The following is a 60948-nucleotide window of genomic DNA, read 5'->3' as shown; positions in this document are numbered from 1 at the left end:
TTGATGACTGCATACATTATGGTTACGGGTTTTAGGCTATTTCGACAAAATCTCTATTCGACAATAATGTTCATTTAAATATGTTAAACAAACATGGTATTCTGCAAAATAGAGTAAGCGGTGTATACAAGCCTTTCAATATCTCCTACAACAGAGCAGTAGCTTTGTTCTTCTCTAGTTGTTGTTCACATTTAATATTTCCTGTAACAGAACACAAGCCCTGGTTACCTTGGTTAAACATTTGTCATTTTGTCTGTAACAGATATGCAGCGTGGTCACTCTGAGATTACATGTCACATTTCCTGTTCTAAAGCAAGAGCTACCCTCGTTCCGCTAATGACGTTTTGCCTACGTGGTTGCACAGAGTTTACTTCTGACATCTATTGTAAGAGAGCACCAGCTTTAGATCACTAGGTTCCCCTGTTTTCACGTCTAACATTTCTTTAATTCAACATCAGCCCTATTTTCGCCATGTTACTCCAGAACGTCTGTTAGTGATCTCCAGCGCATTCATCGTGGTTTTGTCACTTGATTACCCCAACATGTAATAGTAAACCTGCGTTCTAATACCCCTTCTAGCATTTCAGTAGACAAACATGCGCGTTTCCTTGTATTACCGTCCGAGTGGCCTGGATTATAGCTTATATCTGACATGTCATGTAGTGAAGCACCGGACTGACCAACAGACAAACCTCGATTTCATGTCTGAGGACATACGCAGCCATTATCCTCATGCGTGTATATATATGTCAGGAAATGAACAAGTATGTCTTCACCTAAATTAAACCAGTTAAATTTGAAATAAGCTACAGATTGATACAAGGTCGACATCTTCCCGATTCTCTTACGATACATAGTGTCAGTTCCATCTTATTATCCTGTCCGTAGACCTTCTGTAGGTACCGTTACAAGATGGCGTCGTCCCAGTGGCAGGCTATGGGTCTCCAGACCCTCTTGAATATGAAGTAGGTCAAAACACGTGCTAAATTGTGTAATAGAGGCTTCTCGCATTTCACTATAAACTCTTCAGTGGATGACACACAAATCCACGTACTTACACATATCAAGACAATGTACGTGAGACCATTTTATTGAGAACAGAATCGTAAGCGTCAGGACACTGACAGTGGAGTTTCAGTAATATTTACAGAGATTGGCCGTCTCTATTGATACCGCTAAGATGTCTGAAACACGCTAGTGATTTCCATGAAAACCTGACGACAGTCTTACTGCAGTAGCCACTAGTACAGTATTAACACATGTAATGCCCAGAAACAGTTTTATCCTAACAGGGAGTTCACCTTTCGAAAACTTGGAGCTACAATTCAACTAAAACCACTCCAGATTTAGAAAGAATGGCCACAGGGCAAACACCTTGGGCAGGGAAATTGTAGATTTCGCCGTTCTCACTGCATGTTGGTGGGGTCTGAGTGGCAACAAGGCGTCGACATTTCTCGTGTGATGTTTTTCGCAGTAGATGAAGACCTTGTTAACACGTACAAACCGTTGTATAAACATGTAATAAGTTACGAAAGTTAGGTTGTCGTTCAAAATAAAAAAGTTTTATAACAAACAAAGCTGACAATTCCACCACTTTTCTTTTGTTTGAACGGATGGCAAAGTATATTTACCATTCGTTTTGATCCATTGTATAGCGAATACAACAGGAGAAAATTATTACCATGTTCTAAATGGCATTGAATTCAATACACTTCCATTGTTCTTTGGTATTTTTCAAGGTTCTTCGTTGTACCAGATTTAATTAAAAATTACAAAAAATCCTTAACAGAAAATCACTTTATCCCGCGAATAAAATCTATTTCTTCCGCACAGAAATTACGTTACCATATTATGTTAAAAAAGAACATTTCAAAGTAAGCTTACATAAACCTGTACGACATGGAGCGCCCATTTTCCAGCATGGCAATTTCCTCAGCAATCACAATCAGTAAACCAATCGATTTTAATCTCATTGAATACAGCTTCACCCTCTCACTGAATACAGCCCCCCCCCCCCCCCCCTTCGTGTAAGCGATGTTATGTGAACAACTGCCGTCAGCTTCTAAATTTAGCTTGCCACTGTTTACATATGCTGAGTTCAGGGCCTGCTGTCTGCCTCTACCTTAGAATGTTCCAGAATACGCTCAGTTCGGGGCCTGTTTGTTTACAACAAGTGTTCAGGAATTTTCTTATTCTAGAAAATTCCACCAGTCTATATAAGACCTATGAAAGCAGGTCAAAGAGGGGAGAAAGGAGAATTATTGAGAGTTTTGGATGCTTTCACTGTGTGTTACCTTAGTAGGCATTTTGTGTTGAATTTTGGTGTCTCTTATAGCCTCTGGCTTTGTTATATCCTATCTCCACCGAGCACTTGTCCAGTCTGAACTTGTATATTTAATTTGTGCTCTTGTGTACACAGTGCTTATTAGTACACGGACCCTGTGTGTGGAATTTTGTGTATATTTCGTCATACACTAGGTTATACTGTGGATTTTTCCTGTTTTGAATATTGCCTCTGTGTATATTGATGCATTGTGGAATATATGCGTCCGTTTGGACTTGACACTGTTGTACATGTAAGTACTTTAGTATTTGTACAGATACTGCTATCCTTTCTTGTTAAACTTAAGTACTTTAGTATTTGTAAAAGTCTTGTGATCTGTTCTTGTTAAACCTAATAAATTGTTGTAAAATAAAATCTGCTGGTTTTGGTTACTTTTTTGTGCGGCTAAGCTGCCGTGTATTTCGAACAAGCCATCTCTTTATAATACAGACAGTTTGGGTCGTAAAAGCGAATATATCACACCGTTTTCTCCACGTTTAGTTTTCTTCTATGCAGGTTGCCCTCTTTTTGTAGATAAGACGGAAATAACAACAGGATGGGTTAAGAAGATCTTCGTTTCAGACCGAAACTGATTAGAAGGCGCATGTAGAAATTTATTTTCAGAAAAGGATGAGAAATCAGTTTGGGAAGCGGGAAGAAGCTGTTCCCATGGCGAATTAAAATTATTTTTAACTGTGTTCGGAAAAGAAAATATATGCATTCATAGATGAATTAAAATTATCCCAGGCGGAAAACAAACATAAGACTGAAGCATATATTCTGTGACAGGTGCACAATAAAGTTTCAGTTGGAAAGTGGATTCCAGTAAGTTGTCAAAAGAGAGAAATTCTGGTTATATTTATGTGATCACCTAACCAGGTATCAGAGGTGGTTTTGCGCTTGATGATGTTTATGTAGGCACCTAATCGGGGATCAGATGTGGGTTTGCGCTTGATGATATTCATGAGGGCATCTAACCAAGTATCAGATGTGGGTTTGCGCTTGATGATGTTTATGTGGGCACCTAGCCAGGGATCAGAGGTGTATTTGCGCTTGGTGATATTCATGTGGGCATGTAATCAGGGATGAGATGTGGTTTTGCGCTTGATGGTGTTTATGTGGACACGTAACCAAGGATCAGAGGTGGGCCTGCGCGTGGGGATATTGAAAGGGGCATCTCACACGAATCAGAGGCAACTCACATAAAAGCCTTGAGTTTGCGGGCACAAAAATCCCACTATTGTTCGCCAATTACAGTTTTACAGTATGATAAATAAAGTTAACGGCTGCAATATTAACATAGCAATATTCATACAGATTTCAAGAAATGTTATACAGATTGAAAAATTATTACCTAATCTCATTTATTAAAAATTAACAAGAGGAAAAGCAAATACAAAAAAGATATTCCTTCACTTTATATAGCAACTATATTTTGCAGGATATATCATCTTATTTACATCTACATTTATATATTGTTAATATCCCATAAAGCGTCCACAGTGACGTTGATCCTGGACACGTCATAGAGATGACGTCTGTTGCTACTCTGGTCACATCCGAGGCTGAACATAGGCACCATCTGCAGATAGACAAGAACAACTCAGGAGTGAAACTTATTTTTCTAAATCTCCATGATCCGCTGAAGAAAAAAATCTTCTACATACAGTATTGGCTGTTAATCTATTTACATGCTATACGGGCCACCGGATTAATTTTTATCGCGCATTTAGGTTACTGGAAAAAGTAGAGTTTTTTGTTTTATACTTCTCACTTCTGCAAACTGTACTTTAAGAATAAGTGTTAGTTTTACCATTGTTATTTGTGGGGTTCATCCTTTCATACAGCGCTGGCGCTGCAAAGACACAGAAAGACAATGCAATACACAATACACAGCAAACAACTGTCTGTACACAGACCATAGAACAACGTAGACACTATATAACGAGCTTTAGTTTAGTGTTTTATAGTCCAAGGGTCACGTGACTACAAGGCTTTCTACGCCTATTGGTTCCTATTTTAGTCCAGTACCTATTATGTCATAGTGACGTGTTGAACCGGTACAAGATACTGAATTTCTTAGCTATTGTAGACTCAGTTGATTGTAACTAGCATTTAAACAAAGTCTCTGGTGTGTGTCGACATGGTAGCGATAGTCAACTTAGTGGACGATTGATAATGCCTTTTACGTTATCAATACAGTGTGTCATTGTGACAATCAATAACTGTATGGTATGTCACTGTGTCGTGTAATATCAGGTACTGGTCATTACCTGTACATTGTGTCACTGTGAGGTATTATATAACATAACAATCATTACTTGTACAGTGTGTTATTGTGAAGTGTTATATGACGTACTGGTCATTACCTGTACAGTGTGCCATTGTGAAAAGTGTTATATGACGTACTGGTCATTACCTGTACAGTGTGTTATTGTGAAGTGTTATATGACGTACTGGTCATTACCTGTACATCGTGTCACTGTGAGGTATTATATTACATAACAATCATTACCTGTTCAGTGTGTCATTGTGATGTGTTATATCACGTACTGGTCATTACCTGTTCAGTGTGTCATTGTGATGTGTTATATCACGTACTGGTCATTACCTGTTCAGTGTGTCATTGTGAAGTGTTATATCACGTACTGGTCATTACCTGTACAGTGTGTCATTGTGATGTGTTATATCACGTAGGCCTACTGGTCATTACCTGTACAGTGTGTCATTGTGATGTGTTATATCACGTACTGGTCATTACCTGTACAGTGTGTCATTGTGAAGTGTTATATCACGTACTGGTCATTACCTGTACAGTGTGTCATTGTGAAGTGTTATATCACGTACTGGTCATTACCTGTACAGTGTGTCATTGTGATGTGTTATATCACGTACTGGTCATTGCCTGTACAGTGTGTCATTGTGAAGTGTTATATCACGTACTGGTTATTACCTGTACTGTGTGCCATTGTGAAGTGTTATATCACGTACTGGTCATTACCTGTACAGTGTGTCATTGTGAAGTGTTATATCACGTACTGGTCATTACCTGTACAGTGTGTCATTGTGATGTGTTATATCACGTACTGGTCATTACCTGTACAGTGTGTCATTGTGAAGTGTTATATCACGTACTGATAATTACCTGTACAGTGTGTCATTGTGATGTGTTATATCACGTACTGGTCATTACCTGTACAGTGTGCCATTGTGATGTGTTATATCACATACTGGTCATTACCTGTGTAGTGTGTTATTGTGATGTGTCATATCAGATGTTCATTATTACCTTTTTCAGTTCGTCACTGTGGCGTATATATCACATACTGGTCATTACCTGCACAGTGTGACATTGTGGCCTGCCATATCAGGTATTCATCAATAACTTTTCAGTTCGTCACTGTGACCTATTATATCAGATACTAGTCATTACCTGTACAGTGCGTCATTGTGACGTGTTATATCAGATACTGATCAATACCTGTACAGTGTGTCACTGTGACGCTGTATATCAGATACTAGTCATTACCTGTACAGTGTGTCAATGTGACGCGTCATCAGGTATTCATCAATACCTTTTCAGTTCGTCAGTGTGACCTATTATATCAGATACTAGTCATTACCTGTACAGTGCGTCAATGTGACGCGTCACATCACATAATAATCATTATTTGTATAGTGTGTCATTGTGACGTGTCATCAAATATTCATTATTACCTTTTCAGTTCGTCACTGTGACGTATTATATCAGATACTGGTCATTACCTGTACAGTGTGTCATTGTGGCATACTATATGAGATACTGGTCATTACCTGTGCAGTGTGTCACTGTGATGAGTTATATGAGGTACTGGTCATTAGCTGTACAGTAAGTCATTGTGACGTGTTATATGAGATACTGATTATTACCTGTACACTGTGTCATTGTGACGTGTTGTATCAGATACTGTCATTATCTGTACAGCGTGTCATTGTGACGTGTAATATTGGATGCTAGTCATTACCTGTACTGCATGTAACCGTGACGTGTTATATCAGATACTGGTCATTAGCTGTACAGTAAGTCACTGTGACGAGTTAATGAGATATTGATTATTACCTCTACAGTCTATCATTGTGACGTGTTATATTGGATACTAGTCATTACCTGTACTGCTTGTAACTGTGACTTGTTATATCAGATACTTTTCATTACCTGTGCATGTCCCTGTGACCTGTTATATCAGATACTGGTTATTACCTGTACAGTGTGTCATTGTGACGTGTTATATCAGATACTGATCACTACCTGTATAGTGTTTCATGATGACGTGTCATATCAGATACTGATCATTACCTGTACAGTGTGTCATTGTGATGTGTCATATCAGATACTGGTCATTACCTGTACAGTGTGTCATTGTGACGTGTTTTTTAAGATACTGATCATTACCTGTACAGTGTGTCATTGTGACGTGTTTTATCAGATACTGATCACTACATGTAAAGTGTGTCACTGTGACGTGTTAAATCGCATGTTACCACTACAGACATTTAACATATCCTTAAAGCTGTGTGTAATGAATCCATCATAAAATAACTTGATGTTATACATACTGACAACTGACAATACAATACAATACAATACAACACAATACTGACAATAACGATCACCTACCGGACTGAGCTGCATGATCTATCATCTGGTATGGGGCATTGACTGAAAACATGAAAAGAATGATAAATATACCAGAGATCTGCATTATCACTGCAAAATCTTTAACCACCAAGTGTGGCAATATCAAGTAGTGGAAGAAGTAGATCTTAGAGAAAAATTATTAGGCATAGTTGGCGGCTGAGTTGAACTCCAGAGCGTTGGACTTTAGACTGATGCGATCAGACTGCTTTTCAAGGTATGGAGCAAATTTGTTCAGGTCTCTTGACAATGTTTATTCATTTAAATGGTGTTTTATGCCGTACTCAACAATATTTCACTTATACGATGGCGGTCTTGACAATGCGAAGTCTGTAAGTTCACGTGTTATGATGACGGACGGCTGCGGTGAACTCAGAGAAAAATGTGTTCCGATCGCTTGAGAATATGTGATAGCTGCAGTTAAACGGGATTAGTTGGCAGACTGGAACTTACAGTCCCATGAAACAGCAAACCAAAGAATTGATCTACATGACTGGTGTCGACTTCATTATTGTACAAAAACCAGTGAACTGACCTGGGTTCACCTAAAATCCATCTTTCCATGGATTGTGTTGTAATATTCCGATGAAACCTCAACCAACAAACCAGTGAACTGACCTGGTATCACATACCAGCCATGTTTCCATGGATCATGTGGTAGTGTTCCGATGAAACTTCAAACAAGTGAACTGACCTAAGATCACCTACCAGTTATGTTTTATAGACCGTGTTCTACTATTCCGATGGAACCTCAAACCAGTGAACTGACCTGGTATCACATACCAGCCATGTTACCATGTGGTACTGCTCCGATGAAACCTCAAATAAGTGAACTGACCGGAGATCACCTACCAGTTATGTTTCTATGGATCGTGTTGTACTATTCCGATGAAACCTCAACCAGCAAACCAGTGAACTGACCTGGTATCACATACCAGCCATGTTTCCATGGATCATGTGGTAGTGTTCCGATGAAACTTCAAACAAGTGAACTGACCTGAGATCACCTACCAGTTATGTTTCTATGGATCGTGTTTTACTGTTCCGATGGAACTTCAAACAAGTGAACGATACATGTGTGCTCCATGTAACACCTACCTGTGGAATCTTGTTGAACATTATAGTAGTCTGGTGACACTACAAAGAAACAGAAACCGACAAACAATAGGCAATATAAGGATAATACTACTTTTACGTTTCACAGACTTTAAAAGGGTTGATCTGATAAGTCCACTGCGCAATCTTCATTTTTTTTATAAACAAAATAAGATGGGGAGGGAGTGTAATTAATTTTAAACGGATCTCGCACTGTTCAATTTAAGGTTTTATCTGTATCTAGTGGAGGACGAAAACAATAGCGCCGTGTAACATCAGGAGCTTGTTCCACAAAGCCTGCGACAATTTGCGCAAGCGTAATTGTCATCGTAACACATACTAATGTGATACGTTGCCATAACAGTTGCGACTGTCGCACAGTAACCCACGCCTTGTAGAACGGGCCTCAGGAGTTACTTTTGCTGTCAGTATGTGAGATTTTGCTGAATATACCTTCTGCCATTGCGCAGCTAGGATCTTCATTGATGGTTGCGTCTCTTTCTGGTTCTTGAGTCACTGCAAAAGAGTCAGCTCCGAATCGTCAGAAAAAGTCGCTGGATCAAATGGTGATACATTGCAAATTTGTGTGTAATGTAAATTTCAATGATCCTATAGGCCGATAATAAATTATATTTATATAATAAAAGATATGGACGGGAAGAAACCCAGAGCGGCGACGAAATCACATGCCTTAGTTATGTAAGATCAGATGATAAAGACAGAGTGGCAGACGGTCCCATAAGCGATAGTTTCTAGACATGTTTTCCAACTCACCTGTTGGATCTGAGTGGTGTTGTCTTGGCGGGTGGCTCTGCTGGACATACCTGAAGAGTAACATCACATAAACATGATTATTATCAGCATCACTTCTTACCTCCATCAAGTGGGGCTTCCGTGGCTCAGCTGGTTAGCGCGCTAGCGTAGCGTAATGACCCAGGAGTCTCTCACCAATGCGGTCGCAGATTTCCCTCGGGCTCTGCCCGGTTTCCACTTACCATAATGGAAAATATTCTTGAAAACGGAGCAAAACACCAATTAAATAAATAAATAAATACCTCCATCAAGTAAGTCACAATGAGTAATGTGGTCACCTTGTATGAACAAAATGAAAAAAGGTTTTATATTTCTGATATTTGTCATGGAGCGAAAGTGGAAGAGACTGACATGGAGAAGATCATCTGTGTTTTCATGAAGAACAAGCCAAAACGGCTTGCCAAGGTCACTGCACTCCAGGCTACCAAGGGTGTACAGTACATATGCAGTGGTACACAGTTATCTGTGCTAGTGACCCATGCCATTGGTTCAGTGGCTTAAGTGAATAGCTGTCCGTATTAAAAAAATGTGTCTACACTGAGATAATTTCAGAAATGGTGACAAAATATTTTGATGACAACGGAGTTCTTAGTGTGGGAACACTTCTTCAACTTTGACTTTAACTCCTTTCTGTTTCACAAGCTACCCTGTGTCTAGAAAAGGAAAGCGTTTTGTCAAGCTTTGTCCATTTATCCATTTATTTTTTTTGGTTTAACGCAATTCTCAATTGTTTTACATATATTTTAAAGCATAATGGGTTGGGAAAACCGGAGTGCTCGAGGTAAATTACAGACCTTTGGCAAGTTATTGATAGACTTTCCATCGTCCGACGTTCAGGTATGCATGGTCTGTGGAAGATACCATGGACTGACAGACTGTGAAAACGGCCATATGATAGTCGTCAACTGCTTACTGTCACAATGGCCTCAGAAACGATGGAAAATAACATGGACTGACAGACTGTGAAAACGGCCATATGATCGTCGTCAACTGCTTACTGTCACAATGGCCTCAGAAACGATGGTAGATAACATGGACTGGCAGACCGTCAAAACGGTAACATGAGCGTTGTCAGCTGCTTACTGTCACAATGGCCTCAGAAACGATGGAAAATAACACAGACTGACAAACTGTCAAAACGGCAACATGAACGTCCTCAGCTGCTTACTGTCACAATGGCCTCAGAAACGATGGAAAATAACATGGAGTGACAGACTGTGAAAACGGCCACATGATCGTCGTCATCTGCTTACTGTCACAATGGCCTCAGAAACGGTGGAAGATAACATGGACTGACAGACTGTGAAAACGGTCACATGATCATCGTCATCTGCTTACTGTCACAATGGCCTCAGAAACGGTGGAAGATAACATGGACTGACAGACTGTGAAAACGGTCACATGATCATCGTCATCTGCTTACTGTCACAATGGCCTCAGAAACGATGGAAGATAACATGGACTGACAGACTGTGAAAACGGTCACATGATCATCGTCAACTGCTTACTGTCACAATGGCCTCAGAAACGATGGAAGATAACATGGACTGACAGACTGTGAAAACGGTCACATGATCGTCGTCAACTGCTTACTGTCACAATGACCTCAGAAACAATGGAAGATAACATGGACTGACAGACTGTAAAAACGGTCACATGATCATCGTCAACTGCTTACTGTCACAATGGCTTCAGAAACAGTGGAAAATAACATGGACTGACAGACTGTGAAAACGGTCACATGAACGTCGTCAGCTGCTTACTGTCACAATGGCCTCAGAAACGATGGAAGATAACATGGACTGACAGACTGTGAAAACGGTCACATGATCGTCGTCAACTGCTTACTGTCACAATGGCCTCTGAAACGATGGAAGATAACATGGACTGACAGACTGTGAAAACGGTCACATGATCGTCGTCAACTGCTTACTGTCACAATGACCTCAGAAACGATGGAAGGTAACATGGACTGACAGACTGTAAAAACGGTCACATGATCATCGTCAACTGCTTACTGTCACAATGGCTTCAGAAACAGTGGAAAATAACATGGACTGACAGACTGTGAAAACGGTCACATGAACGTCGTCAGCTGCTTACTGTCACAATGGCCTCAGAAACGATGGAAAATAACAAGGACTGACAAACTGTGAAAACGGCCATATGATCGTCGTCAACTGCTTACTGTCACAATGGCCTCTGAAACGATGGAAAATAACATAGACTGACAGACTGTGAAAACAGCCACATGATCGTCGTCAACTGCTTACTGTCACAATGGCCTCTGAAACGATGGAAAATAACATAGACTGACAGACTGTGAAAACAGCCACATGATCGTCGTCAACTGCTTACTGTCACAATGGCCAGAAAAACGATGGAAGATAACATGGACTGACAGACTGTGAAAACGGCCACAAGATCGTCGACAACTGCTTACTGTCACAAAGGCCCCAAAATCGATGGAAGATAACATGGACTGACAGACTGTGAAAACGGTCACATGAGCGTCGTCAACTTCTTACTGTCACAATGGCCTCAGAAACTGTAAATTCCCTGTTTACGCGCGTGTTTTAACCCACACATTGTGGGTCCGACTTGGTTGAAAGTCCAGCACCTCAACCACTCGACGCCGACCGACTCCCCAAGTGGGCACAGAACAAGCCAGTACAGAACAAGTCAGCATTGATTACGCACTAACACGTTACACTTTTCTGTGGTGGTGACTGGATAACATACGTTAAATGCTTGGTTTTTTTCTTGTGCGGCGATTTTTGAATTTAAACGTTTAAAAACAACTGAAGCATCATGCCGAAGACACCAGACATGACACCCCATCCTGTCACATTTTACATCATTTGACCTCAACAACTGAATGTTAAGCCCACACTGAATTAGTATTCATCCAGTATCCTATGTAATATAATTAACTGCACTACAGAGAGAAAACGAGAGCAGCGGTGACGGTGTGATAGACCTACAGCACGGAGGGTAAAACCAGAGCAGCGGCGATGGTGTGATAGACGTACAGCACAGAGAGTAAAACCAGAGCAGCGACGACAGTGTGGTAGACGTACAGCACATAGAGTAAAACACGAGCAGGGACGACAGTGTGATAGATGTATAGTACAGAGCGTAAAACCAGAGCAGCGACGACAGTGTGATAGATGTCCAGCACGGAGAGTAAAACCAGAGCAGTCACGACAGTGTGGTAGACTGCAGCACAAAGAGTAAAATTAGAGCGGCCACGACAGTGTAATAGAGTACAGCACAGAGAGTAAAACCAGAGCAGCCACGACAGTGTGATAGAGTACAGCACAAAGAGCAAACCCAGAGCAGCGACGACTGTGATAGATGTACAGCACAGGGAATAAAACCAGAGCAGGGACGAGAGTGTGGTAAAGTACAGCAGAGAGAGTAAACCCAGAGCAGCGACTACAGTGTGACAGACGTACACCACAGAGAGTAAAACCAGTACAGGGACGACAGTGTGATAGACATACAGCACAGAGAGTAAAACCGGAGAAGAGATGGTAGTATGATAGACGTACAGCAAGGAGAGTAAAACCTGAGCAGCCATGACAGTGTGGTAGAGTGCAGCACAGGGAGTAAAACTAGAGCAGCTACGACATTGTGGTAGACGTACAGCACAGAGGGTAAACCCTGAGCAGCGACGACAGTGTGAAAGACATAGAGTACAGCAAGTAAAACACGAGCAGCAACGGTGTGATAGACGTACAGCACGGAGAGTAAAACCTGAGCAGCCATGACAGTGTGGTAGAGTCCAGCACAGAGAGTAAAACTGGAGCAGCTACGACAGTGTGGTAGACGTACAGCACGGAGAGTAAAACTAGAGCAGCCAGGACAGTGTGATAGACATAGATTACAGCAAGTAAAATCAGAGCAGCGGCGGTGTGATAGAGTACAGCACAGAGAGTAAAACCAGAGCAACCACGATAGTGTAATAATGTACAGTACAGAGAGTAAAACCAGAGCAGCCACGATAGTGTGGTGGAGGTACAGCACAGAGAGTAAAACACGAGGAGGGTCGACAGTGTGATAGATATACAACGCAGAGAGTAAAATCAGAGCAGCGACGACAGTGTGATAGAGTACAGCACAGAGAGCAAAGCTAGAGCGGCCACGACAGTGTGAATGAGTACAGCACAGAGGGTAAAACCAGAGCAGCAACGACAGTGTGATAGGCGTACAACACAGAGAGTAAAACGAAAGCAGCGACGACAGTGTGGTAGATGTATACAGCACAGAGGGTAAACCCAGAGCAGCGACGACAGGGTGATAAACATACAGCATGGAGAGTAAAACCAGAGCCACGGCGTCAGTGTGATAGAGTACAGGACAGAAACTACAACCAGAGCAGCGACTACAGTGTGATAGACGTACAGTCAGAGAGTAAAACGAGAGCAGCGACAACAGTATAAAAGTTCGCATTTGGTCAACGTAATCATTTAAATACGGTATGTTGCCAATTTACCTCAGGTAACTCTAACTTTTCATGTAAATGTTTAAATAGTAGCAAATTACACGCCGACCTAACACTGTGACATGCGCGGAATTAGGTGAAACATATATGCCGTGATGTGGATTGCAAATATGTTAGACTTCACTGGTCGAGAATTAAGGCCCCCAAGGTTTAAAATAACATTGACAGTTTCTGTTACAGTCAGAGTGGACCTTTTATTGAAAGGAAACCATACTTTAAAGCCATCCACGATATCTTTTTACATTAGTATTTTTATGTTAGCGAGATAGAACAACACAAACCAGTGCAATCACGCCTGCGGTTTTACATCAGTAAGCTTATTCATGGTTTATTTATTGCGAAGGAAACAGCCAAGTTAATGCAGACGATAGGGCTTTTCTCTTATTACCATCAAAATTGCCTTCTGGGAATAACCACATAGAATTAGGCAAATCAGTCCAAACCTACCTTCTTGCTTCTGTCACACGGTTCTCCTTTGAACCTATAAAATGAAAAGACGCAACCTTTTAAACAGTGTTACAGGTAATATGAACTGACAACAATTTGCACGAGGTTTTCCTACAAATTCAGATTAAAAAAGCGCCTTATGCAGATACGATAACAGGCGGTTGACACTTAATGTCTTGACATGTTCATTTGCAAACCTGATCTATTAGTGTGTAACCAATGCTGATCTGTGAATGTGTAACCAGTACTACTTTGTGAGTGTCACCAGTGATGACCTGTGAATGTGTAACCAGAACTACTTTGTGAATGTGTAACCAATGATGACCTGTGAATGTGTAACCAGTACTACTTTGTGAGTGTGTCACCAGTGATGACCTGTGAATGTGTAACCAGAACTACTTTGTGAATGTGTAACCAATGATGACCTGTGGATGTGTAACCAGTACTACTTTGTGAGTGTGTCACCAATGCTGACCTGTGAATGTGTAACCAGAACTACTTTGTGAATGTGTAACCAATGATGACCTGTGAATGTGTAACCGGTACTACTTTGTGAGTGTGTAGCCAATGCTGACCTGTAAGTGTGTATCCACTTCTGGCCTGTAACTGTGTAACCAGTACTCATCTGTGAGTGTGTAACCAGTACTGAGTGTGTAGCCAATACTCACCTGTGAGTGTGTAACCGGTACAGTGGAGTATGATGAAGGTGAAGAGAAGAGCCATCAGAGCTCCTCCGCACGCTCCTCCCAGTACGGCCCCGGCAATATCTCCTCCTCCAAACCGCTTACTGACCTCGGCCATGTTATCACATAACTGGCAGACAGGTGGACAGCCATTTACAACTGCAAGTATGTCCGTGAAAAAGTAAGCCTAGTTTTAAGAGAAGTAAACGTCAGGTCATTCTGCTTGTAATAGATTGCATGTCATTGTTATTGTATACTGCATTCCAGTTGCACTGGATGGGAGGCTATGATATATACGTATATATGTCATTCTGCCTGTAATAGATTGTATGTCATTGTTATTGTATACTGCATTCCAGTTGCACTGAATGGGAGGCTATGATATACACGTATATATGTCATTCTGCCTGTAATAGATTGTATGTCATTGTTATTGTATACTGCATTCCAGTTGCACTGAATGGGAGGCTATGATATACACGTATATTTCTGCCTGTAATAGATTGTATGTCATTGTTATTGTATACTGCATTCCAGTTGCACTGAATGGGAAGCTATGATATACACGTATATATGTCATTCTGCCTGTAATAGATTGTATGTCATTGTTATTGTATACTGCATTCCAGCTGCACTGAATGGGAAGCTATGATATACACGTATATATGTCATTCTGCCTGTAATAGATTGTATGTCATTGTTATTGTATACTGCATTCCAGTTGCACTGAATGGGAAGCTATGATATACACGTATATATGTCATTCTGCCTGTAATAGATTGTATGTCATTGTTATTGTATACTGCATTCCAGCTGCACTGAATGGGAAGCTATGATATACACGTATATATGTCATTCTGCCTGTAATAGATTGTATGTCATTGTTATTGTATACTGCATTCCAGTTGCACTGAATGGGAAGCTATGATATACACGTATATATGTCATTCTGCCTGTAATAGATTGTATGTCATTGTTATTGTATACTGCATTCCAGTTGCACTGAATGGGAAGCTATGATATACACGTATACATGTCATTCTGAATGTAGTAGACCGTTAAAATGGGCTCAGAAAGCCAAAAGTGAAGATATGTCCGTAGACTCATAAACACCCAGTGGGATTAATAAGTTCATTATAGCTGACAGAGTAATTACGGTGTGATTAATGCGTGTGAAAATAAGGGAGTATGATGGTTATTTAACACAGATATATCTGTGGTGTTGTCCACTTCGATGGTACTTTACATGTGTATGCCCAGCATCATATCGGCTGGAGTGCTTTGTGTCCTATTCATTTAGAGACAATGAGTACAGTGACTTAAAAGATGATTTATTTTCAAAAATGCATAATTTTTTTTACATTTTCTGGCATTGCCCGAACATTGAGACTAATTATGTGGACGACCTCATCAACAACTCCCTACAGGACAATCTCACTATCCGTGTACATATGTTACTTACTTCAATACCAGTTTCAGACATTAGATTTTCGAATAAATTAATGAATGCTTGGAGTTTAACGTCGTACTTAAGAACTGTTCAGTCATATGACGACCGTGAGTGCTGCCGCCACTGAAGTATCATGCCGAAGACCCCAGATATGACACCCACCCAGCCACATTATACTGACACTGGACCAACCAGTCCTGTTTCCTTGCTCTAACCTCTCAGGACTGAGCGCCGAGAGATGCAGCAACTGGTACAATTTTTAAAGACTTTGGTATGACCCGACACGGATTTGATCCCAGGTCTTCCAACTTCGAGGCGGACGTTCTAACCATTAGGGCACCGAAGCGACCATAGAATTTCCCAGGCGTTGGTAATATTAACCTATCCATGTGCTGTCTGGAAGTAACGGTCGAAGCATTTCTCTTTCACAGAATCTTTTATCTAAACTAAATGGCCTACAACTATAGGTAAAATTTTCATAGATTTGAAAGACATCAAAGAGTTTAATTTGGGTTACGAATTTAGATCGAAGGTCGAAATGGCTTTGTGACACGTTCCCAAGGCTTTAAATGTGACTGACTCTGCTAGTAACACCGGTTCCTCAGTGAAGAGAAACCCCTCACATTCCGAGCAACTGTGAACTTCCAGAGACGTCGCCAAAAACAGGTAGAAAAGTTTGACAGTTTGTCTCTCACCTGAGATTGCTCGTGAAAGACTCTGGCCATAATGATTCTGAGAGTATGTCACCTGACGCCATTGTTACTGGCACATGTAATACTGCTGTGGATGAGAGATGTCTGGAAATAGGTGATGGCTTGACGCTTGACCTTGCTGTTAACATAGGCCAGAGCTATTAAACCTCCCAAGACAGTCTCAAAATGATGGCTTTTGATGTAGATCCAAGTGTTAATGCTGTGTCTAGTATAGCGAGTGACCAACACAGGTCTAAAAAGGTTGCCAGAAGAAACAGGGTGATGACAGAGAGGGAAACAGACAAACCCTATGAAAATGTGCTCCACCTGTGGCTATGAAAGAAAGTGTCCTGCTAGAGGAAACAGATGTAGTTTTTGTAATGAAAGGAACCATTTCAGAAAAGTTCCAAGTTTTTCAGAAAAAAAAATGTCGCAATAAAACACGCACGAATGTCGTGCAAGAGGTTAGTTCTTTAGGTGAAGATTTCACTCACTTAATAAAGATTGTGTCTGACAGTATTATTACAGACTGGAGGGAAAAAATACACGCTGGCTCACAAACACTGACGAAGGCAGATAGATACAGCTGTTGCCCAATCACTCATACAATACAGCTTGTTCAAGTCCATGATCATTCAACAATCTGTTCTACCAGCAGACAGGAAGTTTCAGTCGCATACACGCCACCCATAAAAGTAGAAGGGCGTGTCACACTTCCCACATGCTACAAAGATAAGAGTGTAGAAGTTCAGTACTACGGAGTACATATAAACCGGCAACCGTTGTTGTTTGGACAGGCTAGTAGTGACTTAGGCCTGATTGAGCGTGTACATAATATCACAGATGAAATAGACAGGTATCCAAAGCTGAAACTAACCCCAGCTACTCTACCTGGAACTTATTCCCTCAAAACTGACCCTTCTTTCCACCCGGTAGTATATGGTCCAAGGTGTCAGCCTAAAGCACTGACTGGTAAGATAATTGAAAAGATGAAGGAGTTCAGGTCATAGAAGAGATAGTTTCATCATTTCCAAACGCAAATGTTTTCTCTGTATTAGACTCCAAATCTGGCTTCTTACAAATCAAGATGGACTATGAGCCTAGTTTGCTGACAACATTTAATAGCCTCATATGTAGATATATGTGGCTCTGACTCCCGTTTGGTATTAAGTCGGCGCCAGAACGCTTCTAGTGAATTATGGACAACAGCTTGAAGGTATCTCGGATGAAAGAGCACTGATGGAGCATCCTCTTTGGAGGGGTGGACGATGAAGATCATGACAGAATCTTCAAAGTCGTTGTAGACTGTGCTACCGAGTACAATCTGGGTATTAAGTTTGATAAACATCAAGTGAAGCTACCTGCTGTGAGCTATGCTGTTCACTTTGTTACCAAACAGGGCCTCAAACCCTCAAAAGCGCGTGCCTTGCGAGAAATGCCTGTGTCAAAGTCAAAAGAAAAATCCGCCGATTTCTTGGAATGGTACAATATCTCAGCAAGTTCATTCCAAATCTCAGTGAAGTTGACGCTCCACTGTAGTAATTAAGATGAATGTTAACGTCTACTGGAGTGGTGCATATCAAACCAGCCTTTACAAGTTGAAAGATTTGTGCAGCAGTCCACCAGTTTAGTCCAAGCATAACACAAATAAAAAGGTAACAATGCAGCGTGATGCCAGTAGCTACGCCGTAGGTGGAATTCTGCTCCAAGATGGCCGCCCCATCGTATACACATCTCGTGCACAGACAGACAAAGACAAAAGATATGCGCAGATAGAAAAAAAGACTCTCGCTATTGAGCACTCATGCAAGAAGTTCCATCATTACATCTTTGGAAAGCCAGTAATAGTGGATAGTGATCACAAGCTTTTGCAGGCGATCTTCTCTAAACGGCTTTGGTCTGCCTCATGACTTCAGACTGTAGCCAATGATGCTGCGTCTCCAGCCGTACCATTTAACTGCCCACTGTTAGCCCAGTGAATGAACTAAATTATACGATCTTGAAAGGTTGGCCAGACACTAGACCAAAAATCCTGCAGTCTATGCGACAGTATTGGGACATTAGGGACGAGTTGTCTGTCTTTGATGGCATGGTGTTTAAGGGTCTTAGAACGGTGGTACCTGTGGAACTCCCAAACATTAATAACTAATAATGGTCTCCAATTTTTAATACAGACGTTTGTGTTGAGCACGGTAACGCACTGCCGCTGACTACTTCATGTGTACAATGTACACATCCGTATTATCTAACAACCCCGCTAGAAAGTTGTGGACTTTCCCCAGCACAGATTACCACGCCCCATAGGCCGGGAAAAGGAATGTTGTATCCTGTGTCATACAACCTCTCTGAAGTCAAACGCTGCTTAAACAGTGGCAAGGAGAAACACCAAGAATATTACAACAAAGACTGTATTGACGACCTTACAGTATTATTACCAGGTGACCCCATGCGCAAGTCGTCTCTACCAGGTTCTAAACGGTGGCTGTGTGCTTCTGTTCTTCATCTCCATAGCAATCCTCGTTCGCATGTTATGGAGAGACGTGGTAAGAAATACCGCAGAAACAGACTTCATCTTCACTTGTCGACATACACGGCCCATCGCCATGAGCCTTGAGAACAAATCCCCAAAGAGCCGTCATAACACACTGTACTTGCCAGGTGTGATTACCCTTTAACTCAGCAAGCACCATGCATCTCAGCCTCCGCCGATGTCATCCTTAAAACATCCCAGTACAACAGGCAGTGATAGTCCAGGACGTAAAATCACTATTAAAACTCAGTTCTGTACCGCACTAGTTGTGATTACCAGAGCTTGTCGTGTCAGATGACCACACAAACGTAAGGACATGTCAGACTGAGAGCTATAATATAACGTAAACACAGTTCTAGTTCTTGAGAGTCTAATACTGCCATCAGAGGATCGTTTCCTTGGTGCAGAGATTATTTTCTGTTGAAGTATTATATTTTGTTTTTCCTCAAGAGACACTGCCAAGAGACTTTATTTCGTGGAACGTAGCTTACCATTAATAGTTTATTACTACACATTGTTCTTTGTTAAAACATGGAGCTGTAATATGTACCGGTACACTTCATGTCAATCACGACATTCATGGCACTGTTAACATTGCTTTACGGTAGTAAATGCATAGCTCAAGCGGCGAGATGGTCAACAGACTTCGTCGTGTTTGTCTTTATTTAGATCGTCCAATTATCACGTTATCCATACATAAACACATCTGCGTGTATTTACATACCTCTACAAGCACACATAAGCATACACCCTTATAGTATTTATCTATGTATATATATATATATATATATATATATATATATATATATATATATATATATATATATATATATATATATATATATATATATATATATATATATATATATATACTATTTACATACCTGAATACATAAAGAATTACATGACCTGTTTAGTGTCACTGATAAATTGGCATAAATATTCTGTGATGGTAGTTTAAAGATTTGGTTAGACTCACCATAGAGAAGTACAAAAGCAATGATCTCTCCTATATGTCCTGACTGTCTAATATTGTTGTGTAATATATCACGTTGTTCCTTATATAAATAACAGCAAATTATATAGTGTTCTGTCGATTCTAACATGTCCGCACTTACAGTCCGGTCTGTCCGTCAAGTGGGTGTTAAACAGGTCCTCATGTAAACTACTACATCCGCTTCTAAATCTAGCTGACAAAATATTGCATGATCTGCTTCTCACTAAGTGCCAGCATGGTATTTTCGATAAACTGAAGATGTTATTTAGTTTTGCCTTAAATTCTTCAGTCGATGACAGCGCCTTGATACATTCAGGTCAGGTATTCTGCTCAAAATTGGTAGCAGGTAAGAACGTTATTTTGAAATTTACTGTTCTATAACACATCGGGGCTAGTTGATTTGGTGCTCTTACAGAATCCGGGTTTCGGAATGCTGTTCTGGGTGTAATATGATTTGATGATCTTACAAAATACGGGTTTCGGGGTGCTGGTCTGGGTGGAATATGATCTGATGATCTCACAGAATACGGGTTTCGGACTGCTGGTCTGGGGAACACGATCTGATTAAGTGTAAATTTCTTGGCTGTGAATAACACGATGAAGGTACACCAAACGGATGGATGCATCCTTGCTTATAAAGAGGAAGTAGTCCAGATTTTTTGTGTAGCAAACTGGTAGAAGTACAAATAGTTAAACCAGTAATTATTCGAATGGATTTATTTTGGACTTTTTTCAGTCTGTTTATCTGTTTATCTTATGTTCGTTGAAGTTTTCCCAGACGACATCTGCGCATTCGAGGCATGGTCTTATAAAACTACTGTACATAATCGTCAAAGATTTCCTGTTTACTATGTATTTTAATCCTCCAAGAGGAGATGATTTTTATAGGCTGTATGAATGAACTGGTCGGTGTGGTTGTTCCCAGGTAACCAAGGCATAAAAAGTAACTCCATCGGCGCCCGATAGCACAGTTGTTAGAGCGTCCGCTTTGGGAGCGCCAGACTCATGGTCAGTTCTGGGTCGAGTCACTAAGAAGTCGTGAAGACTTTAAAGGAGAAAGTTGTACTTCCTCACATAGTGTTCAGCATCATGAAGGCCACCGTCAACCCCAAAACTTTTTATCTTTGCTAGCAATCCTTCATACCAGACTCTGTAGAAACTTTTGAAATGTCAAAAAATATAAAGAATGTATCCCTACCTTCGCCAAGTGCTTTCGCTCCGACGAAATACATATACAGAAGTTCTGTACATTTATCTGGAATCAAACCACATTGTTTCTTAGATACAGAAGCCTTTAGAAATCGTATAATTTGACAAAAATAACTCCTTCAAATATTTTGCTCGGACAACATAAAGAGATATGTGTCTGTAATTATCTTTACCTTACCTAATTAAACTAGTAACGTATTTTCGTTGCTATCAGTATGCAGTATAAACGACTTCTAAATTAGTTTTTCTGCTATGTCTGAATAGCTTTTCACGAATCCTCATCCTGGGTGGTACTCCAGGGTTTGTCACGGGAGTTAATAACAACCATCTTGTTGGGAAATGAATTTTTCGCAGAGTCAATGATATATTTTGTAATTGTAGAGCACCATTCATCCACATCAAATGCTTCATTTTGTCTGGTCCAGTCACATGTTCCTAACAACATCCTGTACTTTCCCCAGTTTGCTTCCAGGTTGCTCCATATCAGTCGTTTATATTTTGTCTTTTTCTGGTAAAATGATCTAAAATTAGCATAAACCTGGTAGTGATCGCTGGAAAAGTTTGAACAGACACTATAATAGGAAACTAGCAAGTGACTATTGCATATTATTGGGTCTAAAAGACTTTTGCTGGACGATTGGGGTGTGGTAGTAGTTATGTCATCCCAAAACTTGCATATATGCTAGCATGTCTTTGAGATAGTGATTTGTTGGCTTTAAAAGGTCCTCGTTCAGATCTCTCATAATAACTATATTTTGTTTACCATTTTGATCGTAGACAGTTTCAGTGCTATTTGTAATTACTTGCCATATGGTAACCGGCCAATTTGGGGAATGAGATATATACCTCCTAATACAGTATCAATATTTCCGTCAATTTGTAACCATACAATGTCTACATGTAACGAGACACGTTTATACATATCCCGCCCAATGCTTAACTTCAGCCATTACGGAGAGATGGGGAAATAACATGGAAGGATAATTTCGCTATCTGTCAAAAGGCTCCCTCTGATAGTAATTAAGTCAACATAAGCAAGATTAGCGTATATATTATCAATTTCATGTTTGAGTCCACATAGATTGATATGTACCATATAGAGCTGTTTGTTGGCAGCCGTGGTGCGACCCGGGCTGATCACAACATCACTTGATAAGGTTAACGTTTATGACGAGTAGAAAGAGAAGTTCGCAAAGTTAGGCCTTAAATAGGAACGATAGCTTAAGGCAAAAGTGAATGGCATATATGTTGTTGAAACACATTTTAAGAGGATATCTATGATAACAAATTCTAAATTTGGACTGTGAAATCTGATATTTATAGCCGTGATTTTTACAGACGGCTACACGGTAACTCTAGAGATCATTACTCATGGTCTAGACATAGTGAGTGAATGTGTTAAAGTGGGTTATCACGTGACTAACTTTTCTCCTCGCTGTTTGAGCCCTAAGATCATTATATACAACACAGATACCAAATGTAGTTAACAGTGCAAGGTTACGAAAAACACATACATGTACAGTACCTTGTAGGTAAACTAACTATTTGAGAAACGATAACGACTAAGGAATCCACTCACAACTACACATGTATAATACTCACCTGGCCCAGAAGGGGTTGGTCTGAATGTCACATCTTGAAAGAAAGAAAACAGACAAAAACAAGTTGTTTGTTGGATTTGCGCTACAGCGGAGATACATCTGGTCCAATGCCCGCTTCCATTAGCTACTATAATCATAGAGGTTAGCTAACGACTAAAAAGTGTTTATTTTGAAGACATCTGACTGGTGACAATTTTCTGATACATTTTTATTCCAGAGAGATTTACAGATCCCATTAGAAATTTCTTGCATAAGAATCAGATAAACACTTTTGTTATTTTCTGTTTTAATTCTACAGTTAATATGTGCAATGAATCACATAACATGTCAAGAGCCTTAAGAATGAAGGATAAGAATGTAAAAGACTCTTCAAATGGAAATAAACTGAAAGGAAGCATTAATTATTTTTATTATAATGACTTTCCATCAATCGTTTTCTTGATTTAATATAGATACAACTGAACTATTTACTGGGGAGACAATAGGGAGATAAGAGGAAATCTACCCACAAATGCACTAATACTCACCGTCCCTGGGGGTGACCATTGCAGGTACAGAGATCAAACCTCGAAAAGAAAAGAACAATAATCGAGAATAATTCATTTTCACCTACATCATATATATATATGTAGTGTTGTCCCCCTCCGTGATACTCTACATGTGTTTTCCCTGGGATCATACTGGCTGGAGTACTTTGCCCTATTTATTCAGAGATCATGAGCACTATTATAATAATAAACATATCTTGTTTCTTTCCTTTAAATCGCCACCTTTGGTTTACTATTTTGTACACATTTCCTTTCATTGACCGACGAGTAATGTTAATTTTATTGTTCTTCCAGGCATGTCTGAAGAGCTAATCAACAATTACTAACTCAACAGGCTCAGTATTCATGTACATTTGGGTCAGGCAATCATTCTTGCTTTTGCTTTGTTCATAACCAGCCACAGACACGGAGTGTTCGAGGCTTTGGTAATAAAAGCTGTCGTCAGTACTTATAGCGCTGTCAAAGCAGTATTATATGTTCATTCAAGATATTTACCTTCCATGAATATGTGTAGTTTTGTTTTTCTATTGGGGCTAGGGAAGGGATCTGTTAATCACAGACCGGGAGAGCCTTTGCCAATCAGTTGCATGTTGCCACAGTTTATATCAGACTTAAAGCTCTTGCTGGCTTCCTCTTTTGTACGTCGAAATTTCTGTGTCAGAAAGCTGCGTGGGTTTCACCAGAGCTTTGCCCCATTTCAACTGACCGTAGTGCGGTAATACACGACCGCCGACTACATCCTGTATAGAATATAAGTATATATCCGTACGGTAATGCACGGCCACTGACCACTTCCGGTATATAATACACGTATCCGTATGGTAATGCACGGCCGCTTATTACTTGGTGTATGCAATGTGCTTATCCGTACGGTAATACACGACCCCCGACTACATCCTGTATAGAATATAAGTATATATCCGTACGGTAGGGGCCTCCGTGGCTCAGTCGGTTAGCGCGCTAGCGCAGCGTAATGACCCAGGAGCCTCTCACCAATGCGGTCGCTGTGAGTTCAAGTCCAGCTCATGCTGGCTTCCTCTCCGGCCGTACGTGGGAAGGTCTGCCAGCAACCTGCGGATGGTCGTGGGTTTCCCCCGGGCTGTGCCCGGTTTCCACCCACCATAATGCTGGCCGCCGTCGTATAAGTGAAATATTCTTGAGTACGGCGTAAAACACCAATCAAAAAAAAAAAAAAAAAAAAAAAAATCCGTACGGTAATGCACGGCCACTGTCAATTTCCTGCATACTATGCGCGTATTCGTACAATAATACACAGCTGGTGACTATTTTCTGTATACAATGTAGGTACCCATACGGTAATGCACGACCGCTGTGTACTTTATGTATACTATCTCGGTATCCGTACTGTAATGCACGGCCGCTGACTACTTCTTGTACACAATCTAGGTATCCGTACGGTAATACACGACCGCTGACTACTTCCTGTGTAGAATATACGTATATATCCGTACTGCAATGCACGGCCGCTGACTACTAGCTGTATACAACGTGCGTATCCGTACGGTAGCGCACAGACGCCGACTACTTCCTGTATACAATTCATGTATCCGTACGGTAATGCACGACCCCTGACTACTTCCTGCATAGAATATACGTATATATACGTACCGTGATGCACTGTCGGTGACACGCATTCGTACGATAATGCACATTATATACTGTAGACAATGTATATATCCGTACGTTAATGCACGGCCGCTGACTACTACCTTTATACAATGTAGGTATCCGTACGGTAGTGCACAGACGCCGACTACTTCCTGTATACAATTCATGTATCCGTACGGTAATGCACGACCCCTGACTACTTCCTTCATAGAATATACGTATACAGATGTACAGCTGATTACTTCCTGTCTACTATGTATGTATATGTCCGGTAATGCACGGCAGCTGACTACTTCATGTTTACAATGTACTTGTCCGTATGGTGATACACGTCCGCTGACTATTTTCTATATACAGTGTATGTATCCGTATGGTAATACACGACCGCTGTCTACTTTCTATATACAGTGTACGTATCCGTAAGGTAATGCATAGCCGCTGACTACTTCCTGTATAGAAAATAGGTATAGATCCGTACGGTAATGCATGGTCCCTGACCATTTCCTGTAAACAATGCATTTATCCGTACGGTAATGCACAGCCGCTGACTACTTCCTGTATAAAATGTACGTATCCGTATGGTAATGCAGGCCCGCTGAATGCATTCTACTTCCTTTATACAATGCACTTGTCCGTATGGTAACACACTGCCGCTGACTACTTCATGTGTACAATGCGTACGTGGGAAGGTCTGCCAGCAACCATCTGGTGGTCGTGGGTTACCCCCGGGCTCTGCCCGGTTTCCTCCCACCATAATGCTGGCCGCCGTCGTATAAGTGAAATATTCTTGAGTACGGCGTAAAACACCAATCAAATAAATAAATAAATAAATGTGTACAATGTACGTATCCGTATTATCTAACAACCCCACTAGAAAGTTGTGGACTTTCCCGGGCACAGATTCCCATGCCCCATAGGCCGAGAAACAAATTGCCAAGCGCAAAAGAATTTTTGTATCCTGTGTCATACGACCTCTCTGAAGTCAAACGCTGCTTAAACAGTGGCAAGGAGAAACACCAAGAATATTACAACAAAGACTGTATTGACGACCTTACAGTATTATTACCAGGTGACCCCATGCGCAAGTCGTCTCTACCAGGTTCTAAACGGTGGTTGTGTGCTACCGTGTGAGAAGACCACTTAAACGTTTGGACATGTCAGAGGGAGAACTATGATATAACGTAAACACAGTTCTAGTTTTTGAGAGTCTACAACTGCTATCACAGGATAGTTTTGAGCTGGTCAACAGACTTCGTCGTGTTTGTCTTTATCTAGATCGTCCAATTGTCACGTTACCCATACATAAACACATCTGCTTGTATTTATATACCACTACAAGCACACATAAACATACACCCTTGTAGTATTTATCTATGTATATATATATACTATTTACATACCTGAATACATAAAGAATTACATGAACTGTTTAGTGTCACTGATAAATTGGCATAGATAGTCTGTGATGGTAGTTTAAAGATTTGGTTAGACTCCCATCACCCTAGAGAAGTACAAAAGCAATGATCTCTCCTATACGTCCTGACTGTCTAATACTGTTTTGTATTATCACGTTGTTCTTTATAGAAATAACAGCAAATTATATAGTGTTCTGTCGATTCTAACATGTCCGCACTTACAGTGCGCTCTGTCCGTCAAGTGGGTGTTAAACAGGTCTTCATTTAAACTACTACATCCGCTTCTAAGTCTAGCTGACAAAATATTGCATGATCTGCTTCTTACTAATAACCAGCATGGTATTTTCGATAAACTTGACATATTGAGCTTTGCCTTAAATTCTTCAGTCGATGACAGCGCTTTGATACATTCGGGTCACGTATTCTGGTGATTAATCCAAGCAGGTAAAAACGGTTTTTTTGGAATGTTCTGTTCTACAATACAATGGGGTGAGTTGATTTGGTGCTCTTACAGAACACGGTTTTCGGGCTACTGTTCTGGGCGGAATATGATCTGATGATCTTACAGAATGCGGGTTTTGGGCTGCTGATCTGGGTGTAATATGATCTGATGATCTTACAGAATACGGGTTTCGGATTACTGTTCAGGTTGGAATATGATCTGCTGATGTAACAGAACACGGCTTTCGGGCTATTGTTCTGGGTGGAATATGATCTGATGATCTTACAGCATAAGGGTTTCGGGCTGCTGGTCTGGGTGTAATATGATCTGATGATTTTACAGAATACGGGTTTCGGGCTGCTGTTCTAGGAAGAATATGATCTGATAATCTTACAAAATACGGGTTTCGGGCTGCTGTTCTGGGTGTAATATGATCTGATGATCTGCCAGAATACGGATTTTGGGCTGCTATTCTGGGTGGAATATGACCTCATGATCTTACAGAATACGGGTTTTGGGCTGCTGGTCTGGGTGTAATATGATCTGATGATTTTACAGAATACGGGTTTCGGGCTGCTGTTCTAGGAAGAATATGATCTGATAATCTTACAGAATACGGGTTTCGGGCTGCTGTTCTGGGTGTAATATGATCTGATGATCTGACAGAATACGGATTTTGGGCTGCTATTCTGGGTGGAATATGACCTCATGATCTTACTGAACACGGGTTTCGGGCTGCTGTTCTGGGTGTAATATGATCTGATGATTTTACAGAATACGGGTTTCGGGCTGCTGGTCTGGGTGTAATATGATGTGATGATCTTACAGAATACGGGTTTCGGGCTTCTGTTCTGGGTGAAATATCATCTGATGATCTTACAGAACACGGGTTTCGGGCTGCTGTTCTGGATGGAATATGATCTGATGATCTTACAGAATACGGGTTTCGGGCTGCTGTTCTGGGAAGAATATGATCTGATAATCTTACAGAACACGGGTTTCGGGCTGCTGTTCTGGATGGAATATGATCTGATGATCTTACAGAATACGGGTTTCGGGCTGCTGTTCTGGGAAGAATATGATCTGATAATCTTACAGAATACGGGTTTTGGGCTGCTGTTCTGGGTGTAATATGATGTGATGATCTTACAGATTACGGGTTTTGGGCTGCTATTCTAGGTGGAATATGATCTGATGATCTGACAGAACACGGGTTTCGGGCTGCTGTTCTGGGTGTAATATGATCTGATGATCTTACAGAATACGGGTTTCGGGCTGCTGGTCTGGGTGGAATATGATGTGATGATCTTACAGAATACGGGTTTCGTGCTGCTGTTCTGGGAGGAATATACTCTGATGATCTTAAAGAATACGTGTTTCGGGCTGCTGTTCTGGGTGAAATATGATCTGATGATCTTACAGAACACGGGTTTCGGGCTGTTGTTCTAGGAAGAATATGATCTGATTATCTTACAGCATACGGGTTTCGGGCTGCTGTTCTGGGTGTAATATGATCTGATGATCTTACAGAATACGGGTTTTGGGCTACTGTTCTGGGTGGAATATGATCTGATGATTTTACAGAACACGGGTTTCGGGCTGTTGTTCTAGGAAGAATATGATCTGATTATCTTACAGAATACGGGTTTCGGGCTGCTGTTCTGGGTGTAATATGATCTGATGATCTTACAGAATACGGGTTTCGGGATGTTGTTCTAGGAAGAATATGATCTGATGACCTTACAGAACACGGGGTTTCGGGCTGCTGTTCTGGAAGGAATACGATCTGATGATCTTACAGAATACGGGTTTCCGGCTGCTGTTCTGGAAGGAATATGATCTGATGATCTTACAGAACACGGGTTTCGGGCTGCTGTTCTGGAAGGAATATGATCTGATGATTTTACAGAATACGCGTTTCCGGCTGCTGTTCTGGATGAAATATGATCTGATGATCTTACGGAATACGGATTTCGGGCTGCTGTTCTGGGTGTAATATGATCTGATGATCTTACAGAACACGGGTTTCCGGCTGCTGGTCTGGATACACCAAACAACGGACGTCTTCGCTTATAAAGAGGAAGTAGTCCAGATTCTTTGTGTAGCAATTTGGTAGAAGTACTGACAGTTAAACCAATAATTATTCGTATGCATTTATTTTAATTTTCTTTCCAGTTTATCTGTTGATATACTGTTCTGTTAGGTTGTCCTAGACTACATGTGCGAATCCGAGGCAAAGTCTTACAAAACATAATAGTCAAAGATTTCCTGTTTATTATGTATTTTAATCGTCTAAGAGGAAATAATTTTTATTCGCTATATGAATGAAGTTGTCAGTATGGTTGTAACCTGGGGTATTAAAAGTAATTTCAAGATGTTTACCCACCGGTCCAGATAGCACAGCGTCCGGGTCATTATGAAGTCTTTTAAGACTTTAAACTAGGAAATTGTAGTTTCCTTGCTTGGCGTTCAGCATTAAGCGGATAATGCAACAACTGGTTGACCCGTATCAGTAGAATGGCTGGGGTCGGGCGGCTTACTTGTTTTTGGTAAGTCGTCTCAGTGATGCAGCACAAGATAAAGAGAGTTGAAAATCCGTCCTGTAACAAGGAGGCACATTACGCGCACCCTAAGGATTCCTTCATCGTCATATGAAAAATTGTTAAGTACGACGTTAAAACCCCAAGCATTCAAGCACCCCAACATGTTTATGTATTAGACATGACTGGATAGTTACACTTTAAAAAGTCAACTGAGGACATGGAGTGTCCTGCGTCACTTTTTAACCCAAAAGTGGTCTGCGTCTTTTGGGTTAAAATTTACCAAAAATGTGGATGACCAGTATTCATTCAACCTATGCATTATGACCAAAATTTGAAGACATCTCATCGAGACCACATATAAGGTAATCTCATCTGAAAAGAGCGTAATGTTATTTACGATACTGGAAGATAAGTCATTTATATATTAATATAAATAATAAGGTCTAAGAACAGAACCATGTGGTACCCCAGCATTTGCCGTCTCAGATTCACGATCGCCTACAACTCATCTCTGTCTTCTATTAGCTAAATAACTTTTGAACAATTCAAGAACGCCACCGTCAATCCCAAGCGTTATATTTTTGCTAACAATCCTTCATACAAGACTCTGTCGAAACTTTTGAAACGTCAAAAAACATAAAGAATGTATATCTTCCTTCGCCAAGTGCTTTCGCTCTAACGAAATACATCACCAGAAGTTCTGTACATTTATCTGGAATCAAACCACATTGTTTCTTAGACACAGAAGTCTTTAGAAATCGTATAATTTGACAAAAATAACTCCTTCAAATATTTTGCTCGGACAACATAAAGAGATATGGGTCTGTAATTATCTTTAGCTTACCTAATTAAACTAGTAACGTATTTTCGTTGCTATCAGTATGCAGTATAAACGACTTCTAAATTAGTTTTTCTGCCATGTCTGAATAGCTTTTCACGAATCCTCATCCTGGGTGGTACTCCAGGGTTTGTCACGGGAGTTAATAACAACCATCTTGTTGGGAAGTCAACGATATATTTTGTAATTGTAGAGCACCATTCATCCACATCAAATGCTTCATTTTGGCTGGTCCAGCCACTTGTTCCTAACAACTTCCTGTACTTTCCCCAGTTTGCTTCCAGATTGTTCCATATCAGTCGTTTATATTTTGTCTTTTTCTGGTAAAATAAACTAAAATTAGCATAAACCTGGTAGTGATCGCTGAAAAGTTTGAACAGAGACTATAATAGGAAACTAGCAAGTGACTATTCCATATTATTGGGTCTAAAGGACTATATTTTGTTTACTATTTTGATCGTAGACAGTTTCAGTGCTATTTGTAATTACTTGCCATATGGTAACCGGCCAATTTGGGGAATGAGATATATACCTCCTAATACACTATCAATATTTCCGTCAATTTGTAACCATACAATGTCTACATGTAAAGAGACACGTTTATGCAAATCCCGCCCAATGCTTAACTTCAGCCATTACGGAGAGATGGGGAAATAACATGGAAGGAGAATTTCGCTATCTGTCAAAAGGCTCCCTCTGATAGTAATTAAGTCAAAATAAGCAAGATTAGCGTATATATTATCAATTTCACGTTTGAGTCGACATGGATTGATATGTACCATATAGAGCTGTTTGTTGGCAGCCGTGGTGCGACCCGGGCTGATCACAACATCACTTGATAAGGTTAACGTTTATGACGAGTAGAAAGAGAAGTTCGCAAAGTTAGGCCTTAAAAAGGAACGATAGCTTAAGGCAAAAGCGAATGGCATATATGTTGTTGAAACACATTTTAAGAGGATATCTATGATAACAAATTCTAAATTTGGACTGTGAAATCTGATTTTTATAGCTGTGTGACCAAACACACTCGTGGCTAGGCGGTAAGTGTTCGTTACTAGATTCAGGCACGGAGTAATATAGTTAGAAAAATACAAGATTTAATACTTGGTTTAATGAGTAAAGGAAACCCCGGGGTAAATCTACAAACTTTGGCAAGGTATTGTCAAACTTTCCCTCATGTGCTGAATGGATATGCACGGCATATTGGTGGAAAGGCAAGTGGTCTTCCAAGAACTTTTCAAGGCAGGGTTTAAACCGCTACCTGGGATGGACTAGAGATCGAAAGACAGGAGTCTCTAACCCCTGGAGCATTGCGCTCTCCCATTAGGAATACACATGTAGGAAACGTGTTTAAAAACATCTAGCTTACCAACAAGACTAAAAGTTTGTGATCAGATCTCACATGCTTACAACTTTTGTATGCTTATCTGTAGAATATCTGTAGATTTTACCTTCAACACAGATGGACATTTCATCACTGACTGTATCAACTGAGCTGCCAGAACTGATTTCACAGCTGATTCTCAGCTCACGGTCTGTGATCTGAGGGTAATACGTCAGAGTGGAGCTTCCGCGAACCGTACAGGCATTTGGAGCCGGAGGATCATACACCAAGTCTGTTTTGTTCACAGTAATTATCACTTTCTGTTGGTCATTCACATTCTGCTTGTACCAGATAGCTTTGTTCTGGGACTGTGGCGTTGCCAGCTGTCCAGAACAGGTCAGCTCTAAGGGTTGTCCCATCTTGGCGTATTTGGGTTGAATTCCAGACTTATCATCAAAGTTCTGACACATTGCACAGTCAGGATCGATGAATGTACTGCAGTCCTGAGCACCTGTAACCTGTATACTCTGTGTCACACCTGCACAAAGAGACAACATTACAGTCATAGCAACCTGTGTCACTCCTGTACAAAGGACTGTAACACAATGTTACAGTGACAACTACCTGTGTGTCACACGTGTAGAAAGAGACAATGGCACATGATCAAAACCTATTAACCCATATATATTAAGTTTAAACCCTGTCTAACCCTGTAGGTAAACAAGGTCACATGCAGATCCATAGTGGGGGTTCAAATTAAGCCACTGTGTATTCCTCAATCAATGTTCTTGTTATTGTCATATTAAGCCCAATGTAGCCTATATTTCAACAATGTCTTAATTTTACCCCAGGAAATGGGACTCCCTCATTAAAAAGCTGTATTTGACTATGTTACGGAATGGGTCGTCTTGGGAATACCCTCTTGAAATCGTTAGAATTTTAAAAATCCACCATTATATTGATATGTGATGGAGCTGCTTTCACTTTCTTCAACGTGCAAAATTACATCTTGAAAATGTCACAAGACGTCTTTATGGCCGTTTTTCACAGATCTGGACAAAAAAGGTATAGATATACATGTATATGCTGTTACAACTTGAAAACGTATAACATAATACATGGTGAATGATTTATATGATTTAGGTAAATAAAGATAATGAGCCAAACATAACATTTATGGGTGGTAAAGATGTGTTCTGGTCAGGGCAATATCCTTCTGTGGTTTGTCAACTGATGCATCTTTTAATTCCAATTTTTGATGTCAATTATGCGTTTTCACTGTTTGAGTATACATATACATGTAAATCAATATACGGTACTTAAGTACAAATGCACTCAATTATGTATCTGTACTGGTCTTCAACAAGTTCAGCACTATCCATAAAATACATCAAACACATCAATCTCAGGTCTCCGAATCCAGCTTATACATGTACTTTTTCATTGCTTTTTCTCTTCCTTTTTCCACTCTTATTATCACTATCAACAATAAAATTTTTGAACACCTGCAGAGCCAATCTCCCGAAAAGTTTGGCACGTAAAAATGCTCTTTCACAAGAACATATATAAAGGCCTTGAAATTATTCTTTTGATACCAAAACCAAAGTTGATCAAAAATCTGAAAAAATGCTTAGATGGCACTATAAGGTGGACGAATCAAGTAAAATGTGTCACTTGAAAAATGATTAACTTCAGCTGAATAACAGTATGGTACTTGAAAAGTGAAGTAGCTTATTGTACATCTAAATGCCACTCTGTCCCTCAAGGTAGGACTAAAGTTGACTGTGAGCAAAATTCTACAGTAAAATGAAACCTTTAGTTCGTGAAAATGTTCTCAGTTACAGCCATCGCCTATTGTGTCACCAGTAAGCCACAACTGCTACATAAAACTTTCAAAATTTGCAATGATGAATCCTAATACTCGCAACAACACAACATATTTCTGTGGAAAAGACTATCTGACCATATCAATTATCAGAGAGTATGCACAATATAACTTCTCACTTCACTTACATACTTAAAATAGATAGAATGTAATAAGGAGCTTGGCCATGAAAACATTATGAAGATCAATTTCACAACAGCTCCAACATCCCCCTATAGGATTTCATGTAATCTTACACAAAGGCCTCTCATAGTCATTCAATGACCAATGCTAAAATCACAGGAGCTCTTATCTACACGTAGCTCCAATCTGGTCTTTCTGCACATACTACAGGCACATGTATATGTCATATGTAAAGAGAGATCAGATTGGAGGGCTCCCATGATAAATAGATAGGAGGATGATCTAACATTTGCGTGCTGCATTGATTTAATTATTTATTTGATTGGCATTTTACGCCATAACTAAGAATATCTTATCAGGTCATAACCCACAGAATATGGGGAAAGGGTCAGTGGGCTTACCATGGGGAAAATTTTAATGTGAAACCAAATATTTTGAAAAAAAAAAAACAACAGACATAAATCAGGCAGGTGTGATTTTTATGTGAATTATACAGTTAACTGGTACATAACTTAGGTCACCAACCAATAAAAACTTGTGAATGCATATTTTTTTATTTATTTGACTTGTGTTTCACGTTGCACTCAAGAGTATTTCTCTTATACAACAAAATGGTGAGAGGAAACTGGCAGAGCTCATGGGAACCCTATGACCATGCCCAAGTTTCTGCAAGACCTTCTTACGTACAGCAGGAGAGAAAGCCAGCACAAGCTGGACATGAACTTACAGCGACCACATTGGTGAGCGGCTCCTGGATCATTGTGCAGTGTGGAGTTAACCAAATTTAAGTCAACCAACACCAAACACAAACCTTTACTTATACCTTTAATACAACCAATGTTCAAGCAGTAAGAGAGAGGTGCGTATATCTAAAATAAATGTGTATATTTTGTAAAATCAATCCCCATTTAGTACATTTGTTGCTGCTAATTGGGAATAAGACCATTGGGAATAGGGCTATATATCAGCCCCTAAAGCAGGTAGGTTATGTTCAGCTTGTATGACCACTTCAGCATTATGGAGGGAGGAACCCACAGCCATCCGCAGGTTGCTGGCAGACTTTCCCAGGTACAACCAAAGAGGAAGCCAGCATGAGCTGAGCTTCCCATTGGTGGGAGGCTCCTGGTCCTCATGCTGCATTGAGATCATAGTGGGGTCAAAATTTTCATGAAGATAGAATGACTAGACAAACTCGAGTTCAGTACTCAGTTGTCATTTGAAAAAAAGATACAAAACATGAACATCTGTTCAAAGTATGGAGCAACTACTGTATATACATAGCATCTAACCTTACCATGTATAGACACATTCTGTACATTTGAAAACAGAGTCGTCCCACTGGCACTTGATGTCATGGTACACCTGAATGAGGCCGGATCGCTACACCTGACTGAATGTATCCTCAGCTCAAAAAACCCACCAGCATCAAATGACGTGGTAACATTAGCCCGCTGCTGAATATCACCGATAGTAGTTCCCCATTTAAGCAGGTATCCTGAATCAAGGTTTAGACTATATTCAAGGAGGTTGTTGTATCCCTCGGCATCATTGGCCTTCTGTAGACCTAGTTTATACAGAAAATCTTCTTGTGAAAGTGACTGTTCTCTACAGGTGATCGTCAGAGTGCTTCCCTCATTCAGGCTGGTCGGGGACACGGATATTTCTACACCTGACACTGCAACATAACAATGTTAGCATTATTATCCAACACTATAAATGATAAGAAATCCAGCATTAGCAAAACAGAAACAACTAAGTGGAAAAGTGAGCAAAGCACACTACATGACACACACACTGTAGCTGCCACCTTTTCTCATGTTTGCAAGGTGAGTGAGTGAGTGAGTGAGTGAGTGTTTAGGGTTTGACGCCGTACTTGACAATTTTTTCATATGACGACAAAGGAGTCCTTAATTTTTTGAATGCATTTAATATGCTTCATTGTGCAGGACAGATTTCCACCACTCTTTTATGTGGTGTTGCTTCACTGAGACGCCTTACCAAAGGCAATTAAGCCACCCCGCCCAAGCCATTTTACTGATACAGGTCAACCAGTTTGTTGCACTATCCCCTTAACGCTGAATACAAAGCAACGAAGCTACAACACCCTCTTCTAAAGTGTGACCCGACCCAGGAGTGGACTGACCCTGGATCTACTGCCCCTGAACCGGCACGTTCACAAGGTGTTTATTAAAGCTATTCAGAAGGCATTATGTAAAGCCATGAAACTGACCAATCCAACTAATATTGTTTCCAAAGTCAAATTAGAAATGTGCATAAATCGCACTGAAAGTTGCCCTTTCAAATGTGAATAGGTTGAGGAATTTTATTATTAGGGTAACAATCTTCCTATATATTAAAATAAATTACACGGGGATAAATTTACACAACATGTACTGTCACACTGCGATACATGACTGTACAGAGGAATGAACTATTCCTGCCCAATAGGTGTGCGCCCACTTGTACGAAGCCCACTTAACGTTATGAGCATGTAACGGCCATGGGTTCGTACCTACATTGCTGGTTGTGAGTTCGTAACGTTAAGGCTTTGTACAAGCAGGACCTGGTCTGTGCATACAGGAGGCCGTTCACGGGTTGAATAGCTCTGGCTGATGAACCAGCAATTCTTCTTTATACAGGCATTCCTCTTGCTGTATATGTTGTCTTTTAAACATATGTATGCTCAAATGATTAATTGCGTCAACTTAATTTATAGCTGTGATTATTTAGACAAAATGTATACATGTTCATAGATCTGAGATATGTTTTATTCTTCTGAGCTTTGCTTTCAGAAATAACGTGGACACTAGGCTGTGAACACGACCAACCAATCTAAGAGCTAACATTTACACATGATCACGTGAAAGAGGGTGAGAACATTTTGTTACAGCAGAATGTCCAGACTTCATTTTCTAATATCTCTCCCAGGTGAAAAGTACTGAAAATGGGGTATACTAATAGTTTTCTTTCACCTGACTAGCTGCCTTACCCTGTGATCATTATATACATCTCCTCAAAGCTTCACATACTTTCAGTCACCAGAAACAACTAAAACTTCTCTCCAGCTACATGTATGTGAAAGGGCAGAGTTTTGTGGGGCCTATTGTCAGCTAGTGAGCCCTCACTTGTGAGGCTGGGACATTGATTCCTCTGCTTCACCACTTTTTTTTTCTATTTTAGCCACCACAAATGACCACAAATAAAAGTGTACTGGCCATTTCCCACTGGACAGTTGGGCCCTTGCCAACACGTATATTGTGCAGTCCCACCAACTTGTATCACATATCGCCACTCTAGTTTCCATTTTATTGCTGATAGTTCAACCGGTATGATACCGGTATCTAAATCGACATTGACTGAAACTCAAGTGAGCAATTGGCTTTGACATCACTTTTAAAAAAATATTAAACTAAAGAGAGTTGAAACAATTTATAACTTCTACACGTCTGTTTGAGTAGCAATGACGGCTTGTAATGGCGCACGTAGATTTTAGCGTAATCTGCCTTTACCGACCTTTAAACGAGTTTCAAAAACATTTCTCTGTCTTACGGTTGAAAATTTTAATGTTGAACTCTGCATATCATAAAATGGCTTTATAATGGTTACTTTCATCATCTATATCAACTGAAATTGACCTGTTAAGGTCTGGAGAAGGTATAAGACTTAATCTGGACTGTGATAGAATAGAAGAAGTGGTGTGAATTACTTCTGAATTTACTGTATGTAAATGTGGTAATTTATAAAATGTAAATTTGGCTTCGCCTACGACCTAATATATAAACTCTTCCACATCGATTTAATGTAAAACTACCGTTAGACTACCCTGACTTATGGTGGCTGACAGCGTCCATTTTTGGCCGCGCCTTCCGCACTCCGCGAAGGGCGCGGTTTAAAGAAAACTATCTGTAATCTGAGACTTTTCCCTTTTAAAATAAACGTTCGCTCCGACAGAAAAAATAGACATTTCGTTTCTTTGTTTATATTTGTCGTCTGCTTTATTCAGTGTAAACAGCAACCTCTAGCCACCCATAGATCTACAATAGACCCGTCCAGAAGTCAAACGGTTCTGTCTCGTGATCGGGGTATTTAACGACTTAGATAATGTACACTTGGCACAATGCCAAGCAGTGCGTTTTATATAATAAAAGGGAATCGAAGGGTAATAGAATATTCGATTTATGTACATGTAATTATTTCATGGATATATTTGCCCCAAATGATAGTTTTCCCCAAAATGTCCCCAATTTTGATATATGTGACTCCATCGATCGGTTGCCTTTTACCCAGTGATCACACAGGTTTCTTGGCCTTCGACAAAATATAAGTCAAATTAGTAAATCAATCCACCCAGAAACAAACCTATTATACTGACTGAAATGATACGTTACAGAAACAAACCTGTTTCACTGAAGGGGTCCGTTACAAAAACAACCACGTGTAATGCCAAGTGAAAGAGAATGTTTAATTTGTGGCTGTCAGAATAGTTCGTCATTTAGTTCGCTTGCATCGCTAGGTGTGTTAGAAACACACAAAACAATTGATGAGGACATTTATTGATTTATTTCTTTCTTTAAAAAAATGTATATATACTACTTAAATGGTGTTTTACGCCGTACTGAAGAATACGTCACTCATACGAAAGCGGCCAGCATTATCGTGGGAGGAAACCAAGCGGGGCCTGGGATAAAGCTACGATTATGAGCAGGCAGCAGATTATTTGGATTTTAACTGACTATTAGGACGAGCAAATTTGTGATGAAAGTTCTGTACTATACCTGTGAGTGTGAGAAACCGAACAACCAAACTCAGCGAGAACAAATTCCAAGGAAACATCTGGAACAAAAAATGTCATTCATGTATATCGGCAGAATGTTGGTGGAATGCTTTGGTGCATAGGGCCTATGTATGGGAAGACAAATGTTGGTGGGGTACTTTTTGGTACATAGGGCCTATGTATGGGAAGACAAATGTTGGTGGGGTACTTTTTGGTACATAGGGCTTATGTATGGGAAGACCTGTTGGTGAGATACTTTGGTGCATAAGGCCTGTGTAAATGTTGGTGGGGCACTATGGTACATAGCATCTATGTATGGGAAGACAAATGCTGGTGGGATACTTTGGTACATAGGGCCTATGTATGGGAAGACAAATGTTGGTGGGATACTTTGGTGCATAGGGCCTATGTATGGGAAGACAAATGTTGGTGGAATACTTTTTGGTACATAGTGCGTATGTATGGGAAGACAAATGTTGGTGGGATACTTTGGTGCATAGGGCCTATGTATGGGAAGACAAATGTTGGTGGAATACTTTTTGGTACATAGGGCCTATGTATGGGAAGACAAATGTTGGTGAGATACTTTGGTGCATAGGGCCTATGTATGGGAAAACAAATGTTGGTGGGATGCTTTGGTACATAGGGCCTATGTATGGGAAGACAAATGTTGGTGGAATACTTTTTGGTACATAGGGCCTATGTATGGGAAGACAAATGTTGGTGGGGTACTTTTTGGTACATAGGGCCTATGTATGGGAAGACAAATGTTGGTGGAATACTTTTTGGTACATAGGGCCTATGTATGGGAAGACAAATGTTGGTGGAATACTTTGGTACATATGTGTGGGAAGGCAAACGTTGGTGGGATACTTTGATGCATATCTGTGGCAAGCCGAATGTTGGGATGTCCGAAGACAAAAATAATAAATGTTTAAAAGAAATGAAATAAATATCATGTGTGATTGCTCAAAACGTTTTTATTACACTTGGCTGACACTAGAATGCAGAAGCTCCACTGTGGGCACTATGTGCATCCGTGGCTATTGGTTCACGACTTGACAGAGCGACAACGCGACATGTATCCGTGGTTATTGGCTCACAGCTTGACGGGGCGACAACGCGACATGTATCCTTGGCTATTGGTTCACGACTTGACAGAGCGACAACGCGACATGTATCCGTGGCTATTGGTTCACAGCTTGACGGGGCGACAACGCCACATGTAACCGTGGTTCGCAGATGGACGGGGCGACAGCGCAACATGTATCCGTGGCTATTGATTCACAGCTTGACAACGCGACATTTTATCCACCATATTTATCAGTAGATGCAGATATTTGGTTATACAATCATAATGTCAGACTGATTCCCGCCCGTTAGTAACGGCCAGTTGACATTGTGATCTAAGACTGTCCAGCCGTTACTAGCTGTCCGCAGACAACGTGTTGTTAGACTGTTGTCCACCCGCTAGTAGCTGTCAGCAGACATGGTGGTGTGAGATTGATGTCCACCTGCTAGTAGCGTCTAGCAGACATCGTGGTGTTAGACTGCTATCCACCCGCTATTAGCTCTCAGCAGACATCGTGGTGTTAGACTGCTGTCCACCCGCCATTAACATCCAGCAGATAGCGTGATGTTAGACTGCAGTCTACCCGCTGGTAGCGGGTAGCTCACAGTAGATCATAGGTCTGTGTACACATATTGACTACCATGTGACGCAGCTGTTGCGGCCCATGTATACGCCAGTATATGTGCAGTACCTACCTTTACAAGGTCACATCTCCGCACTGCTGGCTTTAAGCTCAACAGTCCTCCGTGGAGACTCTAAATAAGTCTACAGGTCAAGGCTGATACATCGACCAGATTTATATCTCAGAACCCACTGTCTGTTCACACAAGAATTATACAGTATAAATGTCGCCAGGACAGGGATACAATGTTTCACTCAGAACAAACTAGTTACAAACTATGTGCAGGGATGTGTAATCTATGGAAGCCGGTTAAGGCCATCACCGCACCATGGCAGTTAGGTATACGCTAAGAATGTCGACAATGAAGGAGACATTGTGTGTGTCTGTGAGCACGCGTGTGTGTGTGTGCGTTGGTGCGTGCAGACTTTTCTAGCTCGTCACAACTCACAATCCGTATGGATCCTCGGTATTGGTCAACTTGGTTATAAAAAGTTATATACTGTGGACTGCGAAACCGTGCCACATTCTCCACGGGTACAACCATGTCCCATTTCGTGGCAGACAGACCAGACGGGAGCGTGTTTGATTCATCTACAGTGGTCGGTATATGTGAGCAAAAAACTCGGTGATCGTATCACCTAGTCGCTATGCTGTAATTCTTGAATAGCACACACCGGGTAGGCCTAATGTATGGATTCGACAACGATTTACAGAGTTTGTCAATACATAATCACGGCAGGTCTTATCGGCATGACGTAACCCCGAGACGGTTCCGCGGTCGACAAGATGAACAGATGGTATAACTTTAATCGAAGTTTCTAAATAAAATTCGCTAAGATAAGATAGCATAAATATTGTGCCTACGGAACATTTCGTGTAAAAATAAAGTCGTTGGAGATATTCTTTAAGGTGTTTTGATATACATGTGAATCTAATCATGTAAGTTTTCATGTAAGTTGGGTTTTCTCTCCTTTTGCCAGGCCGGTGCTCACGTAACGGAGAGCCCAACAACATTTAGTGCACAAACTTATTCAGCGCTACAGGTTCCTACGGCCTAAAGTTTCTCACGTATATTACGCAACATAACTTCCACGTTATTAGGCAACATAACCTCCGAGTTATTAAGCAACATAGCTTCCGCTTTACTGTTAAATTTTCAGCAGGGCGTCGAATCAGTATATTAAATAAAAAGTATATGCTGCAGACGTTTATAAAACAGACCGATTTAGGATTTTGGTATGCGGTCACACACCTTTCACCCGTTCCATGCTGTAACTTACCATTATGAGGAGGGTAACAATGTGACATGTTATTTCTCACTAAAACTGTACCCCCTGTCCCGCACCTCTCCACCCGTGACGGATAAAAAACGTGTTCAGACGTGTTTTATGTCGGTTGATGAATATGGATGGCTGTTAGTGTCACATCAGTATAAAAATTTGGGGACTTATTTCTACCTAGATGTATTACGTCAAATAAGTTTGTCGTACAGGTAAATATCTTCCAAATCAGTATTTCCATCTTGTTCAACAACTGGAGCTGATCGATTCAGCTTTAATATATTGCTGATAAGCCTTAAGCAATGTTCATCCTACGCTCGTAATATCAGTGGCCTTATTTCTTTGTCACTTGGCGTTCAGCATGAAGGGGATAGTGTAAGGACTGGTTGACAACGTATCAGTGTAATGGCTCGGGCGGGGCACCTTACTTGCCTTCGGTAAGGCGTCTCAGTGAAGCAGCACTATATAAAAGAGCGGTGGAAATCCGTCCTCAAACAAGAAGGCACATTACATACACCCTAAGGATTCCTTCGTCGTCATATGACTGAAAAATTGTTGAGTACGACGTTAAACCCCGAGCACTCACTCACTCACTAAGTGGACTATTTCGTCATTCTATACTCAATAAGCCACTGATAAATATAGCCTCGGAAGGCTGGTCAGGCAAATACGGCGGATGTGGGAAAAGATAGACTTATATGTGTGTCGACTGGAGTGGAAAGCCATTGTGCTTTTACTTTGTTGATCGTCTCAAAGACAAGACAACAACAACTGATCAACCAGTTGGTTCGAAATTTTCAAGACTTATTCTGTTGTTATAATATTCTTACCAGCCATCAAGTAGATAAACTTTCTGTCAGTGGCTTTCAGTCGGTAAGTGCACTGGGCAATTTAGTCAAGAACATAAATATGGACCCGTGGTAGAGACGGCAAAGTCTTTTTTTTACTCAAAACGCTCAAAAGAGTTACTTTACTATAAATAAACCCTTGACGGTCAAGTTCCCAGATGAAATGCACCAGGCAAAATGACGTATATAATCGGTACGAGGTATGCTTATGCTTGCAAGTATTTGCAATTGGCTGTATGCTGTAAGGAAGCATACAGCATCCCTTGGGCAATCGCTAGTTCTACATACCTCTACACCCTCGCTATTAACCTTCTACAAGAAAATGAAATAGAACGTTGTACAGCTCTACCCCGTAGTATTAGCAAAGGTGTAGAGGCATGTAGGGTTTGGCGTACGCTATGATATGTTGAAACCGGTGTATGAACATATCATGCAAACAACAACAGGAAGGGAGATAGGACACAAATGTTATGAGTCTCGTGTTTTTCCTTATTACTTGGAAATTTCCCATGTTAGTTACACACAAAACACATTCCTTTAAAAACAGATGTCAAATCTCGCGCTATAACATTTGTTTTTATTTATTCTCACAAGCGTGTATCCGCTTAAGCCTTATTTTCAATTGGCCTGTCACACAGATGTTTTCCAGTTGTACAGTACCTCTGGGTCACCAGTTTAATACCTATATGTATCAACCACTTTTAGATATTTGAAAACTGTCTTTGTTAATTAACAATCGCTGTGACTAGTCGAGTCCAAATGTTGTATTACTGGGTGACATGAACGTGTACTAAATAGATCAAATAAATACAAAGGGTACTGCCTTGCGACAGCCACATGCCATTCACAACTGAAACCCAAGGAAACCGCACATTAGCTGGCGTTCACAGGCTGTATATTGGGAGTTACAACTATAGCCTCATTATAACGGTACCTTCCATGCTAATTAGCCCTGCTGTCGGAGACTACCTTATACATACCCTGAATGCATACGTAAGTGACATCAGCAAAGGTTTTAGGAGAATAAAATAAGCGACTTGTTGAAAGCGCATATTGCAGTATTTATATATTTTATTCGGATCTGACACCGCATTCGAGCTTTTGTGCTTACAGGACGAGGGAAACCACTACTCTGACAAACCTACAAACGCATTAGCAAAGTGCGTATGAGATTCATTGGTTAACTCAGAAACTCAGATTCCATTCTGGAAACTCAAAAATGCTCTAGTGCATGAATCTGAACTCCTCTGTTAGTTTGTCATAGGTATCGCTGAATTACCTCTATCTTAATTCGAAGACCAGACATGTCAAGCAATATGCTAGAGATTTCCCTGAGATTTATAGAAATAAGAAATAATGCTCAAAAGCGATATTGATATTCTATCAGCTTTACGTGATAACGAAAGACTGTGACTCTCAATGTATTCTCCTGCGGTACACTCGTCGTGTTAACAAGCAGCCTGTTACACACCAGGTGTTATTTCCTCCATTCGGAACTGTGCATAGGCTAGCATTGCAACAGGCATCAGATGGAAATGTTTCTGTGTATTGACGTCATTAGAAACCAAAACCGTTACAATTCAGCTTTACTAATATCTGCAGTTATGATTTTTTTACTTAACGAAATGCAGGTGTCTGATTAAGGATGGAAGAGAGCGTAGTGTACAGGACTTTCCATGCTCATTACATTACAGTACGCTCAGTCTGCCTTAGAACCGCATAAAATAAGAGTTGTAAACTGTGAGATTTTTGACGTTGCTTACTCAGGACAAGCGCGTAAAAATGCCATATTTATTTCTTTCCTGTTAACGTGATCGTAATCTGTACCTAAAGAGCAGTGTATACTTCACACGTTCACTTAGCATCGATAGTTCCATAGTACCGATGTGTAGGCCACAAGAGAACTACCTCCCTCTATACGTACCACTTTACATTACACATCATAGACTTTACGATCCAAGAGTATAACTCCGTCGTCATAACCATTCCACAATACACAGGGTTTTCCTCCTTTGTCCTAGAATAACGAGCATGTCATGAACTCTGACATAAAATTGATTCATGACCTGAGGAGGAGAAGATTGTGCTTGAAGACTTAAATTAATCAAGTCGGTGAACATCGAACATCGTGACACATCTACTGGTATTTAGTGGAGCAGACACGGATATGAAAGCTAATTAATTCAATAGAAAATCTTGCCGTCCTGGCGGTTTATTTTGGATACTAATTATCTACCTGTTTTATGATCCGAAACGAGGGAATCCACCGTTGTCTTATTGATGAATATATATGCAAAATATCCTCTTTAAAAATAAACACATACATACAAGGGTGACAGATAGGAGGAAAAGTAAACACATACAAACAAGGGTGACAGAGAGGAGAAAAAGTAAACGCATACATACATGGGTGGCAGACAGGAGAAAAAGTAAAAACATACATACATGAGTGACAGACAGGAGAAAGTCAACACTTACATACAAGGGTGCCAGACAGGAGAAAAGTAAACACATACAGACGAGGGTAACAGACAGGAGGAAAGTAAACACATACAGACGAGGGTAACAGACAGGAGGAAAGTAAACACAAACAAGGATGGCAGACAAAAGGAAAGTAAAAACATACATACAACGATGACAGACAAGAGGAAAGTAAACACTTGCATACAAGGATGATACACAGCAGGAAAGTAAAATCTTACATACAAGGTTGACAGACAGGAGAAAAGTAAACACATACATACAAGGATGACAGACAAGAGGAAAGTAAGAACATACATACATCGGTGGCAGACAGGAGAAAGTAAACACTTACATACAAGGATGACAGACAGGAGAAAGTAAACACTTACATACAAGGGTGACAGAAAGCAGGAAAGTAACACTTACATACAAGGGTGACAGACAAGAGGAAAGTAAGAACATACATACATTGGTGGCAGACAGCAGGAAAGTTAACGCATACATACAAGGGTGACAGACAAGAGAAAGTAAACACTTACATACAAGGGTGACAGACCAGAGGAAAGTAAACACATACATACAAGGGTGACAGACAAGAGAAAAGTAAACACTTACATACAAGGGTGACAGACAGGAGAAAGTAAACACTTACATACACGGGTGACAGACAGGAGAAAGTAAATGCTTACATACAAGGGTGACAGACAGGAGGAAAGTAAGAACATACATACAAGGGTGACAGACAAGAGGAAAGTAAGAACATACATACATCGGTGAGAGACAGGAGGAAGTAAACACTTACATACAAGGGTGACAGACAAGAGGAAAGTAAACAAATACATATAAGGGTGACAGACAGCAGGAAAGTAAACAAATACATACAAAGATGACAGACAAGAGGAAAGTAAGAACATACCTACATGGGTGACAGACAGGATAAAGTAAACACATACATACAAGGGTGACAGAGAGGAGGAAAGTAAACACTTACAAACCGATGTAGGAAAATGTCACAAAAATTAGATTATTTAACAAGCAAAACTTGCTGAAAATGTTAATATTGTTCTGTTGTATTTATTCCGAAACTTTTCTGTTTGAATTGATGAGAGGGTATACACCATTTTTATGCACCATGTCAAACTGTTCTGTAGAGGACATAACAGAAGAAAATGATAATTGTGCTCTGTGTGTCGTTACATTCATTATATTGCCCACTGGTACTTTTTTCGGTGCAAGGTGGTTCCCGTTTTTATATAAAATCAAATTACAATTTGAATTTGAATTTACATTGAAACTAATTTGAAGTCGCATGTAAAAATTGATTTTATTGCGGGTAGAAATTGATTTAGAGGCCCATAGAAGCTGATTTCCTGGTGGAGTAAAATTATTTGGAAAATGACACAAAGTATGCCAAAGAAACGAAAATACGTCCATTCAGATATGAAATTAAAATATCCCCGTTGAAAAAAAAAACATTATACTAAAGCATATATATGAAGATATTTGCTCATTCAAGCAAGTTTCAGTTGGAAGGCGGATTTGTGCTCAGTCAAGCAAGTTTTAGTTGGAAGGTGGATTTGTGCTCAGTCAAACAAGTTTTAGTTGGAAGGTGGATTTGTGCTCAGTCAAGCAAGTTTTAGTTGGAAGGTGGATTTGTGCTCAGTCAAGCAAGTTTTAGTTGGAAGGTGGATTTGTGCTCAGTCAAGCAAGTTTCAGTTGGAAGGTGGATTTCTTCTCAGTCAAGCAAGTTTCAGTTGGAAGGTGGATTTCTTCTCAGTCAAGCAAGTTTCAGTTGGAAGGTGGACACCAGTGAATTTTTAAGATTTGTGTGGGCACCTAATTAATGTTACGAGGTAATTTTGCACCTGCTAATATTGATATTCCTATCCAAGGAGCAGGGGTGGATTTACGGTTCATGATAGTTATGTTCGCACCGAAACACAGATCAGAGGTGGGTTTGCGCTTGGTGATATTAAATTTATGTGGATACCTAACCAAGGATCAGAGATAAGTTTGCATTAGGTGATATTTACGTAAACACCTTATCCCTAACCAGGGATAAGAAGTGGATTTGCGCTTGGCAATATTCATATGAGCAGCTAACCATGCATTGATAAGCTGTAGATAAATTTGTAATTAGTGATGTTTATGTGGGATTAGAGGTTGGTTTGTATTTGGACATGTTTATGTGGACATCCATTCAAGGGTTGGAGGTGGATTTGCGCTTGATGCCATTTACGTGGATACTTATCCAAGGATCAGAGCTGGGTTTGCGCTTGATGCCATTTACGAAGGCACTTATCCAAGGATCAGAGCTGGATTTGCGCTTGATGCCATTTACGTGGACACATATCCAAGGATCAGAGCTGGATTTGCGCTTGATGCCATTTACGTGGACACTTATCCAAGGATCAGAGCTGGATTTGCGCTTGATGCTATTTACGTTGATACTTATCCAAGGATCAGAGCTGGGTTTGCGCTTGATGCCATTTACGTGGACACTTATCCAAGGATCAGAGCTGGATTTGCGCTTGATGTCATTTACGTGGACACTTATCCAAGGATCAGAGCTGGATTTGCGCTTGATGCCATTTACGTGGACACTTATCCAAGGATCAGAACTGGATTTGCGCTTGATGTCATTTACGTGGACACTTATCCAAGGATCAGAGCTGGATTTGCGCTTGATGTCATTTACGTGGACACTTATCCAAGGATCAGAGCTGGATTTGCGCTTGATGTCATTTACGTGGACACTTATCCAAGGATCAGAGCTGGATTTGCGCTTGATGCCATTTACGTGGACACTTATCCAAGGATCAGAACTGGATTTGCGCCTGAGGGTATTTATATGAGCATCTGACCATTGATCAGGTGTAGGTGAGCTTGCAATCAGTGATATTTAAGAGGGTGACTAGCCACCAGTCTGAGGTGGGTGTGCACTTAGCGATATTTATATAAGCACCTAACCATCGATCAGGAGGTGGTGAGTTTGCAATTAGTGATGTTTATGTGGGATTAGAGGTGGATTTGCACTTGGTCATGTTTATGTGGGATTCTATCAAAGGATCGGAGCTGGATTTGCGCTTGATGATATTTACTGATCCAAGGTCGGGGGAATTGGCGCTTGATTCCATTTACGTGGACACCTATCCAGGGATTAGAGGAGGATTTGCGCTTGATTCCATTTACGTGGACACTTATCCAAGGATCAGAACTGGATTTGCGCCTGAGGGTATTTATATGAGCATCTGACCATCGATCAGGTGTAGGTGAGCTTGCAATCAGTGATATTTAAGCGGGTGACTAGCCACCAGTCTGAGGTGGGTGTGCACTTAGCGATATTTATATAAGCACCTAACCAGCGATCAGGAGGTGGTGAGTTTGCAATTAGTGATGTTTATGTGGGATTAGAGGTGGATTTGCACTTGGTCATGTTTATGTGGGATTCTATCAAAGGATCGGAGCTGGATTTGCGCTTGATGATATTTACTGATCCAAGGTCGGGGGAATTGGCGCTTGATTCCATTTACGTGGACACCTATCCAGGGATTAGAGGAGGATTTGCGCTCGGTGATATTTATCTGAGCACCTAACCATCGATCAGATGTAGGTGAGTTTGTAATGAATGATATTTAAGCGGGTGACTAGCCACCAGTCAGAGGTGGGTGTGTGCTCGGTGATATTTATATTAGAACCTAACCATCGATAAGGTGTAGGTGAGTTTGTAGTTAGAGATATTTAAGCGGGTAACTTGACAACAGGGTCCCAAATTCAGCTCACGCTGGATTCCAATCCGGCTGTACGTGGTAAGGTCTGTCAACAACCTGCGGGTGGTCGTGGGTTTTTCCCGGGTTCTGCCCGGTTTCCACAAACTATAATGCTGGCCGCCGTTGGATAAGTGAAATATTCTCGAGTAAAATCACTGTACCGTAATATCTTAGATACCGGTCACTGTCTGTACAGTATGTGACTTTGCCGTAATATCACAGAAACCGGTCATTGCCTGTACAGTATGTCAGTGTGACGTAATATCTCAGATACCGGTCATTGCCTGTACAGTATGTCACTGTGACGTAATATCTCAGATACCGGACATTGCCTGTACAGTATGTCACTGTGACGTAATATCTCAGATACCGGTCATTGCCTGTACAGTATGTGACTTTGCCGTAATATCTCATATACCGGTCACTGCCTGTACAGTATGTGACTTTGCCGTAATATCAAAGATACCGGTCATTGCCTGTACAGTATGTCACTGTGACGTAATATCTCAGATGCTGATCATTGCCTGTACAGTATGTCACTGTGACGTAATATCTCAGATACCGGTCACTGCCTGAACAGTATGTCACTTTGACGTATTATCTCAGATACCGGTCATTGCCTGTACAGTATGTCACTGTGACGTAATATCTCAGATACCGGTCACTTCCTGTACAGTATGTCACTGTGCCGTAATATCACAGATACCGGTCATTGCCTGTACAGTATGTCACTGTGACGTAATATCTCAGATACCGGTCACTGCTTGTACAGTATGTGACTTTGCCGTAATATCTCAGATACCGGTCATTGCCTGTACAGTATGTCACTGTGACGTAATATCTCGGATACCGGTCATTGCCTGTACAGTATGTCACTGTGACGTAATATCTCAGATACCGGTCATTGCCTGTATAGTATGACACTGTGACGTAATATCTCAGATGCTGATCATTACCTGGACAGTATGACACTATGACGTCTTACATCTGATATCCTTCAACATCTGTACTATATATCATTGTGAAGTGTTCCATTAGATATTGGTCATTAGATTCTCAGGCACAGAAACAAACCAATCAGCCAGGTTCATGTTCATCCACGGATACACCGACAGTGTGTACTCTCACTCCGGCATAGAAACCAACCAATCTGCCAGGTTCATGTTCATCCACGGATACACCGACACTGTGTACTCTTACTCAGGCACAGAAACCAACCAATCAGCCAGGTTCATGTTCATCCACGGATACACCGACAGTGTGTACTCTTATTCCGGCACAGAAACCAACCAATCTGCCAGGTTCATGTTCATCCACGGATACACCGACAGTGTGTACTCTTATTCCGGCACAGAAACCAACCAATCTGCCAGGTTCATGTTCATCCACGGATACACCGACAGTGTGTACTCTTATTCCGGCACAGAAACCAACCAATCTGCCAGGTTCATGTTCATCCACGGATACACCGACAGTGTGTACTCTTATTCCGGCACAGAAACCAACCAATCTGCCAGGTTCATGTTCATCCACGGATACACCGACAGTGTTTACTCTCACTCCGGTACAGAAACCAACCAATCTGCCAGGTTCATGTTCATCCACGGATACACCGACAGTGTTTACTCTCACTCAGGCACAAAAACCAACCAATCTGCCAGGTTCATGTTCATCCACGGATACACCGACAGTGTTTACTCTCACTCCGGTACAGAAACCAACCAGTCTGCCAGGTTCATGTTCATCCACGGATACACCGACAGTGTGTACTCTCACTCCGGTACAGAAACCAACCAATCTGCCAGGTTCATGTTCATCCACGGATACACCGACAGTGTTTACTCTCACTCAGGCACAGAAACCAACCAATCTGCCAGGTTCATGTTCATCCACGGATACACCGACAGTGTTTACTCTCACTCCGGTACAGAAACCAACCAATCTGCCAGGTTCATGTTCATCCACGGATACACCGACAGTGTGTACTCTCACTCCGGTACATAAACCAACCAATCTGCCAGGTTCATGTTCATCCACGGATACACCGACAGTGTGTACTCTTATTCCGGCACAGAAACCAACCAATCTGCCAGGTTCATGTTCATCCACGGATACACCGACAGTGTTTACTCTCACTCAGGCACAGAAACCAACCAATCTGCCAGGTTCATGTTCATCCACGGATACACCGACAGTGTGTACTCTTATTCTGGCACAGAAACCAACCAATCTGCCAGGTTCATGTTCATCCACGGATACACCGACAGTGTGTACTCTTATTCCGGCACAGAAACCAACCAATCAGCCAGGTTCATGTTCATCCACGGATACACCGACAGTGTTTACTCTCACTCAGGCATAGAAACCAACCAATCTGCCAGGTTCATGTTCATCCACGGATACACCGACAGTGTGTACTCTTATTCCGGCACAGAAACCAACCAATCTGCCAGGTTCATGTTCATCCACGGATACACCGACAGTGCCTACTGTCACTCCGGTACAGAAACCAACCAATCTGCCAGGTTCATGTTCATCCACGGATACACCGACAGTGTGTACTCTTATTCCGGCACAGAAACCAACCAATCTGCCAGGTTCATGTTCATCCACGGATACACCGACAGTGTGTACTCTTATTCCGGCACAGAAACCAACCAATCTGCCAGGTTCATGTTCATCCACGGATACACCGACAGTGCCTACTGTCACTCCGGTACAGAAACCAACCAATCTGCCAGGTTCATGTTCATCCACGGATACACCGACAGTGTGTACTCTTATTCCGGCACAGAAACCAACCAATCTGCCAGGTTCATGTTCATCCACGGATACACCGACAGTGCCTACTGTCACTCCGGTACAGAAACCAACCAATCTGCCAGGTTCATGTTCATCCACGGATACACCGACAGTGTGTACTCTTATTCCGGCACAGAAACCAACCAATATGCTAGGGTCATCCACGGATAAACTGACAGTGTTTACTCTTACTCTGGCACAGAAACCAACCAATCTACTAAGTTTATACTCATCCACTGATACACCGACAGTGCCTACTGTCACTCCGGTACAGAAGCCAACCAATCTGCTAAACTCATATTCATCTACAGATACACCGGCAGTGTCTACTTTTACTCCGGCACAGAAGCCAACCGATCTACTAAGTTCATACTCATCCACGGATACACTGACAGTGTTTACTCTCACTCCGGCATAGAAACCAACCAATCTACTAGTTCATACTTATTCACGGATACACTGACAGTGTCTACTTTTACTCCTGCGCAGAAACCAACCAATCTGCTAAACTCATACTCATCCACGGATACACAGACAGTTTTTACTCTTACTCCGGCACAAAAACCAACCAATCTGCTAAATGCATACGTATACACGGATACAGTGCTATTGTTTAGACTACCCTTGTTTCGATACAGAAATCAACCAATCTACTTTGTTCATACTCACACAAATGTTAACGTTAACACTTACTCTGGCACACAAATCAGCCATCTACTAATACACGGATACAGCGATACTGTTTTGTCTTTACTCCATGATTATTACTATTGCTTAAATGTTAGGAGACGAGAAAGTCTCAGTGTTTATCTAGAATTACTTAACTGGAACAAGGTATGTGTGTTACTCCTCATTTAGAGGTTTATTGGCTAAAGATTGACAAAGCAAAGTGTATGCAAATTTTAAGATTTATTCTTAGAAAGATTTAAAAGTAAGTACTTACAACCACTGACTGAACTTGAGCAATAAGATAAAAAACAAACCAAACCAAACCCCAAACATATCTCTAGATTATCTAACAATATTTTACGGAATATGTCATCTAATTTACATCTAAAGTCGTACACAGTTAACATATTATAAAGCGCGCACAGAGAGGTAGACCTTGTAGTGATGACGTCAGTTGTGTCTGTTTGCTTTGGAACGCCCCGTGTTGACCGTTTGTTAGAACTGGTGGGCACTTCCGACGGTTACATCTGTAGCAAAATATGGGTAAAACCATAATACATAAATGGAATGAATTGAGCCTGGAATCTACTACATGCTCCCTGTCAATCTATTTACATGTCATATGAACACAATTCTTCACTTTCTACCCAGACCAAATGGTTACAGCGTGCGTCTCGAAGCCTGGCCACCTGAGATCAAACCCAGATCGGGTCAAATCAATGACTGAAAATGATACTTGATGCCATCTCGCTTGACGCTCAGCACCGAGGGATTAGAGAAAGGAAAAATGACTAGTTGGCCCGTTGTCTGTATAATGTAAATGGGAGGGTTATCATGGTGGTTTTCTTCCGCATGATACTTCAGTAACGGCAGCAATTTGTTGGCATGGACTGCCACAAGGAGACACAGTATATGTACATATATTTAATGACTCCTCGTCGTCATATGACTAAAACATTGTTAGATTCGATGTCTACGTTAAAACCCAATCATTTGTAAATACATACAATCTACCACGCATTTAGGTACCTTGTCATTGATTCTATTCAAAAAGTACATTTTGTTTCATATTTTTATATCTTTTTGGATGAGATTTACACCGTAGTCAAAAATATTTCGCTTATAGAAGTCGGCCAGCAATATGGTGGGAGGCAAGCGGACACGACCATTCGCCGGTCTGTGGTTGACAATCCCACGTACGACCGGAGAGCCTGGACTTGATCTCACAACAGCTGCAGTGGTCAGATGCTCCTGTGCTATTTTAGCTAACCACCAATCCTGTTTTTCTTTATACTTCTGTTTGACATTATAAATCTGTTTTTCAAGGCAAGATGTGTGCTCTAATAATAACTGTTAACTTTACCATTTCGATTTGTAGGATACGTCATTTCACAGGCCGAGATTACTGCAAATACACAAAAAGACAGCTCATGTACAGAGCGCATTGAACAGCAGAACCGACCATACAACGAGGTAGACCCAATAAACGACATTCAGTTGTGACTGGCATTGCAAGCTTAATGCTCTAGACGGAAATACGGTATGTCATTGTGAGGTAGTATATTCAACACTGGACATTATCTGTACAATATGTCATTGCAACGTGTTATATTAGATTCTGATCATTGTCACGTCTTAGATCAGATACTGATCATTACCTGTACAGTATGTAATTACGACGTGTTACACCAGATACAAGTAATTACCTGTACAGTATGTCATTATGACGTGTTACACCAGATACTGATCATTACCTGCACAGTATGTCATTACGACGTGTTACACCAGATACAAGTAATTACCTGTACAGTATGTCATTATGACGTTACACCAGATACAAGTAATTACCTGTACAGTATGTCATTATGACGTTACACCAGATACTGATCATTACCTGCACAGTATGTCATTACGACGCTACACCAGATACTGGTCATTACCTGTACAGTATGTCATTACAACGTGTTACACCAGATACTAGTCATTACCCGGACATTATGTCAATGTTGTGCGTTATAGCAGATACTAGTCATTACCTCATAGTGACGTGTCATATGAAATACTGTTTTATTTATTTATCTGATTTATACTCAAGAATATTACGACGGCGGCCAGCTCTATGGTGGGAGAAAACCGGGCATAGCTCGGAGAAAAACCCACGACCATCTGCAGGTTGCTGGAAGACCTTTCCACGTACGACCCTAGAAGAAGCCAGCATGAATTGGACTTGAACACACCGCGACCGCATTGGTGAGAGGCTCCTGGGTCATTACGCTGCGCTAGCGCGCTAGCCAAATGAGCCACGGAGGCGCTGTGACGTGTTGTATTAGACACTGATGAGCTTTAAATATGAGTTATAATGGAGCTTAAACCCACCTTTGTGCTGCTCTTTTCCTTTCCTCAGAGCCTACAAAATCAAAGCAGACAAAGTGTTTTATACCGTGTTAAAATATATTGACAGTAATTTGAAGTTTCAAATTCAGATAATAATAAGCCCAGACACGATTAGATCCTGTCGACCATATCCACACGTCCAGGGACAACCTACATAAATTCATGTGTGAGTAGCTTTTGCTAATTTCAAGGCGAGAAATATAGCTTGGTTACCTATTCATGAGGTCGGAAGTGGACATGCGGAAAGCAGGACATATTATGACGCTAGCATGAATTAGAGTGTAAATTGAATTGTTCTCATCACACACATTTTTGTTAGAGTGTGTATTACGACCAAGTTTCCGAGGTCTTACAAACTGCTTACATATTTCCAGTTGTAACACTGGGTTAAAGCCTTTTCGAAAAATATGAGAGCTAGAAAATGTCAAAATGGATGTTCTAGTAACAGGCAGTGCGATCCTATATCTCCATATTTTATACTTTAATGCGACGAGATTTTAAGAATACTCACAAAAAAGTCACAAAAAGATTAAGTTCGTGGTCTAAATAACATCGAGCATTACAATTTCCATATAACACAAGGTTCTTATTGGATCAGAAGGAAATTTTCGGTATTGCGCTTTATACTGACATTAAAAACATTGTACCTCTAAACTATGATAAAAAGCCAGAGGAGATAAGGAAGGCTCTGTATTTGTGGGCGAACTTTCTGTTGATCCTCGTGATCAAATTACCATTATAATGGTAATGGTAATGGTAATGGTAATATGTATGATTCACGGTCCAGCTGGATTCCACTTTAAAAAGTCGACAGGAACGAGGGAATACCGTTCAACTATTTGTTATACGGAAAATGACCTTTAGTGTAGCGTTGACTACAACTCGGTCAGTCTGTGAAAGTTCAAGTTCTTGAAAAGAAGCGTAATCCTATGATACTGACCAACAGTGATACCGGGTATATAGCCAGTACTGACCTTTAGACTGTGTAATCGGTGCTCACCTGTGAGTGTGTAACCAGGAATGTCCTGTAGTAGACAGTATTGACCTATGGGTGTGCAACCGATACTGATCTGTGAGTGTGCAACTAGTACTCGTCACAATCAGCTGAGTCTGTTAGCGGTACTGATCTGTGAGTGTGTTGGCAGTACTGATATGTGATTGTGTAATCAGTGCTCACCTATGAGTGTGTAACCAGGAATGTCCTGTAGTAGACAGTATTGACCTATGGGTGTGCAACCGGTACTGATCTGTGAGTGTGCAACTAGTACTCGTCACAATCAACTGAGTCTGTTAGCGGTACTGATCTGTGAGTGTGTTGGCAGTACGGATCTGTGCTTGTGTAATCAGTGCTCACTTGTGAGTGTGTAACCAGGAATGTCCTGTAGTAGACAGTACTGACCTGTGAGTGTGCAGCTAGTACTCGTCACAATCAGCTGAGTCTGTTAACGGTACTGATCTGTGAGTGTGTTGGCAGTGCGGATCTGTGCTTGTGTAATCAGTGCTCACCTGTGAGTAGGTAGCAAGTTCTGTAACCGGTACTCACCTGTGAGTGTGTAACCTTTACTAACTGTGAGCGTGTAACCAATACTGACCTGTGGGTGTGTAACCAGTACTCCCTTGTGAATGTGTAACCAGTAATAGCCTGTGAGTGTGTAACGAGTATTCCCTTGGGAGTGTGTAACCGGTACTCATCTGTAAGTGTGTATCCATTACTGTCCTGTGTAAACAGAACTGACCTGTGATTGTGTAACCAACACCCATCTGTGAACAAAACTTACCTGTGAGCGTGTAACCACTACTAACCTATGAGTGTGTAACCTGTACTGACCTGCGAATGGGTAACCAGGAATGACCTGTGAGTGTATAACCAATACTAGTATGTGACCCGTACTTACCTGTGAGTGTGTACCCAGTACTCATTTGTGAGTGTGTAACCATTGCTCACCTGTGAGTCTGTAGTTTGCACTCACTTGTGGTTGTGTAACCTGTACTCATCTGTGGATGTGTAACCAGCAGTCATCTATGATTGTGTAACCTATACTCATGTGTAATTGGTATTCACCTGTAAGTATGTATCTAGTACTCACCTGTGAGTCTGTATTCTGCATTCATTTGTGGTTGTGTGACCTGTACTTATCTGTGAGTGTGTAACAATTATTCACCTATGAGTGTGTAAGTGGTATTCACTTGTAAGTGTGTAACTGTTACTCACCTGTGAGTGTGTAGCTGGTATTCACCTGCAGGTGTTTAACTGTTACTCACCTATGAGAGCATAACGTGTATTTACCTATAAGTGTCTAACCCGTACTCACTTGTGAGTGTGTAACCAGTACTCATTTGTGAGTATGTAACCAATACTCACCTGTGAGTCTGTAACCTGCACTCACTTGTCAGTGTGTAATCTGTACTCATCTGTGAGTGAGTAACCATTACTAACCTGTGAATATATAACCTGTAATTTCCTTTGAGTGTGAAATCTGTGCTCACCTATGAATGTGTAATCCCTACACACCTATGAGTGCGCACCACTACTCACCCATTAGTGCCTAAGAGGTACTAACCTGTAAATGTGTAACTGATACCCACCTGTGAGTTTGTAACTGGTGCTCACCTGTAAGTATGTAATCTGTCCTCCCCTGTGAATGTGTAACCTGTACTCACCGATGAGTGCCTAAGAAGTACTCACCTGTAAGTATGTAACTTATACCCACCTGCAAGAGTGGTATTCACCTAAGAGTGTGTAACCCGTGCTCACCAGTAAGTGTGTAACCTGTACTCACCTGTAAATGTGTAACCGTTACTCACCTAAGAGTGTGTAACCTGTTCTCACCTATGAGTGTGTACGTGGTACTCACCTGTGAGTGTTTAATGGTACTCACCTGCAAGAGTGTAACTGGTACTCACCTGTGACTGTGTAACCAGTACTGACCTGTGAGTGTGTAACCAGTACTCCCTTGTGAATGTGTAACCAGTATTAGCCTGTGAGTGTGTAACGAGTATTGCCTTGTAAGTGTGTAACCGGTACTCATCTGTAAGTGTATATCCATTACTATCCTGTGTAACCAGTGCTCATTTGTGAGTGTGTAACCAATACCCATCTGTGAGTGAGTAAACAGATCTTACCTGTAAGTGTGTAACCACTACTGACCTGTGAATACGAAAACAGAACTTACCTGTGAGTGTGTAACCACTACAACCCTGTGAATACGAAAAGAGAACTGACCTGTGAGTGTGTAACCTGAACTGACCTGTGAATGGGTAACCAGTTATGGCCTGTGAGTGTATAACCAATACTCACCTATGAGTATGTGGCCCGTACTTACCTGTGAGTGTGTAATCAGTACTCATTTGTGAGTGTGTAACCTGTATTTACCTATGAGTTTGTAATTTGTACTTACCTGTGACTGTATAATCAGTGCTCGCCTGTAAGTGTGTCACCAGTACTCACCTATGAGTGTGTAACCTGTATTTACCTATGAGTTTGTAACTTGTACTCACCTGTGAGTGTGTAATCAGTGCTCGCCTGTAAGTATGTCACCAGTACTCACCTATGAGTGTGTAACATGTATTTACCTATGATTTTGTAACTTGTACTTACCTGTGACTGTATAATCAGTGCTTGCCTGTAAAAATGTCACCAGTACTCACCTATGAGTGTGTAACCTGTATTTACCTATGAGTTTGTAACTTGTACTTACCTGTGAGTGTGTAATCAGTGCTTGCCTGTAAGAGTGTCACCAGTACTCACCTATGAGTGTGTAACCTGTATTTACCTATGAGTTTGTAACTTGTACTCACCTGTGAGTGTGTAATCAGTGCTCGCCTGTAAGTGTGTCACCACTACTCACCTATGAGTGTGTAACATGTATTTACCTATGAGTTTGTAACTTGTACTTACCTGTGCGTGTGTAATCAGTGCTTGCCTGTAAGTGTGTCACCAGTACTCACCTATGAGTGTGTAATCTGTATTTACCTATGAGTTTGTAACTTGTACTTACCTGTGGGTGTGTAATCAGTGCGCGCCTGTAAGTGTGTCACTAGTACTCACCTATAAATGTGTAATCTGTATTTACCTATGAGTTTGTAACTTGTACTAACCTGTGGGTGTGTAATCAGTGCTCGCCTGTAAGTATGTCACCAGTACTCACCTATGAGTGTGTAACATGTATTTACCTATGAGTTTGTAACTTGTACTTACCTGTGGGTGTGTAATCAGTGCTCGCCTGTAAGAGTGTCACTAGTACTCACCTATGAGTGTGTAACCTGTATTTACCTATGAGTTTGTAACTTGTACTTACCTGTGGGTGTGTAATCAGTGCTCGCGTGTAAGTGTGTCACTAGTACTCACCTATGAGTGTGTAACATGTATTTACCTATGAGTTTGTAACTTGTACTTACCTGTGGGTGTGTAATCAGTGCTCGCCTGTAAGTGTGTCACCAGTACTCACCCAATGAGTGTATAATCTGTACTCACCTATGAGTGTGTAACCTGTATTTACCTATGAGTTTGTCACTTGTACTTACCTGTGGGTGTGTAATCAGTGCGCGCCTGTAAGTGTGTCACTAGTACTCACCTATGAGTGTGTAACCTGTATTTACCTATGAGTTTGTAATTTGTACTTACCTGTGGGTGTGTAATCAGTGCTCACCTGGAAGTGTGTCACTAGTACTCACCTTTGAGTGTGTAACATGTATTTACCTATGAGTTTGTAACTTGTACTTACCTGTGGGTGTGTAATCAGTGCTTGCCTGTAAGTGTGTCACCAGTACTCACCTATAAGTGTGTAACGTGTATTTACCTATGAGTTTGTCACTTGTACTTACCTGTGACTGTATAATCAGTGCTCGCCTGTAAGTATGTCACCAGTACTCACCTATGAGTGTGTAACCTGTATTTACCTATGAGTTTGTAACTTGTACTTACCTGTGGGTGTGTAATCAGTGCTCGCCTGTAAGTGTGTCACTAGTACTCACCTATGAGTGTGTAATCTGTATTTACCTATGAGTTTGTAACTTGTACTTACCTGTGGGTGTGTAATCAGTGCTCGCGTGTAAGTGTGTCACCAGTACTCACCTATGAGTGTGTAACCGGCACAATGCATTATGATGAAGGCGAGGATAAGTGAGAGCAGGGCTCCCCCGCACGCTCCTCCCAGCACGCCTCTAGCAATATCTGCTCCCACAAACCGCTTACTGGCCGCTGCCATGTTCCCACATAACTGACAAACAGCTGCAAGTATGGCCGTGAAGAACAAAGTGAATAAGGGTGGTTTTCAAGGATGAAAATTTCATCTCATTCTCCTTGTAGTAGGCAGTAAAAATCGGCCAATACAGACTATAATCGGTGGGAAATCGCAGTACGCATGCGCGCCGGGAGGATTTGTCACAATTCATATTTAGAAAAGTTTGGAGCAACGACTTGTTTAGTTCTTGCGCTAGACACAGTGAGCAAACTCGTGAGTCTTATTGGTTTGTAAAGATGTGCCCGTAAGGTTTTTATTGCTAGTGGGAGAAGCCTAAAAGGGTGTATTTCAAGATGAGGATCCATCGTCAGTTGTTAAGAGATGATACTATCCACAGGAAGAAGAAACCCGTCAAACTTCTCTAAACACAAATGTAAACTCCCTACGTTCAGTAAAAATTAAACGAATGGATAATAAATTGTCTTTCTACTGTTTGCGTGATTTTTTTTACAACCAGGAACAATCAATGTCTGTAGGAGAGGCAATTACGACTTAAGAATCCACTCACAACTACACCTGTATTTATATTCACCTGGTTCAGAAGTGGCTTTTCTGTCGGTCACATCTTGAGCGAAATAGAACAGGTAAATTATTTCTTTATCTGTAACTATGTTGAGGATATATCAGTTGCGCTCTTAGTTTACAAATACATACTTACTATTGAGACAGCAGCGAGAAAGGAAGTAATTTACTTAACGATTGACTAATATTTTTTTAGTTTTATTGGAGTATAAACGAGAAAACCGCTGTGAAGTTTGAACACCGTGTTTTTTGTTTATACCAACAAAACTAAAACATACTAGCATTACAGTCAATCCTCATAATTTAATTTTAAGGAATAACATGATGTTATCTAATAGTTTACTTCCTTTCCAAACTGTGGGAAATGTTTGTCCATTGTTTGCAGAAGGAAACGCCGTAAGCTCCAGAATACGAACTTTGGGCGCAGAAGATGCAGAACAATTGGATTTATTTCGTGAGCCGCATTTTCTAAGCCACAAGTTGTTTGTGTCGTTCATAACGGTCTACTGCTGTTGTTGTTGCACGTCAAGGGTATGCGGGAGCGTGTAGGCTACACAGGTGACATCGTCATGCCGGTTGCCAAACACGTGTAGTTGTGACATATGGATGATATCTCAGTATTCAAATATACCGGTTACCCGAGAACAACAGTGTGTATGTTAAACATCAGTCGGAAAGTGATTTTGATCAAACTGGTTTGTTTTGTCGAGCACGCAATCT

General features: G+C 40.9%; 1 protein-coding gene across 1 annotated transcript; it reads right to left on the bottom strand.

The window, feature by feature from the left end:
* Positions 1 to 1138: 1138 nt before the first annotated feature.
* Positions 1139 to 41533, bottom strand: LOC135465658 (uncharacterized). Its single transcript, XM_064742956.1, has 14 exons — positions 41518 to 41533; positions 38545 to 38602; positions 35064 to 35444; positions 31889 to 32299; positions 23024 to 23056; positions 21411 to 21467; positions 14529 to 14702; positions 13861 to 13894; positions 8868 to 8917; positions 8547 to 8609; positions 8097 to 8135; positions 6981 to 7022; positions 4137 to 4178; positions 1139 to 3905 (listed from the first exon to the last, which is right to left on the bottom strand). Exons 1-14 carry the CDS (start codon positions 41518 to 41520, stop codon positions 3877 to 3879), a joined length of 1416 nt encoding a protein of 471 aa, XP_064599026.1. The 5' UTR covers positions 41521 to 41533; the 3' UTR covers positions 1139 to 3876.
* Positions 41534 to 60948: the final 19415 nt, after the last annotated feature.

The sequence above is a fragment of the Liolophura sinensis genome, chromosome 1 (genome assembly GCF_032854445.1).
Source record: "Liolophura sinensis isolate JHLJ2023 chromosome 1, CUHK_Ljap_v2, whole genome shotgun sequence".
NCBI lineage: Eukaryota > Metazoa > Mollusca > Polyplacophora > Chitonida > Chitonidae > Liolophura > Liolophura sinensis.
This window is presented reverse-complemented; position numbering and strand designations above follow the sequence as displayed.

Coding starts and splice junctions, on each gene's coding strand:
- LOC135465658 (XM_064742956.1), bottom strand. Junction 23,057..31,888: donor AATGTCCATCTGTGTTGAAG/GTAAAATCTACA, acceptor CTTTCTTTCAAG/ATGTGACATTCAGACCAACC. Junction 7,023..8,096: donor TGTTCAACAAGATTCCACAG/GTAGGTGTTACA, acceptor TCATGTTTTCAG/TCAATGCCCCATACCAGATG.